The 72089-nt window shown below is 42.5% G+C and overlaps 1 protein-coding gene across 1 annotated transcript; it reads right to left on the bottom strand.

Moving 5' to 3' along the window:
• Positions 1-5360: 5360 nt before the first annotated feature.
• On the bottom strand, positions 5361-54747 carry sema3aa (sema domain, immunoglobulin domain (Ig), short basic domain, secreted, (semaphorin) 3Aa). The gene is made up of 17 exons (XM_050036725.1): positions 53998-54747; positions 31552-31712; positions 28999-29061; positions 24178-24297; positions 22578-22668; positions 22358-22477; positions 20217-20359; positions 18688-18802; positions 18515-18584; positions 16072-16216; positions 15734-15953; positions 14071-14162; positions 13915-13956; positions 13513-13670; positions 11834-11901; positions 9198-9346; positions 5361-6710 (listed from the first exon to the last, which is right to left on the bottom strand). The coding sequence occupies exons 1-17, from the start codon at positions 54101-54103 to the stop codon at positions 5979-5981; spliced, it is 2595 nt and encodes an 864-aa protein (XP_049892682.1). The 5' UTR covers positions 54104-54747; the 3' UTR covers positions 5361-5978.
• Between the last annotated feature and the right edge of the window lie 17342 nt (positions 54748-72089).

Genomic DNA, 72089 nt, shown 5'->3' on the forward strand with positions numbered 1-72089 from the left:
GACGCAAAGGACAGTAACAAAACCCTCCAACATAATGGTCAAGACAAGACTCCTCTCTACAGCTGAAAATGTGTATTTTTAAGACTCAGACAGACACACAGGACATTCAAGGACAGTCGCCATGGTAACAGGAGCAGCGAATTCGTAACACGTGTGTGAAACTTAAGAGGGCGAACATGATTGCAGCGCTCTAATCACTTCAGCTGACGAGCACGTGCACGTACACACATGTCAACATGTGTGACTGTGAAAGACGTCTCTATAAAAATATGACAACATGTTGAGATGGTAACAGCCTCCACTCAGGCCTCACCACAAGACTCTGATGGGCTTTGACAAGCAGGCTGCAGAGGCGGTTAGACAACAGCGACATCTGGTGGTGACTCATGAGAATGACCGTGTTCTCTGCAGGCCATAATCCTCTTAACTGTTTGAGTTTGCAGGCCTTTTTCATGCAGGGTATTTGGGCATGTCAGGGTAGAACAATCACAGATTCAAACTTTAATATTAATTATGCAGAATTTTATTTAACTAATTTAATTTCAGGGTGTTGGTATGCACATGCTGGCTCACTCTTATGGGTTACTGGCACACTTCAATTTATTAGAAACGCCGGTGCTTTTCCTACAAAGTCAAAATATCTGTATGCGCCACATACAGTCCAGGGCACGCGGGAGTGGAGAGGGGGGTCCGGTTGGTGTTGGGGGCTGCAGGCTTGTCCCATGCGGGTGGGCAGGGACCTGAGGCACCCCATAAATTTAAAGACCTCCCCTCCTTCTCCACCCTCCCTCCATATTATTATTATTGTTACTCATCATCTTTATTAATATTGAATATTATTATTATTGATATTATTCTTACTATTATTATTGCAAAAATTATAAGTTTGCATTGTGGTATTTCTGTTTTGCTTTTTTGCTTCTACTTTCTTTTCATTTTCTTATTTATTTGTTTATTTATTTATTTTATTTATTTATATATTTTTTTGTTTGTTTGCTCCCTTCTGTTTACTCATTATTATTATTATTATTATTATTCCGTTTGCCTGTCTGATAATTATAATATTTATTATTATTATTATTAATATTATTATATATATTATACATATATATAATACCGTTTTTCTTACTCTCAAATCACACACACACACACACACACACGCACACACAAAACCACAAATGTTGTTGTTGTTGTTTGTTGTTCACACCTGGTTTGTCTGCCCTGTAATGTCACTGTAATGTCATATTGCACAATAAAAAAATAAAAAAATAAATTAAAAAAATCTGTTGTGGAACAATTTTAAATTAACATGAATATTAATTGCAAGAAAAAGAAAGTTAGCAGCGAGAGCCCCAAGTGAACTTCTTATTTAATCCTTGGAGCGACATCACTTTTCTTGTGCCGCTTTTAGATGCCTTTTGCAAGTATTGAAGCCTTTGAACCCTGGGAAAATTGGTGCGATTAAAAAAATAATAATAATAAATGCAATTTATTTATTATATATTATATATTTTTTTAAAAATCAATAAATAAAAAAATAAAAATTATTTTGAAAAAAGGGAGAAAAGAAAAAAAGCTACTTTTATTACATTTTAAAATTATGTTACATAATTATTCGAATTTTTAAGCACTCTTTCCAGGTCATTTCTGTGTTTTTCCATTTTTACCTTTTTTTCTTATTTTTTTAACTAACGTAATTAATTCTTTTTTATTTTTTAATATTTAATTCATTTTTTTTTAAATTTAATTTTAATTAATTTAATCTCTTTTTACTCTTTTTTTTTGCTATTTTTTGGGGTCATTTCCTCTTTCGTCGCTCATCGCCTTCTTCCCATGTTTTTTAAAAGAAATCAAGCCACTTGCTCAGGGATTCAAAGGGTTAACTGTGGAGGTTCACTTACATTACAAACATCCCAAACAGCACATGTGACTCACCTCTGGTGGAATCAAGCCGTGCAGAGTTTGTGTCATTTGCTCAGCTTTCTGCCTCCATCACAATACAATAACAGTAAATCCATTTCTGCAGCACTACAGATATTACATTTGAAAAAAAACAACAACCTTTGCAGCTCTCTACACTGCATCTTCTCCCACAGCAGATATTTGGAGTTGTCGCAGCAGGGAGAGCACAGGTGGAACTAATTTTGTTAACGATGGCTCAGCTCCATCAAGTATCTCAGGCCTGCCAGTGAGCCAGCATGCTCCCCACACACGCTTACCTAAATGGAATGCGGCTGACTTTAATGTTATCAATTACACCTGTGTTTTCCCTGCTATGACACGCCAACATTTCTGCTGTGTAGAAAAAAAGGTTATTCGTCATGATTAGCTGTGATTAATCTTGGTAATCAAAGAGCTTGCTGTGATTCATTCACAATAAATCCCCATGACAACTGTTCAGTGGATTAGACAGACTAACAAGGGCAGTGTTTCTGGAAAGATGTGTTCCTTCATGAGATTTTAGACATGTTCCATGGCTGCAGCTCAGAGGCCAGAAAGAATGTTGTCATCGTACATTTCTGCAAGCCATGAAGACATTACACTTACACGTTTCATACCTTTCGTATCAACGTTTCTCAGGTGACAGAGTATATAAGCTGACTTTGTTAGTGGGAGGTGGAGGGGATGGTGGATATAGCGTCACCTGAGTATGACGCCTGTCAAGCTGCAGGTCACTGTTCAAGACCAACAAACAACAAACCTGGTTGCGATTTAGTGAGTCATTGCTGTGTTTCCAGCAACTTTTCAGGCGCCAAACTTGGGTGTTTTGTAGCAACCTGTCCCGGTTTTTCCACTGAGGATTGTGACCCCTAAACCGTCTATTTTAAGCCAAAACATCATCTTTTCCCAACCATAACCAGGTGGTTTTTGTCCATCCATCCATCCATCCACTTTCATTCGCTGATCTGGGGCCGGGTCACAGGGCCACCTGACCAAGCAAAGCACCCCAGACGTCCCTCTCCCCAGCAACGCTTTCCAGCTCCTCCTGGGGGACCCCAAGGCGTTCCCAGGCCAGACTATATATGTAATCCCTCCAACGTGTTCTGGGTCTGCCCCAAGGCCTCCTACCAGTGGGAGGAACACCTCTAACAGGAGGTGTCCACGAGGCATCCTGATCAGATGCCCTCAACTGCCCCCTTTCAACACAAAGGAGCAGCGGCTCTATTCCGAGCTCCCTCCGGATGTCCGAGTTCCTCACCCTATCTCTAAGGCTGCACCTAATTCTTTCAGTCATTCCCCATAGTCCATACCCATGGGTATGGTCGTCTGTTGATTAGCTGCAGCGGCGACGCAGGAGTGTTTTCAGCTTGATACAATCACTGCCCCACTCCCAATAATGAAAAATATTTGGAAGTTTGCATGTTCTCCCTGTGTCAACGTGGGTTTTCTCTGGGTACTCCAGCTTCCTCCCACAGTCCAAAGACATGCAGGTTAACTGGTGACTCTAAATTGTCCGTAGGTGTGAATGTGAGTGTGAATGGTTGTCTGTCTCTATGTGTCAGCCCTGTGATAGTCTGGTGACCTGTCCAGGGTGTACCCCGCCTCTCGGCCACTGTCAGCTGGGATAGGCTGCAGCAATGGTGCCTCCAAAGCGTGGATGTATTTAAGTGAGGCGTCGCTGCCTGTCCAGTGGTGACTGTGCCACCAAAAGTTGGTATAATAAGCCGAAACAGGATCTTCTCTTAACCGTAACCAGGTGCCTGAACATAACCACACATTAACCACTGTGTTGTTGAAATGAAGACACATAAAGTTTCAACACATCCGCCACATAATAAGACACAAATGTTACATATTCGTGGTTTGCAGAATTGTACAATGCCAAGATTAATTCTGGTGATAACGTTAAGCATGGCTGCAGACTCTCAGTCTGTCTTTTATACAATGTGGGTGAAAGAAAGAGCGAGCGTTCCTGTATGTGCAGCTGTGTTTTGTCACTGGATCAGCAAACATAAATTATTAAAAGCTGAAGCCCTTTGTGTTACCTTCCATAAAATCGAGAGCAGCTGAGGACGCTGTGTGCACAAGGTTTCAAACTGAAATGAGAACAACAGGACTTTTTTTTGTAACGGAGATGTTTATTTAGACAACTGAATGCATGCCAGAAAGAACTGTGTTACAGCAGCGGTAACTTTCAGCCCTCTCACTTTTCTAACTCTGAGGGAGAGACCCGAATCAGGGACACACCAAACTTTGGAGTTTTGGTAGAGAACACTATCTGCTCTAATTTATTGCGTTGACACATTACTCTTGTTGTGTATTAAGGGGGACAGGGGGACACAGGAGGGGGTACCACTGTTGAAAGTTGAAGCTTTGGCCAGAGTATCGTGAGTTGTTCATATCACTGTTTTGGCAAAAGGACAAAAGTAATTCACACCTTGCTTTAAGGGAACTTTACCTCTCACACAAAACACGTAAAGAGACGATTAAAAAAGATGCACTTACTGTAGGTAGCATTCACATGCAGTATAACGTGTCTTCTCCTTCAGACTAGATTTAACATTTTTCTCCACTATTTCTTACAGAGATTCACAGCTAATGTTTTTTCAGTTCGGGGATTTATCTTACACATAATGGCGACTGGATGAACAAAGACATGTTGGATGGATTTTGGGAGAACGAAATGTTGACAAAATTGTGCTTATCGTTTGCGGGATCTCTGTCAAACATTTAGTCGTGACACAAACCCCTGTACTCCTAAACGTAACCCTTTCATCCCCCAAAAAGGGAATTCCTTGACACGATTTCAGCCAGTTGGTCCATCAAAGTTTTCTTATAGTTGCTGTTGCCATTGTTTCTCCAATATATTGATGAGCCAAAAATACCATAATATCAAAAATAAATGCAACCCTTTCACAAAACAATGAGCAATAAATAATAATCAAGTGGTGTTCTTGTACTGTATATGTACTGTATATACACAGAGAGTTAAGTTTGTTGTATATATGTACACAAAACAACTTTCAGACTGGCTTTTTTTAGCGTAGCCTACGACTGGAATTCGTGCCCGGAGTCTACGAATCCCAGGAAAAGCAACAACATAATAACTTACACAGAATCCTGGAGAGCTGACGGGATAATGCACAATAGACTACTATGTTGCTTGTAATTTTTGCCCCCAAAAATAGAAGCAGTGGTCTGGAAAGGAAAGGAAATATAAAAGAAAAAATGTTTTTTTTTTTTTAGGGTGTAAAAAAAAAGCCTCTAGAATTCCATAAAATAACTAGCTTATTAAAACATTGATTGACAACAACATGCACAATTCCCAGCCTCGCGTGGAGAAGGTTATGATGAAGCACTTTCTCTGCACCGCGGCGCGACTTTGCAGTTTTTGCATGTAACAATGCTTCAGGTGCAACCCTTCCCTTTCCTCCTTTGAAGGTTGCTGTCGTCCGTCTTCACTCGAAGGACGAGACGGAAGGTTCTTTTCTGCTCAAACGCTTCTTCAAAATAAGAGTTTTTTAAATCCGCTATCTTGCAGTTCACATGCTCAGGTCACAGAGGGCGGCAGGTTGCATCGTCTCTGCTCCCCGTTAACGTTTGTGTATCTATCGACTGTTCTCTCAGCACATTAAGTCCATCTGCTCGCCAGCAAACACCTCACTCAACGTTTTTGTCCCAGTTTTATTTTAGTAGCTTATGTACAGGAGGTTGAAGTGTCTGCCAGGCAGTATCCCAGGCAACCAGCCGTATCCTCACACATTTACAGTATGCATTCCAGTTTTTCAGTCCTCTGTTCGTCTTTGTCCTCTTCACAGGTTATGTGTATGTCTCTGAATGAAAGCTCTATTGTCGAGTGCAGCTCATGGATTTCTACCTAAAAGTGTTGTTTGTTTATGGTTCTGCTGTTGTCATGGCGAGGTCACTGAATCATACGTTGGACACACAATCTATAGAATGTGTTTTGTGTGTATGTGTGTGGATGCATGGGTTTGTGCTTGTGTGTGACTGCATGTGTGCATCTCTGTGCTTTTTCCTCAAACGCTACGTGGGGGTCTTTGAAGCTCATGGGTCCTCCTGTTGCGCCCTTTCTTGTTTTCCTGCATCCGTCTCCACTTGGCCGTGTGCTGGCTGCTCGCCCGAGACCCCACCGTGGCCTGAGAGCCAGCCAGACTGCCCTGTCCCTTCTGGCCATTTTGCGTCTTCTGATTGTTCTTAGGTGCTTGGCTGCTCAACGTACCCATATTTGGTTGACCTTTCTGGGTAGCCTGGCTCCGTGCTGGCCCTTCAGCTGTTGGAGCTCCACCCTGGGGCCATGACCTGCTCTGCGGCGGACCGGCTTGTTGCCTCTGGGCGTTGGGAGGCAAAGCTTTAGGCCGTAACGCGAGGACGGAAGCGCCAGTGCTGTCAGGTTTACCCTGACTGCTCCCAGCGGGTGTCTTCACCCTCTTCTGTTTGCGCTCCTTCTTCCAAACTCGATCGCAAAACTCCTCCACGCTGTTGAGGTCTGGGTGGTCCAAGAGAGACAGGAAGTCTCGATACCACAGCCTGTGCTTGGGAGAGTGACCTGCCCCGCCTCCTGCACCGGATAACCCAGGCAGGATGTCGCCCAGTTTCTGGGTGGGGATGACCTGGAGGTTGAGGCGCAGTAGGGGCTGGATGAAGCCGTGCTCGACAGCCTGGCAGTGGTAGACTCCTGAGTCAGACTGGGTCAGGCTGCGTATGAGCAGGCCCTGGTCCGTACGGAGCACCCTGTCATCTAGCTTGATCTGAAAAAAGACAGAGAGAAAGACAAAAATAAATAAGGAGCAAGAAATTAGAAAAAGGGACAGACTTTAAGGGAAAACAAGTGAGTTCCCATCTGGACTGAAGCTTCGAGAACTGTCAGATTCAGCAATGTCTCCATTCCAGATGTGTTTTAGGACATAAAAATACTGCTGGGAATAAAAATGTCAGACACACCAAACAGACATCAAAGAACAAGTGGAAATGAAGGTCAACATTTGCGTTGCCACATGTCGCCTGTGTCTCCACCAAAAAGTTACACTAAAAACACAGCAAAGACTACAGCCGATGGCCAACAAGCACGAACATTCTACATTTGCGTGAGAGGAAATAACTCTCCATACCAGCAGGTGGCAGTAGTCGGCATTCATCATTCAAAAAGGGAAACTGGAAAACCGTCGGGACAGATACAAGAAGCTATTTAGCCAGTTAGCACAATAACAACACAACCCAATGTTAAAAGGACAAAGGAAGATTACCGTATGCTAGCAAACAATAACACAAACAATTACAAACCATTTCTGCTAAAGTGCCCAAAGGCTAGAAACATAATTTTATCTCATATAAAAAGTGTTTTTCGATACACTCTTGACTTAAGCCCTTTGTTTGCCTTCCTCACGTCTGTTTCACTTCTTGTGCATTACGTTAAACTGTTAATCGGAGTGATTCATTCACCGACTGACTTTCGTCAACCAAAAAGTCAACAAAGGCCAACAAGAGCTTATAGTGTGCAACAAAAACTAGGGTAACAGACACTCAAAAACAACTCAACGTTGGCCAACGCCCCACCATCGGCTTGGGTTTTCACAAAAAATTCAATGACCCACAGTAGTTAAAAAATCGGAAACGTACATCTCATCCTACTGTTATTAAAAAATCCAGAATCTATCATTACACAAACAATTTACAAAACAATCACACTTCTGTAAGTTGTATGGGACAACAATGAGCTTCCGAACGAGTTGTGATGTCACAAAGTCACACTTGTACATACAGTAAAGTATGTCCTGAACTCATATTTAAGGTTAGAAAAGAACACATAAACTCTTCCCTTCCAGCACATGAATATGAATAAGCCAGTGAATCTCAACAAGTGAAGCGACCATGCAGTTTCAGCACAAGCTGAAGCTTACATACAACAGCACTGTGTGAAAAATTGCTCCCATGTCATTAATCTGAAAGGGACTATTGTGTTGAATCAGTGAGGATAAATGGAGGGATCCGGCGTATAAAGAAACATGAGATAAGATGTTTATAAAAGATTAAAGGATTGCTGCTGGGATATCTGCCAAGAGTGTAATATCCTGTCTCGTAATATTACAACCTGCTGTGCGGTGGGTTGCGTCTGATAAGCCTTAAAGGAATATGTCACCCATAAAGCCGAGGAACTCGTCAAAGCCAGACTCCATTGACAAAAACAGTAATTTTACCTTGCTGAACATTGGAGCTGCTGGTCTACCACTGCCTCGATTGGCAGTTTGTTTGGGTTGTTGTGTGACTTTGGTGTTAAAAAATGTTAGTTTGGATTCACCAAAGTCACACAACAACACAAGCAAACTGCCAATCGAGGCAGTGGTAGACCAGCAGCTCCTGTGTTCAGTGAGGTAAAATTACTGTTTTTGTCAATGGAGTCTGGCTTTGAAGAGAGCATAGATAAGTTTCACTTTAGTTCCCTGTCGCAAAAGGCTGCATGTTTGGGAATTACAGAGGGAATTATTGGATAAATGAGACTTTGATTATGCTGCATGTGTTGTGTGAGAGTTTGTAAACAGATGTTTTGATATTGTTTTGCTGTTGTTAAACACGGACCCCTTTTACTCCAAATTAATCAAGAATTCTTTTTCCATTTTTTGATTTTTCGTTAACTGTGGAGGCGAATTATTTTTCTGTTTTTGGATTTTTTTGTTCACTGTGGACGCAAGTTATTTTTCCGTTTCTGGATTTTTCGTTCACTGTGCAGGCGAATTATTTTTCCGTTTTTGGACTTTTTTGTTCACTGTGGAGGCATGTGGGAAAAACAAAGTCTTCCTACCATATTCGTCAGAACAGGAGGTGAGTAACTGAAACATAAATGATCATTTTATCGTCTAAATATTCCTTTAAAACTCGTGGATCTGTTCCTCAAACTGGACTTCCTGGATTGTATTTCTTCACCCTGGACGCCCGGTTAGACAAATACAGCCCCAGAAGAAAGTCAAGCAAAAGTAATTGGTTACATCACAGGGTCAAAAGTCAATCTAAACATCCACACCCCTAGGTTAGCCCCCTAGTGTGTTAAAGATCAAGGGGTCAGAGGTCATTACATGATAACACAGGAGAGGAAAGGTGTAGCCTTTGGCAGAGAGATGATGTTTTGTTTGCAGTGATTGAATTAGCGTGAAATCGAGCTCATCCAGACTGGGATGTGTTGGTTTTCCAATCATCCAGCTGTATTTAACAAAACTCAGCAACAACGTGAGAAGCATACACACCTCGTGCTTGCGGTCGTCATTGGGCTTCTGCAGCTGCCAGTATATGAGCGCTCTCTGAGACTTGGGGCTGCACTCCAGGAACATGCTGCTGTTCTCCACGCCGTACACGCTCCTGTCCTCCACGCTGCTTCCAAAGCCGTCCACGTCGTCTACCCAAAACAAAACACACAAAATTGAATGTGAATTTTGATTCACTCTCTGACCAGACGACAATGCAACATCTACTTGGAGAAAATTGTGTCAGCGCCATAGATGCAGCAAAACATGTCAGTGCAGGGCACAGCTGAAGAGACAACCAACACAACAACGTATAGTTCATTTCATCACAGATCACTTTCTCCTTTAAAATGTATGTCTATGTCAATAAAGCTTATTGAATTGAATTGAACTGAACTGAGAAAGAGGACTACAGGGCAACTTGGTTGGCAGTGTCTGCTTTGTTCTCCCCAGCAGTGGAAGAGGTGTGTGCAACATCATCTGTGCACCGCATTGCCATGGACCACTGTGTGCACTCAATGACGGAGATGCACCAAGGTTTGCAGCCATAGATTTTAATAATACCTAGGTACCAGACCCCAAGATGGCGCTTTTTCTTTCCGATGGAATAGCTCGTCTAGCACATACACCAGAAAAGTTTTCTAGCCCCCAGATTTTCTTCCCTGGTATGCTGCTTGCTGAATATGAGCAGTATGGTCCGCCATGATTTTCCGCTCAGCTCATAGACAGTGTGACATTTTTTGGTGGGCGGGGCTTAACCGGAGACAAAAAAATTCTCCACAGACTAGTGATGGGATTTCTCGTTCACTTTGAAGAGCCAGTTCAAAGATGTGGTTCGTTCGTTCGTTTTTTTGTTTGGTTTTTTTGCTGTGTGTGTGTGTGTGTGTGGGGGGGGGGGGGAGTTAGTGGTTTCAATGACGAATCGCATTGCTGATTTATCGCATCACGTGATCTGGATATTGTAACGTGGACCCAGAATAGACTCCACAGATATAAAGTTTTGTGTAGGTAGCCATAGCAACGCCCTTTACAAACAACAGGGTAGTGGGTTAGCTTCGTACTAGTGATGTGATGTTCGCGAACGAGCCGAGTCTTTGAACCAGTGAACGAGTGAGCGGCTGCACTGTCTTTCTCCCTCACAAAGTAGTATCTTTCAACTTATTGCGGATAAAATAATCTGAAATAAATGGATACAGAGTAAATTCAAGCAAAAAACAAAGAAATTAGAAACTGGCTCGATCACTCTAAAGAGCCGGTTCAAAGACTCGGCTCGTTCGCAAATGTCACATCACTACTACAGACACTAGCTAGGAGTGTATGTGTGATTAACTTAACCACTTGTTGATTCAAAAAGAAATCTAAAGCTCCATTTCCTAGACCAACAGGACTTTCATTTTAATGTAGAGCGCCAGACTGAATTTTTGAACACACTATGTCAGGTCACTCACTCTCCTGGACCGCGAGCGTTACTTGAAAAGGTAAACACTGACCAACGGGACCAGACTGGCCGACCCGTATGCTCTCACTCAGTGGATGGACCAGACTGGCCGACCCGTATGCTCTCACTCAGTGGATGGATGAAGTCACAGGAAGCTTTGTGGTTGGTTACTATGCCAATCTTACAAAGGAGGATCACAGGAAGCTTTGTGGTTGGTTACTATGCCAATCTTACAAAGGAGGACGACACTTGAACAGTTTTCTCCAGTTTGTTTTGCTATCGAAGCTAACATTAGCTAATGCGCTAAAAAGTTAGCATTACAGAGATATCTAATATTCCTCTTAATACCTCCCCAGTTTCTGATGAGGTGGACATGACAACCCTTAATACACATAACGTTATTCATCCCTACAACAGGAAATACTTTTTCCCTAACTTGATATGAAGTGTGCGCTGCACACGTGAGTATTTTTGATGATTGCTTCCATCCAGTCCTTTCGTCTTATCGCATTTAACCATAGTTGACTTTGTTTTTGTTGACGGGCTCCTTCTATTCTGGCTCCCAGTAACACAACAAGACAACATTTTAAGACTCCTATGTAGCCTACAGCCCTGTGGTGGAGAGTCGTGTTTTGCCTCCAGCTTACAATGGATTGTGACATCAGCCCTGAAAGGGTCTATAGATTTTAAATTGTGATGATGTCATAGTTTTTAATGCCTTTTTTTCAGCTCCAGAAAAGTTTTACAAACACAAATCCACCATGGATTAAAAATTCATAACAGAAAGACTTATAATTGTCCTTGTTTGCAGTTCCAGGTTTCCTGTCAACTGTTTTTTATTTTATAATAGTGGCCTATTATATGGGGAGAATGCTTTTTTCCCACTACAATACAGCGAATGGCCACTGTAAAAATTGGCTGCAAGGCTGAGCAGCTTTCCTAGGGGCCTGGGTGCAGCCCGTTCGGCTGAACCTGTTGAGCGTGAGATGTAGAACCAGGGACAAACTATTGAAGTAACATAAGGAAGAGAAGAAGAAGTGGTGCGAGGAAACACATCATGCCTTAGCTTTAAAAAAAACCTGATTTTAACCAGGCTTGGGCCCAGAACTGCTGCTGTGGTTTGGGCTTGGACAGCTTTTTTTGGGTTTGATCAAAGCTCTAAGAAGAGAGTGTTTGTGTTTGTGTGCAGTCATTAAAGTACCATGATGCTGAAGGTCTGAGCACTGGGACAGAGGGTCTCCGTTTCTGATATCCTGCCGTCTGGTTCGCCTGGGAAGAAACCACAGTGACAGTTAATGGCAGTAGTGGGTGTACTGGTGATTTAAGCAACACATGTTCTACAATATAGACCAGAAACGCACTTATCATATGTTCTGCTCACTGTACTGCTTTCATTCAACCACTAGGGGGCAATGTTACCCAACACTATTCCACATTGAGCTTTTAAAGCCTGGAGAGTGGGTATTTATTGAACCTTCACTCCACTGTTAGTGCAAAAAGCTGGCAGAATTGTTAGAAACATAAACCTGCCGAGCAATGAAACAGCGTGCTTCATTGCCTTCTGATGAGCCGTTATTATGAAACACATACAGCATTGTTTCGCCCTTGAAAAGCCTTGTAAAAGCAGCCCCGCTCTTTGTCCTCTCACTATGAAAGTCCACTATGTCATTCAGATTTTTTTATTTTTTTTTTACTGCGACGGCGAGGCGTTTTCATATCCTGGCTTTACTGACTAAATTGCAAATGTGTCTCCCCTGTTCCTAGTTGTCATGGTGGCGTTTTAAATCTCGCTGTAAAAATCAAAGCGGGGAGGAGAGGCGGGGTAAGCCAAAGGTGAGGCGAGGGTTGGAAAGAAGGGAATGAAGTAGGTAGAGGAAAAAAAGTAGACGCCTTAGAGGTAAAAAAGAAACAGATGGAGTGGTCAGTGTGTGTGCGTTACTTCTGTGTGTCATACATGTTTGGACACTCGTCTTTGTGTCTCTTTCTCACACATGTCCCTCCTCTGTTCGTTTCCTGGCCTAACATTCCTGTCTTTTTTGGCCGTCTGAGCACGTGCGGGCCCGGGTGTCTGGTTCTCATTCTGGGAGGGAAAATATTTGCAGTGTGGAGGAGAGCGGAGAGGAGCCGGCCCTGGCCTTAACTATGGGGTGTGCCACCTCCTCTGTAACCCTGCCAAGCTGGAGTATACCCACTGGCCTACTTCTGCTGGTGTGAGAAGTTCTGGATGAATGAGATGCAGGGGTGTAGTGCTACGTGTGTGTGTGTGTGTGTGTGTGTATGTGAGGGCTGTGGTGGTCAGCCTAATCCCGCTGGATACAGCAGAGGGTAATTTGAGGGTGTGTATGTTCATACCTCCTGGCTGCAGGGTGAAGCGGTCAGACGGCTCCTGTTGGCTATAATTTAGTGTGTGTGTGCTTGTGAAGATGTATATTCATGCGTGTGTTTTTATGACCATGTGTGTGTGTACATCTTGGCTGTAGGGCGACGGGATCACAACTCCGAACAACTGTTGCTGGCAGAAGTTACAACCCAGGTTGTACCTCTTGGAATGCGTGCTCGGCCTGTGTGTATTTAATGACTGTATTTTGTGCCCGTGTAATATTTTGACTCCGGATTACTTCCATGTTTAGATGTTTTGGCATGTACCGTGTAACCGTGTGCATTAGTGGAGGTCTGAGTTTACAGAGACAAAGTGGAGATGCCCTTGAGCAAAGCATTTAAAGGCGATTGCAGCAGCAGACTGCAGGTGCACTGATAACTCCCAGGTGTTACTGTGTATGACGGCATGACCACAAAGGCAGGATGTTGCTGAGAAGAAGCATGCAGGCTCAGCAGGATAAATAAAGGTCAAAGATTTGTTTGGTGCGTGCATGCTCCTACCTCTTGGCGGTAGGAAAGTATCTCGAGCACTCGGCGCCGTCCCAGGCGCAATAAGGGTCTCTGGCCAGGCAGCACTCGGCGCAAGCTTTCCCATACACCTCGCAACGGTGTAAAGACATCTGCGATACGCCCAGGCCCGAGCCAAGGTACAGCTGTTGCTGTGGGAGCAAAATACAGAGCGAGGATGTAAAAGTTAGGTATTCCTGTGAGGCTCACTTGGAAAGGCTCCTGTAAAAGAAGGTGGCTGTGGCTTTGGCTCTCAGTAGGCACATTAGATTTCTTTGTTTTTGCATATCAGTGTTTGCATTAAGGCCCTGAAGTTCTCCATTTTTAGTTTCGTTTCAAGCCCTGTCAACGACTTCATGATAAATTATTGTGTGTGGAAACTTTAGCGGCCTTTACCTGCTTGGTGGACAGCTCCATCGCAGTAATAGGAGTCGGCTCCTGCACAAAACAAACACAGCACAGCTGCTTTATTACCACATCTACGGACATCGTGTGTATTTATAGGCAGCAGCTTCATAAATTGTTGTTAACACTCAATTTTCAGCGTCATACCCTGAAGACAGTCATCTCCTCCAGCACCACCTCCTCCAGGTCGTGCCAGCTCTCTCTGGGGATCGTCACCACCTTCAGCACCGTGCCCATGTCTGAAAGAATAAAGACATTCAGATACAGTTTATGTGTATACAAGTCTGTTATCATCATGTATGAGTAAAATTTGTTTCAAAGTAGTGAAATTCACAGTTTAAAGTCCTGATCAGTGGCTGCTACTAGGTTTTTGTTTGAGATTTGTTACAATATAGATGCCATTGTAAAGTCAAAGATTTGTTTAGTTTGTATTATAATGCTGAATTACAAAATAATGCTTGAAATATTTAATATCATTTCTCAGGAATATTTTTTAAATTGCCATTTTTTAAAAAAGAAGAAAAAATGTGTTATATACAGGTTTGAGTTAAAATAAAAATGTAATTTATCAGTTTATTTTGTATATTTAAAAAGATAAAGTAACAGGAAAAATACATAAAATATACAAATGACACCAAAATATACAAGAGCCTGCTTGCAAATCAAATTTCTTTCATAATAGTAATAATAATGAAAATGACGTTGGATTCGGACGCATCATCGGAGCTCATTTTCTCCTCATTTCTCTATTCACATTTCTGAACTGTGCTCATACTGTGGCAAGAGGACCTAATTTACAGTGTGGTGATCAGTTTTCTTGCAGCAGGAAACAAAACACCTTATAAATGCACAGGGACGTGTAATCTTTGTTAAAGATATACTCTGCAGGATTTTCCTAAAAAACAATGTATAGACTCATACACAAGTCATCTCTTTCAATCATCATTTATGACATCATTATGTTTTCGGGAAGTGTTCGGACAGCACTCAGGTGAGGTCAGAGCTTCATGAAAAGGTAGCCAGATAGATAGATAGATAGATAGATACGTAGATAGATAGATAGATAGATAGATAGATAGATAGATAGATACATAGATAGATAGATAGATAGATGTCCTGCATAGTATACCTTTAAAACCTGATTCAAGTAAGTATTTTTTAGTGAAACTAGGTAAACATGTTAATGATCCACCTTTATACCCCATAACTGTGACTGATTTCAATCATTTGCCAAAAACGAGGGCTGTACCGAATGTTACATTTTACATTCAAAGCTTCTACTAAGGTTTTAGAATGAAGCTTTCAATGTCTGCTGTCATATTTTATGACATTATCACCTTAAAAAGAAATAAAACTGGTTGAGAAATCCTCAATATGAATAAAGTTGTTAATTGTATTAAATGAGCTGATGTGCTTTTTTATTCAATCAAATGTATGGTGCTGTTAGATTGGTCGTTGATATAGGTGTGGGCTAGCGGTAGAGAATATGGACTGAAGCAGACTATTCTGAGAGATAAAAGCATGTTGTGAATTTTGGAAACGATCAGATCTGTCTTTTTTCAATAAATCTTTTGGACTTTCAGACCTCATAACACTGGAAATGTTATTGGAAATGTTTGGATCACACAGGCTGGAAACAATCCCACACAGCCACCACTGGAATCTAACTCTACAACTTGTTTCATACTAATAATATTAGCGTCGCTTAATGTTAATCTGCAACGGTGCAGAAATATCGGGTTTAAACAGAATGAATAGACAAACCAAAAAAAGCTGTGAAGGATTTAAATGTGAATGTGAAGTTGTGTACCTGTCCCGATGAACATGACGTCATACTGTCCGTCCTCAGCCTCCACTCTGTCCACCACCAGCTGGGAAAACTGGTAGTCCACATCCGTCCGCACCATGATGGGACGCCCGCCAATTGGGTGCACTGGGTTGTACATGGCTGGGTGACCCCTGGCAAAGGTGATGACATCATCAGGGAGGTCCTTGGTGGAGTCGAATCCTCCGAATGTCTTACTGGGGCACTGAGAGTCGGAACAAAAGGCCAGGCAGTTGATTAATGTTAAATTATCCAAATCCTGTGAGCTAATTTGACTTGGCTTGTAAAATCATTTATCAAAAATTGTTTATGCAGAGACTCACAGTGCCAGGGCGGGGGTAGGGCACCCTCCCTTGGAAAGGCACCCACTGGTAGTTGGGTCCATCTCTGTGGGCATAGGGCCCCAGGAAAACCCTCCTGATGTCTGCCATGTTGTACATACACACTGCCGAGCCTTTAAAGATGTTACTGTGGAGGGAAAGAGAGAGAAAAAGAAAAGGAGTTTAAGGATGAAGGGAGGGCGGGAGCGAGAGGGCGGTGAAAGAACGAGAGATGACAGAGACAAACAAAAGGGATTCGCAAACGATTGGTCACAAGACAGGGATTAGGAGCTTGTGAAATGTTGAAGAAAGACAACAAAATGACCCTTCATCGCACAAAGACGGAGGGGAGCAAGGTTGTCATTACCTAAGTATAGGAATGACAGATTGGAACTTCTCTCTGATTGCTTCCAGCCTCTCGAGAACAGACAGGAATTTGGGCACACCACCAACAAAACGAGAGACCTGGTTCAGAGCATATTTGAAATCCCCTCCAATATTTTTGCGAGCGCTCGCCCGAGCCAGATGGGTGGATTTTGCTTTCGCTCGCCAGACAAGGTCCAAGGCAGGAAAGGTCAATCAATCATGCAAGAAAAGGGAAATTTTGTGGATTTTATTTCAATACAGGCTCCATCCTGGGTCATCCAGAAGACAGCAGTTTGAGCTGTGACTCATTAAAGTGGAAAAATTTGGGAGTTTTGGGTGAATATTCCAAGACATATATTTTCCAAAAGAGTTATTAAAATATTGCTGTGGAGATTGTGACAAATACTGTAAGCTGGCTGTTTAAATCTCCACGCACCATGGAGTACATTAACCTCTGACCAATTATAAGAGTGTCACAATTTTATGTAGTTATTTGCTTGTAGGTTCAAAAATCAAGTTCATTCATCAGCTTTTTGTCACATTTTACAGATGGCAGATTTTAATTTGGACAGCCAGTCTCTTGCATTTGCAGGAACCGAACGCTTCAATAAGATTCGGGACGTCCTTTGTCTTGCTGACTGCACTGGGAAGTTGTATCAGACTAATTAGGGATGTGGCTGGCATACACACAGCCGACAGTACTCACCAAAGCGTGGAAGATGAATGGATTAGCATTTGAAAATGTTAATTACAGAGAAATTCAATTAACTCCGGGGGCAAAAAAAAAAAGACACTCCAATATCTATGCTTAAGAAGAAGGGCGAACATGTGTTTGTGCAGATACACACAGGCCCACAAATTCTGTCGACCCCACAAAAATTGCACGTACGCACACAAACAGCAGCACAATCAAACATTGATCTGTCAGTGGCAGCTTCTTTGTGCCTCATTAAGCAGTGATATTAAAAGCCGGTCCCTCTGAATCTCTGCTCTATTCATCTCTGAAAACCGGCCACTTAGAAAACCAATTAAACCACTCTAATTCCTCAATGCCCCATAATTGAATTTTAAAGCATGTGTGTGTGTGTTTGTGTGCACATATGGGCACACATGTGGGGACGCTGTGTACAGGCACACATGTGGGGACGTAGGTGTACACCCACCGCCACGCACCGACCTCTCACTTTGAATACATTTCCAGAAAGCAGAGAAAAGCCATGCAGGCCAAGTGATGCGAGGCGCCTGTCGGTATGCGTTAGCTTGCGCCGCCGTTCCATTCAGCCTGTCTTATCATTAGCGGTGATTGATGGTGAAGTGTTTGTCCTCCTTTCAAAGCGGTTCAGAGACGCTACTGGACACAAAATGCCCCCTCCTACTTCCCAAATGCAAATTCATCATCATCATGATAAGTGCCACCATCTGTGCCATTTTAACTCACTTATCTGCCTCGCCCCATGCCTTCACCTCTCCGCATGCTTCAATAGAGCCCCACCCGGCCTTCTGAAAACCCCATTCAAGGCTGGGGCGGCGGCCAGGGGAAAGACGCACGTTCCTGCCGAGTGAATATCATGTTTCTCCCGCTCCCCCCTGCTCCATAATCTGATTTCCCTGCAAGCCTCTGCCAAGGTTTCACTGTAAAGAAAAAGGGGACAGGTAGCTGGGAATCGGCTAAAAGCAATCTCCATTCTGAGACGTGGAGAGGGGAACCATATGGGGGGAAAGCAGCCATAAGACACCTGTAAGTGGATTACGGGACGGGGAGCGCCGTCTGGGAATTTGACGGGGGCACGCTTGGGCGCTTGCATCCTGTCGTGTCATTTGAAATGGTTAGGAAATTACAGATAAAGGGAGGGAATAAAGGAAGAATTCTTGAAGGGAAATATGAAGCGTGTGTGTTTTTCAGATTCAGAGGAAATAACTTGTCCAGGACGGTTGCCCGCTGAATCTATATCAACTCCCTCTGATCTCCTAGCAACAAATCAACAAAACAAAAATGATACTACCAGCGTCTGTCAAGCTGTTTGAGCTTTTGCACGCACAGTTTGGAGGTCATCGTGAAAAGATCTGCATGGGTTTGTACCTGGATGTGGTGAATACAGCGTAGATAACTGGATTCTTTGGGTCCTTGGAGCTCATAAGATACACGTCCTCTGAAAACACAAAGCAAGAACAGGTGAAGGTGAGGCTTTTCAACAGTGTTTGAAGAGGAGTCTGTGAGTATCTTTCAAATACAAATAAAGAATGCACACTTACGTAGCTCATCAAAGTGTGTATCAATGCCGTTGACCCCGGGCACTGAACACATTAGTCGGGCCTTGAGGAAAGTGGTCCACTTGTTCACCAGACTCCTGTGACCTCCCATGTCATTCTGTATTACGAACACACAAAAACTTCAATGCATTTCTGCAAACTCTGACACAAACATGTAGCTTTTCTCTGGAAGACCGTGCAGATAGCTAAGAAACGATTATGAATAGGGAAGTAACGATACCAAAACTCATGCTATGTTATTATTAGGCATAAAAAGTCCACAATGCTAAGAAAATTAATTGAAAAAAATGATCTTCATTAAGTAATAATTGTGATGTTACAATGTTCTCGTTAAGTCTGAGCTTTATTTTAAACAGTCTATGGTCTGAGCCTATCTCTTTCTTCTCTAGTATGATTGCACCCTCTGCTGTCCAAACAATAACAGGGTTTGACATTAAGCTTTTAAAAGATAAACTTAATCAACAGGGATTTGAACAATTATTATAATTTATAAATGTACAAATCATACAATTAACAGGTAACAGTTACATGACTAAGACGAAGACCATTGTTTTTTGGCAAGATTTAAGTGGTTGAAGGAGCATTTTAATCCAAAAACAAGTGGCCAAACTGTGGAATTACAACTCTGGGGTTTGTTAAGTGATGCTATCGGGCCCAAAAATACTTTTTCCCATAGATTTACATTGGAAGACAGATGTCAGTAAATAAGTGGATAAATTTTTTTGAGCATCACAGCCACCCGAAATAACTAATAACTACGAACTTCACTACAAGGATTCGATCGATTCGTTCTCATAACTTTTGGAAAGTCTAGAAGAGACGTAAGACGTAGCCAGCTCTGTCGAGGGAGGTCCCTAGTGAGTTAGCTCTATGGGCCTAATGATGCAGAAGCAGCAGCAATCATCAAGATAATTTCACACAGCGGAAATAGAGCTTTTATGGCTCGATTCGCCACAGAGCATATTTCACAAGAATGAATGGGTTCCGGCCTCCAACACTGCATCCAGGTCTTTTTATACATCCATGACCGGAGCCCTCATTGGAAGGGCACAATGGCTCTCACATGCAGCCTTCCTGAGATGTTTAATGCTTGTAATGTTATGTCATTTACATCGTTGACCTCAGAGTTAACTTCTATAGTGTCCAGTGTGGTAAGACAGACTCACACACACACAGCTCAGCAGGAAAAGCTTCGCTTCAACATTTATTTCCAGGTAACAATACTTTAGACGTCATGTATTTTACACTTGCTCTATCAAACAACTGCATGAGGCATTCCACTTGCCCGAACATAGAGTTTACTTGCCCTGCAGGCACTCGTAATGCCTGACAATTTTCAACAGGGAGAGGTAGCAGAAGGCAGCTTTACCAGCAGAATAACCATCTAATGTATTTGCAGATATCGTCACAGTCCCACAATGACATCAATTCGATATATCGTTACATCCCAAATTATGAATCTTTTCATTTTCTCAGAGTTAAAAGGAATTTATTTGTGTGTGTGTTGTTACCTTACACAGTTGTCCTATCCTGGCGATGGTAGCCTTGCCAGTGTGCTCTCCGTCCATGGCATTCTCTTTAAAAAATAGGAAGATCTTGTCGTCTTCAGGGTTGTCACTTTCTGGGATCAAGTGAACACCTACGAACCTTGGGTCTAGAGGAAAAATAAATGAATAAGTGAAGCACAGAAACACTGTACGCAGTAAAACATGCACACATTTGTTCATACACACATGAATCACACTACACAAATTTTACAATCCAACCTCTGCCCCGATGACAATCCTTTCACCCCTATTTTACACCTCTGAAACCAAATCCTCCGTGATATTCTCCAGTCACGGCTCAGTAATAACAGCCATTCACTTTACACCCTAGTGTTACAGTATCTGACTTTACCCCAAGTGAGCGCTCCAAGTCCAAATCCCACATAACCCCTTTCTCTGGGCCACATCCTCACAAACACACATGGCTCTGATTGTCCCCAGTAACACTTGAATAAATTTATCTCGACTTTAGGCGCGAGAGGAAATCAAAGCTAAACGGGGCGAGCCGAGGCCTCGGGGTCGGGATATCTCTTGACTTGAGGGGTGCAGAGGGACTGAGGAAAAAGTGGCCGCGGTCACTGAGGCGTCGTCACGCGTAAAACGAGCCTGTGTCTGAAATCTCCGGGGTTAGCCGGAGAGAAACAAGCAGTGCCATGTTACGCCTCCATGGCCGTTTAGGATATAGAGTAGCTGTGAAAAAGACAAGTGTGGCCAAAGTGGGGAGCAGATTTATAAGCGCTGCGCGGGTGCGAGACCTCTGGTATGAATCATGCGTACCCCACACATGCCTCATAGCTCCATTGTGAATATGTGCCATTAAATCTACACATTCATAAATTCAACCTTGTGTGCCCTCGCATACAGAAACAGGCTTCTACAAGTGTCGCCAACCACTGAGGTCACAAAACTCATTACATTTAATTCCCAACAAAAGGCCGCTGAAGTTTAATCCAACCTCAGTGTTGAGTGAGAGAGAGAGGGCATTAAAGGGTGAAGAGATGTGTAAATAAATTGTATGAACAAAGACCAGCAAAGCCAAAGCTACCATTTAACCCTAAATCCTTTTTCAGAATCAACTGCTATTAAGGATTCATCCCCAAGTTTCTGTCTTGTTACATTTGAGTACCATGTAACCTTGTTGATAAAGGCTCAATGGACCATCCCCATCCCAGTAATCCATGCAATTACAATCCCCTCTTTGTGGGGAAGGAGCTGGATTTTCCCGGGCCGAATGGATGCAATCCCTGGCGTATTTGTTTGAACAAGGTGAAAGATCGATGGGGATTAGCGCTGTAACAATGGCTTCTCCTTTTTGAGTCGCTCTTTATTAATATGTCACAGTAATCAGCACTGCAGAGAGCAGTGTTTGTGATTTTTGATGGTGCTGGGGGAGGGTGGGGTGGTTGAGGGGAACTGAGAGGAATTTGACTCCACTACAGGAAAACAGCTGAGAGCGGATTAGTTCTGTGGGAAAGAGGGGGGAAAAGGGATGGCACAGCTTGAGGGAAAGGTTCAAACTGACCTTTTGTGGCTCCCTAAGTCCTCCGCAGTGCCGAAAGATAGCCAGACAGACTGAACAGTCAATAACCCCTGCTGCCGCGCTAATCTTACTAGCACAGGCAAATCCAGTGACTTTGTGAATGGGCTCTGATATCTGATGTCTGCACATGAATGGAAATGATTGGAGACTTGAGGCTTGTGAGGGAATTTAATGCTTCAAAGTCCATTAAAAAGCTTCATGGTGTTCTTTCTCCATAACTGGCCGGTGATAAGGGTTTGCTTCCACCTTGTGCTGAACAGTTTATGAGGGCCACAAGTGTCCAATCTTAGTTTAATAGTGAAGTTTGTTGGAGTTTGTCAGGTTTGGAAATTAATGTTATCTAGTTTTTGAAGTCTGAACATTATTAGGTTCCACTGAAAGCTTGTAGGTGTAAGCGGTCTTTTAAAAAAGAACAGGAAAGACAATTTTTTAAGCAGACTGCAATAACAAAACCCAACATAATACAGTCCAATGTAAAATTACACAAACAGCTTTTTTTTCCATGGAGAAGGAGTTTTTGGTCTTCGCAGGCTAGTAAAAACCTTTCATTATTCTTTTTTTTTACCATTCAGCCATCTTGAATCATGCTGCTCCGTTCTGATTGGATGATGATCTCCCAGGGTACGGAAAATAGCAAAGTCCCTTCCCATGAAATCAGCAGATGTGCCAGAGTACAGCTCTCCATCTGCCAGCGAGAAAAGCGTAGTTAGGAACAAATGACCAGTTCATCCTGAAGCGAATATGTGTACTTCCTGGAACTAATCAAGGCAAGAGATCAAACTCACCGATCAGGAGCGAGGCTGACAGCATTTTGGGGTCGTAGGGGCTTTTCCCGCGGCCATTCTCGAAATGCGAGGCCAGTCGAAAGATGTTGTCCTGAAGTGGAAGAGGTCAAAGTTTAACATGAGGCCAGTGAAAGCCACATGAAGCCTGGCCAAAGGTGCATTTATAGCCCGTGTTTCAAATTACACTTAATTCTTATTATAGTGAGCTGCTTTTGGAATAGCCAGCTCTGCTTTAGTCACAGATCAACAATAATTTCTACAAGAAAAATAAATAACGCGAAATAAAGTAAAATAAGGCAGCAAAAGCACAGCTCACCCTCAGACTCTCAAAAGAAAAGTCACCTAGGAGAGGCCAAACTTAGTTTTCTTTAAATCAATTACTGACAAAGATACTTTAAACTCAAGTGAACTCATGCAGGGCTTCTGTACTCTAAACCTGCATGGTGCAAACAGTCACTCCCCTCCCCATTGTCAGGCTGCAGAGCCCATGCTGGTGCATTGATTAACCTGTAGACCTTTATTAAGATGACTGATTAAACTTTTATGTAGGGGAGAGGTTGTTTAATTTCCGACGGCTGAAGTTGAACCATGTAGTAACCACTTTTTCCTCCACACAAAAGAAAACATTGACGAGAAGATAATCAATGAAGGGGAATGGTTACTGCTGTACTTGGCAGAAAATGTGTGTGTGTGTGTGTGTGTGTTCATGTATTACTCATGCTGTGGGGACACTGTAACATGGCCACACTGTGGGGACTCACCTTCCTTTAGTCCCTATAAGGTAAATCTTTCTAGTTTAGAGTGAAGACTTAACTTAAGCTAAGGGTAAGGTTTAAGGTGAAGGCTATGGTTCACGCTACCTGTCATGTTCAATGGAAGCTGGTGACATGAAGCTACAAACTGATGCATGACACATTGCAAATCAAAGTGGAGCTGGCCTCAACTTTATGGGCACTCCAATGATGCAGTGAAGCGTCAACCAATCATATGTTTTTGTTTCTATCCGTGGTGTTGTGTTATCTAGCTAGTTAGCTGATGCTATGCTACTTTTCTGTGTGCTGCAGTGCACACAGGGGTGCAATGTGGCAGCGAAATATGCTGTTAAAATTTGGTTCACAAAGTAATCAAAACCATAGATATTTTTTGACTGAATACAAAGTTTAGGTGACGTTCAGTTGAGCTGTTTTATGGCAAGTATGACACGATGACATAACTATGTTAACAGGCGCTTGAGCAATACTTCAATAGTGACTGGGCAATAATGCAGCTAGTCATGCTGTTGCGTTGTTGCTCATAGTGTGAACACAGCATTTGGGTTCGGCAAGTAGTGGTTATGGCAAGGGTAAGTCTCCAGAAAATGAATGTAAGTCAAAGTGAGTCCTCTGAAACAATGGAACATGACTGTGTGTGTTTGTATGTGAGCAGAAACTGTTTTAAGGCGATACAAAAACACTGATGTCACATTTCATGACTCACTAATGAGCGCTCAATTGAGATCTAAATTTCCTTTTGCATACATATAACTGATTAAACATGTAAAAAAAAAAAAAAAAAAAGCACAGTATTTGGTGACGCAACGTTCATGTACCCAGTGTATTACCTCTGCCCTCTTGCCCATCTCCAGAAAAGAACAGATGGGGTGGAAGGCTCCTGTGCCACAGATATACAGGTGGGTCTGGTTGTAGGGTTGGAGGACCCGGATGAAGTTAGAACACTCCTTCTGGAAAAGAAATAAGACATGGAACATCAAAAACCTCGCCCAATGTATAATTTCATGCAGTGAGACATACATCTGGCAAAGAGATATTGTGTAGGCAATACCTTTGTCTGTTTATGTAGTAATCCTACCAGCATAGTATATTATATAGCCTTGCAAAGCATGTGGATTTTTATGAAAGCGATTGCATATGTTAGCATTAACCTCTGAAAAGCCTCCTTCATATCATGCAGTTTGAATTAAGTTTTATCCGTTATGAAAATAACATTGACACTTTTAATAGAGAAAGGCGCTGCTGTGATTGAATTGAAACTGGAGAGTAATAGGAAGCAGAGAATAATGGAGAATATAGGAGAGCTCTGTTGGAATTCCCTTTAAAGCAGGGACTTTCCAGTTGGATTGGAAAGGACTTATAAAAGTCTCCTTCAAGGAAATCCCACCTGTAAGTCAAATCAGGCAAATCTACCTCAGATCTTTAATGATCCATATGTTTGAATTTACCAAGGGTGTTTGGGTTGGCTCTCCAGCACATGCTGATAGTCCCAGCGGTGTCAGACTGTTTATTAGAGTGCTAATCAACGGGATTGGTTAATGTAGGAGGGTTATTAGCAGCCTCGAGGAGTTGATTTGGGCACATGTGTTTAAGAGATTAGGCTGGGGTTTGCCTTATTATACATACACGCTGAATATCCACCTCACAAATAAGTCGACATTTGCTCGGGGATTTGGAAACGCAGCGCACACATCAAATCTCATGCAGACGGCCAAATTACCCTTCATTCTTCCTCCCCTTTAACACATGTATCTCTTCAGGCTTCCAAACCTCACGAACATTTCAGTACGATGATTTGATGATGTCCCTCATATGAGACATAAATGGATTTGAGGCTTCCGCTGAGTTCAGGTTTGAGTGATGACATTTTCCAGTGCAACACCAAATTGACTCTGGGATCACACAGTGCACAGCCTCTCCAAAAAACAGAATTTCCTGCTATTATTCAGGGAGGCAGAAACTCATGTTTGAGCTCTGACTCTTTCACCTCCTTAGAAATCTGCTTAAAGGGAGAGTTCGATAATTTGAAAATGATGCTTAGTCACTGCTTCAGCAGGCAGCCTGCTAGCTTAACTTAGCATCAAGAATAAAATCAGGGGGAAACAGCCGCATCAAACCAAGAAGTAGTCACATTAATACCAAGCCCAGTTGCCGGAAAAAAATGTTGGCATTGTATGTTTCTACAAACTACAGGTACGTTACATTTGTATGTTTCACAGGTATCATATTAGCGTTTCTAAAGTGATGTAGTATATCAGCTGACATTTTCATTGGTAGGGTATCAATAAGTATGTCAATAACTTTAAGGTATTCACCGAATTAACCCAGTACGACCCTTTTTGCAATCAGATCTAAAAAAGATGACTCTGTGGCTTTGCCATCGTATGGCTTTGCTTGCAGCCAATCACCGCGAGTATTCCTCCTTTTAATGCGATGTGTGATTGGCCCACTACTCCAGTAGCAACAACCCACATAGTCTTTGGTGTGGTGAAGAGCGCAGTGTATTTGTCCAACACATTCTCACTCCGACCTCGTAACATATCTACGTTTGTTCATGGACCTTCCACGTCCAGATATTATGTGAACGGTACCCTGGGTGCGTTGGTTGTTGACGTTCTGGGACACCGTGTCAAGTTCTGCCTGTTACATGCATTGTCTTCTTTCAAAATACACATCTGTTTTCACAGGAAATTTACCGTTTACATACAGTCTCTATCAAAATAAACGGACTACGTCAGTACAACAGGAATTTACGTTTTTTTGCCTCCAACAACAAAAACACGTGGTTAGGTTTAGGAAAAAAGAACAGGGTTCGGCTTTAGAATCTTACAGGACGCGAACGCCGGTCTCCTGGGTGAAGATCACAGTTTGTTGAACCTATCCACCTAACCTACCGCCCGCCTTATTCGGAATTTTGCCATCTTAACTTTCAGTCTTGTCCTGCCAGGTCTCCCCTGACGCCGGCCGCTAATCTACCGGTGTTAAAGGACGGCTTTTTTGTCAGTGCCTGATGGCGCAAGTCCCTGCCCAAGCACTGGATTTCGACGACTTCGGATTGATTTGGCGGCGTTAGAAGTTCACTGTGCCGAGATGCTACCAAAATGTTCGAAAGTATGGCTATACTATATGCTTGTGGCGTCTGGTGGCATTTCACGCAACTGAATGCTTGTATTCACATAAAGAGTATCAAATGTTTGTAGACAGGGAGGAAGAAGACAATAAAAAGACCAACCATCGCTGTGTTACAGCTGCTTTTGTGGTTGCTGTCCCCAAACATAACCACAGTTAACAACAGTGTTGTTATTAACGTGACGTTTCGATGTATCCACTACATAATAACATACAAATGTAATGTATCTGGGGTTTGCAGAAATGTACAATGCCAACATTTTTTCTGGCGAATGGGTTCCAGCACCACAGATTTTCACTTTATGCTTTGGTTTTTGAATACATAACAATAAATAGGAGGTATAAACACAGTGTGTTGCCTTTGGACAGAGCCAAGCTAACTGTTACCAGTTATGTAAAGCTTTATGTAAAGCTGCGCTAACCAGCTCAGTCATGAGAGTGGTATCAACTAACTTTCAGCTAAGCATATTTCCCAAAATGTCCCAGTGTGCCCAAACCATACAGGCAGATACACTGATACACACTTCCAGTGGGTCATAAGTGATGATGAGGAGTCAATCCATTGACTTTTCAAGGAGAATCCTGCATAGTGTACCTTTAACCTCATGCTAGTAGTTTTAAGCTGACCAGGGATCATTCAACCATGCACCACCTTTCAACTGTGCATGTTATCATTAACCCACTACCCCAACAATGTTTGCACATTTTAGCCACAGGACTATTGCTGACTTTACAGAGGATGACCAAACTTGCATGATTCCTTGTGGCTGACCTCAACCCTGCACGTCTCTGCATCTATTTGACTGTGTAACTTAATGACTTTACCCTCTGTGTTTTCTGTCTCCCCCCCAACATCATTCTCACGACCTTATTATATGCATTTCACCAGCTCCTATAATCCCCCTCCAATGTCAGCTCTGTTTAGGATTTTACAAAGCTGTCTTCGAGTTAGACTCATTAGCTATGTGGTAGGTAGGTTGCACATAAACACTGACAGACGTTAGCTATGCGCGTCACTCAAACACGCGGCTCAGTCGTGCCCCCAGGTGAAAAACGGTCTCCCTGATCACAAACCATGTCATTATGTGAAAACCAAAACACCCGCAGAGGATTAATGAGTCATTATTGGATCAAACTAATGACTCACTCCGGACTGGGTATTGATGATGACTTTCCATGGGAGAAATGGGTGGACAGATTTGAATGTGGGTTTGTATATATTTGGATGAGTTGAGTGAATTCTGAGATTGAGCCGAAGCCTTTAATTGAATATGGAGAATGCATTAGACATGTAGGATAACTTTTATTCTTCCTTCAATATCTGGGAAAATATTCAGAAATGACATCAGGCGGCTCTACGAAATCCTGAATCCACACTCCAGTATCCGAGCCCTTTTGTTAGCTGAATCAAACGCAACAACCTGGGCCATGTTACACACTCATCCTGCCAAAGAGAATGATACAGCCATCAGGCATTTTGGAAGCGGGCAGCTGTTACATTTGTTCTGCGGCTGTAAATTGTGGTTTGGAGAAATGCATCACTTTGGGAGCTCTGAATGCTTTAGTAATGTCCTAATCAAGGCCTCTGCATGCTGCGCTCCGTCTCTGCTCTCACCGCCTCATTTTCAAGGGTAAACATTTTCACAGCTTGCAAATACCTCATCATTGTGTTTTGTGTGATTTTTCTGCCGCCAGAAATATTCTCTTTCCACTGTGCGAGGGCGCGAAGGTGTAGTGTTGCTTGTGTGGTTGCGGCGTTGTGTTTGCGCGAGAATCCCGGAAAGCTGGCGGTTGAGTTGGACGCCCAGCAAAAACCTCTGTGATTTAAAAGGGCTACGTAATTCTGGATAATCCCAAAACCCTGCAGCCGCCGCACTCCAGACTCATCCAGCCGTGAAATTAAGATCAGATACAACACAGAGTGGGCCTATCCAAACACAGAGATAACACACACCAACACCGCCGTGCACACGAGCAAAGCTGGTGGCATATAGTATGTGTTCAGCAAACTTGGGCAGAATGGCACATGTGAGCTAACACGTCGTGCCAGATAACGAGAACTCAAACACTCCCACATAAATATGCACACATGTGCACACTCTGAGGCACAAACATAAACATCCTCCTGACATTAGCGTCACAGCAGCAAATAACCTCTGTGGTAATGCGTCCTCGAGTGACTGAGACACTGTGTACACCTTAATGTGACCGCACATCTGTTGTACAACGTGTTTAGCTGCTGGTTTCCCTGGGGAACGGCCTACAGAGAGTACAGTGAGCCAGAGGTGAGATTCATCACTGTACTATCACTTTTATGTGAGCTAATTCCATTCCTCTGCTCTTGTACTTGTGTGGCCACTGGTACCGGGGCGACTCCTTCTACTGCTGCGATCAAAACATGCATTCCAGAGAAATTTGAAGACTTACATGGACGCGGGACAGACGTATAATTTGTTTAACAATAGAAGCAGAAATTGCAGGGAAGAGCTCATACGATGATGCCATCGTGAACGTGGACTTACCCCGAGGTCTTTCCCTGCCCACTTGCATTCGTCCCTCTTGGAGGGGGTGGCGGGCCACGCGATCTGTGCACATGAGAGAAAGACAAAGTCATACTATGCCGGAGGAGGAGAGAGGAGATTTCACATGTTGTTGAGTGAGTCAATGCAGTGAATCAGAGAGGGATACAGATTTGTGTCATTCCAGGAGAATGACTTTGGATTTGTCATGTTTTATTTTGAAATTCTTTGTTTACTCACTTCCTTATTTCCCTCTATACACCCTGCTCATAGCATCAGTGTTGCGTGTCCGTATGATAAACACGGTACGGCCTTTCAACATTAAAATGATGACTGCATCAAAGTGGAGAAGGTGAATGAAAATGAGGAGACACAAGTTAAAAGTGTGCTGTGTTTATGTGAAATTGGATAAGTTAAAGCCCGTAAAAACACCTTGGAATATCACCCTCTTCTCTTCCTGAGTCGATATAGACAGTTTATAAAGTCCAAATATGGGTTCTGGTTCAAATTATGGCATTTTAAAAAGTTAAACTCTTCTCTTCAGCTCAAATCCTGAACATATGGTTGTAGTTTTCACTTCAAATATTAAAAGAAAGTTCGCTTTCACTGCTTTAGTTTGGACTCATTGTGAAGTAAATAATGGCTTTGTACTGTCCTTAAGGCGAATCTATCTGTGGCCCCTGGTGTCACATGGATTATAAACACACACATGTGTAAGGGAGTGATTATGTACTCAAAAATTGGGTGCGTTTGAACTCACTTTCTCGCTGGTGGCCACACAGATGTGGACGGACAAAGGAAATGTATGCACACGCATGCACGTGCATTATTACGTCCATATAATACGCACACATTCCTCATTCTATTCCTAGACTTTATCTCCTCTCTGGATCAGCTGAGTTTTCCTCTCCTGGGAATGTGCGCTGCACATTTCAGGGTAATTACATTAGATTTGCTTAATCACTGCTTTTTGGCCTTTATCTGATAATGATGCAAAGATCAGAACAAAAGAGCGAGAAAAGGGAAGAAGAGAGAATACACATCCGAGCCAAGGGCGAAAAGAATTCACTCTTTCTCGCTTTCTCCGTCTCTCGCTGCATTGACTATGTATTTTTCAGCACTTTCATTCCCCCGCTCGGCTCTCTGCAGCCTGCAGGCAAGTCTGTGTCAGTCTGTGTCTGTGATAGCAGCTCCAATCTGATAAAGAGACTGTTAACCTAGTCCAGGTGGAGTAATGGAATTATGGACAGCCCTGTCTGGACCAAGACAGACAGTGGGAGGGAGGGAGGAAGAAGAGGTGGTGTAATGGACTCCAGAGGGAGCAGCGGGGAGAGGAGAGGAGAGGAGAAGAGAGGAGAGGAGAGGAGAGGAAAAGGGGGAAAGGAAAAGGAAGGAAGAAAAGGGGAGGAGACAAAAGAGGAAAGAAGAGAGGAAGAGAGGAAAGAGAAGGGTGAAGAAGAGGCAGGAAAGGGGAGGAGATGACAGGGACGAGGGGAAGAAAGGAGAGGAGAGGAAGAAAGGAAAAGGGAGAGGAGACAAAGAGGTTTGGTTTTAAAAGGGGAAAGAAGAGGAGAGGGGAGAGAGATGAGAAAACAGGGGAGGAGAGGGGTGGAGAAGAGAGGAAAATGGAGGAAAGGGGAGGGGAAGGGTGAAAAACAGGGAGGAAGGGGGAGGAGAGATGAGACGAGAGGAGGAGAAAGGAAAGAAGAGAAGAGGAGAGGGAAGAATAGGAAAGGAAAGGGAAGAAAGGAGAGGATGAAAGGAAAAGGGAGCAAAGACAGAAGAGGAAAGAAGAGGAGAATGGACAGAAGAGAAAACAGGGGAGGGTGGGGGAGGGGAAAGGTGACGAGGAGGGAGAAAGGGGAGGAGATGAGAGAGATGAGAGGACAAGGAAGGAGAGAAGAGAAGAGAAGAGAAGAGATGAAAAGAGGAGAGGAGGGGAGAAGATAGGAGAGGGGAGGAAAAGGGAGGAAAGGGGTGAGGACGACGAGAAGAAGCGAGGGGAGAGATGAGAAAATAGGGGAGGAGAGGGGTGGAGAAGAGGGGGAAAGGGAGGAAAGGGGGGGTGAAAAAGAGGGAGGAAGGGGGAGGAGATGAGAGGAGAAGAAAGGAAAGAAGAGATGAGGACAGGAGAAGAAAGGAGAGGAGAGGAGAGGAGAGGAGAGGAGAGGAGAGGAGAGGAGAGGAGAGGAGAGGAGAGGAAGCAGAGGAGGAAAGGAAAAAGGAGGAAATACAGTAGAGGAAAGAAGAGGAGAATAGACAGAAGACAAAATAAAGGGAGGAGGGGGAGAAGAGGAGAGGAAAAGGGAGGAAAGGGGAGGGGAAAGGTGAAGAGGAGAGAGACAGGGGAGGAGATGAGAGAGATGAGAAGAGAAGGAAGAAGAGAAGAGAGGAAAAGGGAGGGAAGGAGAGGAGACAGAAGAGGAAAGAAGAAGAGAGACGAGAGGATAAGAAAGGAGAGAAGAGAGGAGGACTGGAGAGGAGAGGAAGAAAGGAAAAGGGAGAGGAGGAGAGGAAACTCTAACCCAAATAAAGCTGAGTACATCTGTATTTTACCATTTTGTGGTCTCTGTTGATGTTGACGAGGTCGAATGAGAAGATGTGGTCTTCGGCTCCGACCAGTAGTCTCCCTCGCTCCTCGTCCAATAGGAAAGCGTCGTAGCTCGAGCTGTTGGCCAAGCCGTTGAAGGTGACGAGGTTACTGGACTCTAACATCTCTGGAAGAGAAGGAGGAGGAGAAGTTGGCGTCGATGACGTACAGGGACGGCTTACAAAGAGTTTGAAAACTGAAGTTAGTGAAGCTGGTGTGAAAATAAATAAATCAGTGCTCCTCAATCAGTCCCCTTTTTCCATGTTTCCTTAATTGCTTTTCCACACACACGTTTGCACACACTTCCATACAGACACACGTCAGTCAGGTATAGCGTGAGACGTTTGAAGTGAACACAGCATGCCCCAATCAGGGACACAGTTCAGACTGTTCAGCCGTGTGATTGGTTGAATAATTCATACCGAGTCAGGGCCAGGGGAGACACTGTGTGTGTAAGTACGTGTGTGTGTGTGGCCTGTAGCTGTAAATGGGTTATTATGTAAATCAGCACTGACAAATGTGAGTCTTTAAGTGTATACTAACATTATAAGGGTAAATGGAAAACAAGCATTATGTATGGGCTGAAGTCTAACCAGACCTCTGATGGTTAGTTAACTTTTAACCACCACAGACGAGTTTCATCCGCTCTGATGTTACATTAACAAAGAACCAAACTCCCTTCCTGAGACCAAGTTATCCCCCTGACTGAATTTGGCTCCAGTGAACCCTGTCAGACAAAACAGTTCATTTATATTCATATATAATTTTACATTAGCTGAACCAATGTCAGGAAGTAGTGAACATGTAATTAAACTTGTAGTTCAGCTACATTCACGTGTTCTGGGTCATAAAAGTAAAGGACTGATCTTTTGTTTGCATTTTATCATTGCTTCTATACTGTTATTAAACCCCTTTTGACCATGATCAATCAGTATTGATTGTTGCAATTTATTAAATGTTCAGAGAAGTTGCTGTAGGCTGTTTTGCCCGGCTATAGTAACCCTGCTCGGTGCAGTGCACCCACCAAGACTCTAGTTTCTGGATGGCAGGTGTGTGACTGATGGACAGTATATACAAAACAAAAGCGGACATTCCTGCACTTTCCCATGAATAATGGGGTATTTTTTGTTTTATGACCTGAGAACAAGTGGGAACTTTTTGCAATAAACTCAACTGAGTGGCGTTTTTTTGTTTGCATGCAAATTCACAATTGGGTCATTTTTTACTAAGTAGCTTAAGTTAACTAAACTCTAATCTCTCAAGACAGATTCTGCAATTTACATTATAGAATCTGTCGGCAGCCCTGTGTGAAAGGCGATTAGAGAGTGGGGGAGGGCGGGGCTTTGAGTTTGAACGATGCTGCGCTTTAGCCAATTACAATGGAGGGGGCGTGGCCGAGACGTGCAGGTGTACCTACAGAAACAGCAAGCTCTGCGTCCATAGCGATGTCTTAGTTACAACATGATTGAGCTAACTGGAGTAGTTTCATGTCGTATCCGACAACGGGAGGTTTTTAAAAGATGACGTCCTGATGTTAGCTTTGCTAACTGTCCCTGTCAGCTGCAGCCACTGATGCTTTCTAGACATCGTGATTTCCCATAACTGAATAAATACCACACATAGCAACACAAGACTGCTTTGCTAGCTCAATCATGTTGTAACTAAGATATCCGCTGGAAACACGGCGATTCCCTGGGGGCACCGCTGGAAGTGAAGGGCGTGAGCGATCGCCGAGGCCCCTGCACTTCCGTTAGTTGAAAAACTCCGGGCTGCGCCTCCAGAGGTAAAGGAAGAAATTTTTTTTTTTTTTTTTTTTTTAAACCGATGGATTTCCAGATTGACTAAACTATAAATCTCTTTGCTGTGGTCCAGCTACTTCCTGTGTGAAGTAATTGGTAGCGTGCAAAACTAAACTTTCAAAGTAACTTCCCCAACACTGAGCATAACCATATTTCCGAAGACAATTAATTGGCAACCATTTAGACCAGTGGTTCCCAACTGGTCCAGCCACAGGGTCCAGATTTCTTCTTAGTCGTTAGTTCAAGGTCCACAGAGTTTAATACATTCAGGGTCATACTTGTATTCTGCCATGTCATCGAGCTACTTTGCTGTCTCTGTGAAGCAGCTGTCCAGTAGTCACTCACTCTACAACATCAAACTGTACTTCAAAATGAAAGCTCTGTGCTGGATATTCACTATACTTCAAATAAAATGTGTTTGGAACAAACTTGACACGTTGGCACGTCACCTATGGTCCATTTAGAATGAACCCACGACCCACTTTTGGAACCACTGATTTAGATGATTAATTTCTTTAGCAAGCATTGTCTTGTTCTAGCTTTTAAAATTAAAGGAGTTAAGGAGTCTGGGAAACTGTGACAAGCTGTTTTCACTATTTTACTATTTTGTAGACTAAACAATGATCAAATAATCAAGTAAAAACAACAAGCCATAGACTATAAAATATTCAAAATGATCATTAGTTGCATTCCTCAACAGTATAAAAAATTTACACCATTGATACTACTGTACAAACCACTAGAGGTGTGAGAAAATATTGCTACACTTGTTGTGACACAACACTAAATGACAGAATAGATTGAGTTCCACTGACTTCTAAAACTACATATCAACATCCCCAAAACAACATATATTACCGTCCTACCAGTCACAGTTTTAAACACGTCCTTAAGTTATGAAATTCTTGCAATTACGCTAAAAACTTTGTGGTTAGGTTTCCAAAATCCCTGTGGTTTGGCTTTCGATAAGTACTTCTGATACTAACATAACATCACATACATCATGTAGCGTAATGTACTACACATACTAGAATACTATGCTACGTTGTTGCTTAATAAAGACCTCACTGACTTTGGGGCACAAACACTGCTCTCTGGGTGAAAGTCCTGTCTGTTTGACCAATCCACCACCCCTCCATCCAAACCCTATGTGGGCTTCTTCCATCTTTACACAACATCACACTGACTTTGTCGCCTTTTCTACTATGTCACCTTACTTCCTCCTCTGCTCCTGTAATAATTTCTACGGCCACTACAGAGCACCAGTAGTCACGAAGGAGTCATAAAGGGCGCACCACTAACACCACCATCATAAAATTATTCCAAGAGCACTTATCCTGTTAGGGGTTGCAGGGTGCTGGGGCCTATCCCAGCTGACATTGTGCGAGAGGCAGGGCAGAATATCACAGGGCTGACACACAGAGACAGACAACCATTCACACTCACATTCACACCTACAGACAATTCAGAGTCACCAATTAACCTGCATGTCTTTGGACTGTGGGAGGAAGCCGGAGTACCCAGAGAAAACCCGCGTTGACACCGGAGAACATGCAAACTCCACACAGAAGGGCTTCCCCACCCCGGGTTTGAACAAGGAACCCTCTTGCAGTGAGGCGACAATGCTAACCACTGCACCAACGTGCCGCCACATCCTAAAATTTGATTTTTTTAAAATTACAATATCGCAATATATCGCAATGTGGCCTATTGAATACGGTTGGTAAATCACCAGAGACCCCACGATACGATTTTATCACGATACTGACATGATGCAATATTATTGCGACTTTTAATGTTGAGTATTGGGATTGCCACAGTTCGATAACCTTCATTGCAATAAATTGTATCTAGTGGACTGAAAAAGCAATTTATTTTATTCTTCTACCAGGCTACCAAAAGTTCAATTTGTATTTGCAGTATTAATGATTCAAATAATAAAAAAACCCAATACTTTACATCCACGTATTGATACAATATTGCCACACAAAATAGCATGATACTTTGCTGTATCGATTTTTCTCCCCGCCCCTAATGTTCAATCATAACCCCTGTATAGTGATACCTATCGTATCGCCAGATTCTTGCCGATACACAGCCCTAATAAAGACATTTTATTAGTTACTGTTCTTCCTCTAATATCATCTAATTACTCCATATTTCTATGGTAGAGAAGTTGTCCAAATATTTTAGTCTTTAATTATAATTCAGAACAAAACAATGGAATATCTGAGCTAACTGAATCACAGCCTCTATACTGTGTAAATTGTCAATCAAGAGAGACTCGTTTTTCCTCACACAGAGTAGATTTCTCTAAAAAATATTATAATAATACTACTAACATCTGTTTTCCAATTAAACGAACAGAATCTGAATTAACCCTTTCACCATTTGCCTCTGGTCGGTCCAATGGATACAGAACATGTGCTTTACATTTTCACCACAGGTACAGTCTTCTAATACATCAGCCTCACTATCACACTACATCATCCATCATCATCAGTGTCACCGTACAGCATGGACACACGCAGGCACACAATATAGAAACCAGAACACATGTGCACACAAACACGTATGTACTGTATGTATATATTTATAGACACACGCACGCACACACAGTCCGGCGGATTGTGATCTCTCTGCTCTCCCCACAAAGCTCTGATTGACGGGCTGCTATAGGAGCCATCTGCGCCCACTCACAGTGTGTAAGATCTTGGACATCTGTGTCTACATAAAAGAAGGGATTGATGGCAGGGGAGATGGAGGAAGTGGTGTGTCAACCGTGTCTGTGTGTCGAGTACCGGTGGGGTGGTGGAGAACCGTGAGAGGGAGTGGTCGTCACCTAATAAAAACGGTTGCAGCTCATCTGCGTCAGTTGGATTCTGAGGCTGAGGAAATGGAGTGGGTGGGTGTGGGCATGAATGGAGGTCTGTGGATGTGTGTTTGTAGCGTACCACAGATGGGTTGAGCGTATGTGTGTGGGTTTCAGAGTGTGTGTAGGTATCTTTTTTCCACACTGGCCATTAAACGCACGCCGACATCCTGGCATTCACATTTGTACACACTCGTAAGGCTGCTACCACAGGGAGACAAACCGACAATACTCAAATGATCATGACAAGGAATTAAACACTCAAGATAAGAAGCGTCGTCAGAGCCGTTTCATTATCGTGTGGTAGCCAATCAGATAGCCTCTTATTCTCAGTTTACCAATCAGACATGACATCGTATCGGGTCAGGAAATGAGTTAGAGGAGGGAGGCAAGGAAATGTGATTTCCAGCCGACAGAACACCAGAGGAGGTCCTCTAATGTTTCAGCTATGAAGTAACGAAAAAAGACATGGATGTGGCAGAGGGCCAGGGTGGGCATAAAAATGGGAATGGAATGTAAAAATAAATACTTTTGGGCTGTTGAAAGATGAGAAAGAAACAAAAAGGAAAGCAAAAATGGCAGAAATTGAGACACAATTGCAAACAGTCAATAGCAAATAAACAAACCGGGGACAAATAACAATGAGCCTCATTCAACAACCACCCTGAAGACGAAATCACTTCCCAAAACCCACTCAAGGCAGTTTTCACAAAGATTCAGACATTCACCAGTGTTTTCCTATTTGGGATTTTTTTCTTAGGTAAGATCAGAATCTAAGCATACTCACACTAACATTTTGTGCTGACATGTTTGTGCAAAATTGCTGGTTTTGTGTTTTCTTCAATTCTACAGTTGAATAATATTTTTGGATTTAAAATACAATAACAGTTTTGACCACATGTGACAGGCTTACAGATAACAAGGTGTCAAAAACGTCTGGAATAGTCTGAAACTTTGCGAAGATAACCCCCCAAAAGTCGAGTGCCAGACATGCCAAAGGAAACTAGTACGTCACAAAACCACAACAAGCTCACCTTAAAACTTCTTCTAGCTTTTATAGCTAATGTCACTGCAACCTGCATGGCATGCTAATAAAGATTAGCAACGAGACGCAACTCCTTGCAATGAGCCTTTCTGCAACGTTCTAAAACCCTGCCGGTTCACACCAATGCAACTAGGTGAGATGGTGTATCATCCCTATGCAACAACTCTCTGTACTTCTGTTCTGATTTGCAGCTTTTCAGGCTTATTTTGTGGCTGAATATAATTTGTAGCTTCTTAATATACGAATGAGGATAGTGATAGTGAGATACTGGCTACAGCTGCATTTGTAGTAGTGATGAAACGAGCATCAGATGGACTGTAATCATAAATAAATACGTCACAATAATAAGCCAATTAATCAGTCAATGAGAACGCAAAAGCACACACAGCGAGCAGTAACGTTGACCCACCGTCTGATACTGGCACACCATGAGGATGGAAACAGAGGGCTCGGCGGGGACGGAGCAAATACGCCGTCTGTGGTCATTTTGACTTGACCAGCAGACTTCACTACAAGCTGACTGGCTGTAGAAACAGGTGATGTGCTTTACGTTCTAAAACCAGCCACTGGCGATTTGACCAGCAGAGTTGTAGGTGACACCATCAGTCGGCTTGAGTCGAGCTCACTAGGGCCAGTTCACACTGCTGCAACTTTTGTCTGCAACGTTCTACAATGGTTTTGTCTCGTAGCGAATCTTTGGTCTGAACTGGGCTTCATGTGCATTGACTTATGTCCTCACCTGTTATTCACCCCCCCAACACTAAAATTTCAGTTCACATCAATTATGTTAATTGGTAACCACTTCATCAAATTATTAGTGATTGATCATGCTACTTAAAGGCCCTAAGTAAGCCTAAATATTTCTGCACCCTGAGTCTACTTGTGACCTGAGGATGTAGCTTCCAGGACCATCAATTTCCAGAGGGTAGCAAGGGCAAGTCTCTTTGCCTCAGATTTGAGATTGAAACTTTTTTTTAAGCATCATTAGTGGTGCACCACTCTCTGGAGTGATGGTATCCCATGCATCATTTGTTTCGTTATCTTGTTCCCACTACTGAAGTGTTCACGTTAAGATTCTCAGCCCTCCAAATCATGGTCATCTTACGTGCTATATCGTAGGCAACTGGACTTGCTTGAGTTTCTTGAAGATGTTTCGCCTCTCATCCAAGAGACTTCTTCTTCAGTTCTGTGCATCGATGGTGAAATGAATCTGTCCCACTCTCTCAATGAGCAGCTGGTTCTGAGCCCTGTGAAGGATTGCTGCAACCCAAGCGTAAGCTGTTTGGAATGATGCTGTGTTGCCTGCATCTCAAATTGAAACGCAGGTGGTTCCTGTAATCAGCCAGCTTCTTCGACGTTGATTCGAATTCCCGTATCGGTCAAAGGGCGCTCTTCCCAAATTGTTTCGCAACATGTTGGTGAAGATTCTCGGTCATCTAGGTCATGGTGACGTTGACATTACACCTCTCATCCAAGAGGTTACACATCTTCAAGATACTCAAGCAAGTCCAGATGCCTCCGATAAGCACTCAAGAACTCTACTTCAGAAAAACTGGAAGTTGTTTTTTCACGTATGGAGTCCAGCGCTCCACCTTCTTTGGACATTCGTTTGGGCATTCTTGACTTCATTCTTTTAACTTTTCAGTTTCTGTGTGCGCACTGCCCTGCAGTCTCATGACCTTTTTGAAGGACTGGCTGGAAGATTCATCATTATGAAAAAAAATCACAGGTGAAAACAGTTTTGCGGTTAAAGTTCACATCATGACTCTGATGTGAACTTTTCTTGGAACAAATTTCATAAAAAAACTTGGGAAGATATTGGTAAACAAGGGCCCAGTAGCCTTAGGATAGACTTTTCTTAACTCCTCTTTCCTTCTATCTTGGCTCGACATATAACAACCTGTATCATCTGAAAGTGCGCCTGAAGCTGAACCCAGGGAATGTGGTGCAATACGGCCCGTCACGAAAGGTTTCCCCCAGATGGCCCAGAGAAGAGAAAACACACGCGCATATTTCAACACGTGGCGATCTCTGACAAAGACACGGTGGCCTGCACACCCAAATACACACAGAGACGCTTTATCTGAGCTGGGATCTGCTGTGGTTTGGAGAATTGGAGGAACTGGGCGTGAGCACCTAAGGACCTCTAACCTAAACACAGACACGCTCGTTTGGAAATGGGAGCATGGGCAGATACCGAGCGCACAGAGCTGCACGGCTCATACAAAATACAATAACCAAGCAGAGGACAAGCGTAGAATAACATACACACACACGGGCAAAGCAGGATCAACATGAATCCACTGGGCTCTGCTTTGAAAATGCAACCCTTAAAGTGACATGCATATATTAATATTGACCCAAATGTTTACACCGCATCAATTCTCCCTCAACACACACACACACACACCCACATACACACACACACATGCACGCACACATACTTCCCAGACTAAGTTGTAATCCAATCAGTTTTTCTGCTTATGCAGCATGAACTCGTCGAACAGTGAGCGCACTCAGCAGCTTCCACCTCTAACACACACATGCACACCCTGAACACACATACAGACACATTAAAACACACCTCCTCTCATGTACGCACCCCCCCTCACCGCACACAGTCTGCTTACACTGGCCACTGGATACACAGAGACATTTAAACACATAAACTCATGTGCGCGTGATGTGCATTCCTCTCACTTCACATACACATGGCTGCACACACTCTGCTCAGTCCACTTCCATCGCACTTTCTCTGGTTACACACATCCTCTGTCTGCTCCTTTTCACTCACACATTCTGTTTTTTTACACATTAAAGTGCACGCCACACGTCCAGGCACAGCGGCCTGTGCTAACAGCTGCAGACATACATGCAAACACACACAGATGCAAATATGTAGACACACACATATGTATCCATTGCCTGGGCTCAACTGGAGTTTAGTTAACATGTGGTTGAAAGATTAAAGTTTTATCATATCTTATGTATGTATCACGGGGTAACGGTCCATCAATCTTGATCTATGTGTTGACTTAATTATCAGTTAACATCATCTATGCAAAGTGAAAACATCAATTAATATTATTATCTTTAGAATTCTTTTATTTTGAAATTCTGTGGTACAGTCAAACAGCAGGCAGATGGCAAACCACCAAACAAAGGAAGATGAGGATAACGTTCCTGTTCGGGAATAAATCAGCAGAGTAAAAAGAAAATACTGGTCAACGCATGCCATATGTAAACTAGAGTTGGGTCAATTCTAGTCTTGCCGGTCCGGTCCAGTGGACAAGCTTATAAAACCAACACATTCTCACTCTGACCTTGTCACATATTGATGTTTGGTCATGGACTTTCCACATCCATGTACAGCTTAAAAGGTACCCTGGATGCATTGGTTGTTGACGTCCTGGAACACCATGTCAAGTTCTGCCTGTTACATGCACTGTCTTCTTTCAAAATACACTTCCGTTTTCACAGGAAATGTTCTGTTTACATACAGTCTCTTTCAAAATAAACGCACTACGTCAGTACAACAACGCAAATTGACGTTTTGTTTCCTATATGCAAAACAAAAGCACGTGGTTAGGTTTAGGAAAAAGAACATGGTTTGGCTTTTGAATCTTTTGGGATGTGCTCTCCTGGGTGACAGTTGGTGTTTGTTGGACCTATCCACCACCCCTCCCGCCTGCCCTACTCAGATTTTCGCCAGCTTAACTTTTGTTCTTGTTACACTGCATGATGCTGCTGAGCACTGTTATACTATGTCGCCCACCAGTCGTGTATCATGTCACACTAAAGGATGGCTTTATTCATCAGTGTCTGATGCCGCAAGTCAGTGCCCAAGCACCGGATTTCGCTGACTGCGGAGTGAGACTGGATTGATTAAACCAGTTTGACTTTATGCAAACCGGCTGAACCGGCATTTGTCACTATGACACGTTCTTACAAATCAAAGAAGTAGCCTACATCAGTAACCTGTGCTGACGGCATCACAGCATTAAATCCAACTTATGTTGCATTAGTAAGTAGCGTTATTTGATTATATAATATTGTGTTGAAAGAGTAATGGAGTCATTAGTGTCTGTCTGAAGTAGAAGTGGGAGGGAAGATGAGCGTTGCAGGTTGTGTTTGTTTACTAGAAAGGTCATGTGTTTTTTTGGGGTGACCAGGTGATACACGACAGTCTCTCAAGAAAACTAAAGCCGTGCCAATATGGCTACATTTTGAATTTGAAGCCAGTGAAAGAGGAGTCACTCAGCACCGCAAACAACACAGCGCTGCTTTTTTGAAAAAAGCTTTTTTTAGGTGCAGTGTTTCTATTTTTCCCTGCCACTGACTTTGAAGGTGCTGCAGTTGACAAAGAATAGGGTTTCTGTGAAGTTCTGTAAAGTTTAGTTGATTCAAAACCCACACAAAACACACATTAAACACACATTAAACATGACTTTATAGAGACAGTTTCAAACACAAGTACACAAATCAGCTTCACTATAACTCGCAGCATTCACAGACAAAGCACTTGTCTTTATCTGGACACATTTTCCCATCAGATACAACATGCTAATGTTTTTAGCACAAGCCTATGGCATTTTACATTGTATAAATTAGCCTAGTGGCTAGCAGACTTTTCTTCTACTCACATAAAACCAGGGACAACAGCAACATTTAACAAAGGTAACGTTATAAAATGTGGCTCCACTACAGCCTCACAAGGTTCACTGACAAAACAACTGTCTAAACACATTTTCCAAACAAATATAACATGCTAACGTTATTAGCACAAGCCTATGGCATTTTACATTGTATAAATTAGCCTAGCGAATAGCAGAGATGTCCTTCACTCATATGAAGCCAGGATAAATCACACACAAGACATAAAAGGCTTCACAATTTATTGTTTCTTATCTGTGAAATTAAAGTAAATAAAAGCTTTGTTTCCACTGAGGGAAATGGTTTCAGCTTACAAAACAGGACAGAAGGTCTGCCTTGCCGTGCAGTGTAGTTACATTTCTGGGGAGGTGCACATCAGGCTACGGTGTAGGGTACGGTGTCAATTCGACACAGAAGTATCCCGCTTTATTTGTAAAATTCACAAGCCCAACCCTGGTAGACACATCTGCATACATCCAAAGATATGGTGTAATCATGCTGATCTACATATTTATATATGTGGTATATAATGTAACTAGACTCATTTTCATATTCACTCCATGCAAAAACACACGCTGTTTATTCAAGGACACCCCTTGAAACTGGCAAATACAAGCAATTCATTCAAATAAATTATCATTTGTCCCTCTGTCATACTCCATTATGGAAAATAACCTGGCTCTTGTCTTAAAAAGCCCCGGGAAAAAAAAAAAAATTCTACATTCAGAATTCAAGTGCAATTGTCTGTAGAGTACTCTTCACTCCCCCATTCTCCAAACAGGCAGGCGCTTTAGACGCCTACATGCCACGCAATCGCGGAATAATGAAACGCCATGAAAGAAAGGCGACGGGGCATTAAATTATGTTTATCTGAATGTGTGTACGCGCCGCTGTGTGAGTGTGTGTATGAGTGACATGAAACATAAAAGCCTGACAGAGGAAAACACTTGACTGAGATTCAACAGATGGGTAATAATATTCCATTAAACTAATGCAACACTTATCAAGTGTTTCTCATGCGCATATATACGGTAAAGAGGCGAGGGGGTTTGGATAAGTACAAAAAGTGTGAACGTGAATGACACATTTTCAATGTTCATTTCCTGTTCGTTGACACAGCTTTCCTTTTTGTTCTGCTGCTGGAAAAAGGTGTGTGACTTAGACCCCATAGGTGTGTTTCTGTGGTTTCTTAAAGTCTGCAAATCTGTGTCTGCATTAGAGCAGCTCCAATGACAGGCAAAAGGGGGGAAAAAAGAGGGTTTGAAAAGAAAATGGCAGCTCAAAAAGAACTGGCGCAGAGAATTACACATGTTTATCTTTCAAATACAAGGCTAGCTCCAGAAAAGCAAAGACACACAGTACTGTAAAATCTCCAGTGGTTTGGTTTGGCATGTCAATCTCTCTGTCTTTCCCAACCCTGCCTCCCAAAGCTTTCTTTTTTCTCCGTGTGTGGTGCGGTGTACGTTTCCCCCGCTCTCATGACGGCCTCGGCCACAAAACACAGGTGTCAGAGAGTTAAAAAAAAAAAGAGAGAGACGAGACGGCCGCCCCGTGGAAATTTGCAGAGAGCTTTGCTTAACAAAGTGTTCAAATATTATCCTAAGCTCAAGGATATCCACACATGCCTCAAAAGTTCACCTCCTCGCTCTCAGTCGCTCCCTCCCTTTTCTTTCTCTCTTTCTAAGCACAGAAGCAGGTGTGGGTTGGTTTCTATGGCGACCGTCTGTACAACACAACCTGGACCCGTTGGATTTCTCATTCAGGTGCAGGTGAGTGACAGCGCTGACGGGAAATGTGCTGCCTCACACACATGGTGCCGTGAACTCTGCGATTAAGAGGAGCTTGCGTGTGTGTGTGTGTTTTAATCGCAGAGAACGGTGTGCATAAATAAAGTGTGTGCTGACTGCAATGAATATGTGAGAAGTTTGCTGTTGGAGCCATATTGAAATTACTTTTCAGAAAGAATGAGTGTGTTTTTTTTCGGTTTTGTTAAACACTGTTTCAGCTAAAATAGAAATTTTCAACCAAAGTGACTCACAGCCATAATTCATAGTCGAGTACTGTTTCTTATGGGGCATTTTAATACCAAATTATGTCTCGTGAATGTGACTCACAGTGTGTTCAACCATAGGATATGTATCAGCAGGACTAACAAGGAAAACGTGACCACATCCCAAACCACAAGAATCTATATGAGTAGTCTTAGCAAGTGTTGAATTTCAGCGTACAGCACCATTCGTCTCTCTAAAACCCGAACGCCGGACTTCCTCGTCACCGCACGGCATCGAGGGAGAAAGACAGAAAGCGAGGAGGAACACAAGAGTAGAGTACACTAGAGGAGTGGACAGGAGAGGAAAAGCAGAGAGAGCAACATAATGAATGACACAGGGATAATGAAAGCAAACTGAGGCAGAAACATGAGCGCAGAATTTATAAAAAAAAAAAATAAGAGCACACATAACAAAAGCGGTTGAATATGGAACCATTTCATTAGTGTGTGTGTCTCCTCCTGTCATTGGACGGCTGGACCACATAGAGCGGTTTTCCACCAGCGCTGTGACCACAGACGGCTCGAGGCCTGGCCATGCCGGCCGCAGAAAGCCCACTCGCACACCACTAAATGCTCACTGTATAACCAGGCTGCTCAGCCTCTCTGGTTCTTATTACTCTTAAGGAAAACACACACAGACACACACTTGCAAATATGCACTTTTGTATGCAAACGCAGTCAACGACACAAACTTGTTTAAATATACAAACAGGCAAAATGTGCCATGTGCATCAGCTCACACACGCACACAAACACACAAATCCCTCCGCTGCAAAGCTGTGCAGGCAGCGAGGGAGATAGTGCTATTGTGAGGCAGTTTGATGGATGGACTTTGAGAGGGACCAGGCTGTGGTTAGGGTGGTCATGTCTGGAGCCACTGCCTGTTAGTGCAGCCTGTCAGCTGTGCCGTGTAGCTGAATGTCAGCTCTGCCATTTTATTAGAAATTAATGAGGCAGGGCTACAGATCTGAATGTGTCCCCGGCAAACTGTGACAGCAAACACGTTGATGCGTCAGGAACACAAATCCACAGGCACAGATGCGCATTTCAGCTCTGCACACCATTATTTAAGGTATAACAAAATGAGGTCTCATGTCATAAATGAGTGTCTGCATTTCATGAAATGCATTCGCGGTGGAAAATAATAATCGACAAAAACAAAAGTACTAAAATAATAAAAAGTCAGAATTAGGGCTGGGCAATATATATATTTTATACTGATATCTAGTTTGACATCTAATATTTGAATGGTTCAAAAAAAAATCTATGTGTTTAGGCAGAGGGCCACAAATATGATTTTCCTACGATAATTACAGGTGTCCCCCAGGGTTCCATACTGGGGCCCATATTGTTCTCTCTTTTTTTTTTTTAAATTATTCGAGATTGATGACTCACATTTTTCTACTATGCAACTTGGCAACGGAATAATTTGCAAAATGATCTAAAATTAAAAAAACATTTACAACCATTAATGAATTGAAGGGCATCATAAAGAATGTGGTGATGGAAGCGTGTGGATGTTTTTCTTGAGAGACCATTGTGTTTAATAGCTGTTTCTCTGTTTTATTGTTAATTTTTGTATATAATTTTCTATATTTTGTGTTTAAATATGTTGCTACCTTGACCAGGTCTCTCTTGTAAAAGACATTTTAAATTTCAATAGGTCTTCCTGATAAAATACAGCTAGATAAAATAAAATATTGCGATACAAGACTAAATCTCATCTTTTTTTATTTTGGATATTGTGATATTGTAAGTGTTGTCTTTTCCACGTTTAAAAGGCTGCATTACAGGAAGTGATGTAATTTTTTAAACTTCAATCACCTTCTATAATTTGCCTTTACCCACTTTGTCATTATATCTACATTACTAGGGCTGCCCCCCCAATAGTCGACCAAACTTTAGCTGACCAGAAAGGTCATTAGTCGGCAAGATTTTATTGGTCGCTTAGGTGTGGTAAAAAAAAAAAAAAAAAAAAGTGAAATTCTACTTGGAGCTGCGGCTTGTCAAAATAAATCAAAACCTATATGACTGGACCATGTGGGAATTTAATTTGAAAGGACAGACACAAGAAGTGGCCATGCTCAGCAGTCAGAAAGGAGTCAGTTTAATTTCCAGGGCTGGTACCTGCGGTTATTCCACAGGCTAGTTAATAACATGTCGGGCAGGAAATCCAAAGTGTGGGATCATTCTGAGAAGGTGAAGGACGAACCCAAGGTGATATGTAAACTCATCTTCATTGGTCGACTACAAACATGACGTATCATCTGAAACATAGAAGTAGCTACATGCCCATTAGCCCACAGCGTCATTAACAGGCGGCTCGCTCAGTGTGTGACGTGCACTTGTAGATAAAATATAGGCCTATATTAATGAAGGTTCATTAGTACGGTTTTGTATTTCTCTGTAATGTAGCACAGTGTTAACAATGTTACTGATACTATTCTTTCTCACACCTTCAACTCAAACCATTGTGTTGCCCCGCCCAAAATATATAATATATAATAATTACATTAATGTTGTAAACATGCGGGCGACTAGTTGACTAATGGCCCTAAATGATGACTGTTGGTTGACTAGGAAAATTCTTGGTCGGGGGCAGCCCTAGCTAATCTCACTGTGTAAAAGCACCAATAGTTAACCCAAAACATCGATATTTTGGGTATGATATTTGATTTTCTCTGTATCTTCCGGCTCTAGTCAAGATTTATCTTTGTCATTTCCCAATGCGGTAATGTAAAATGAGTAAAAGTGTTTCCAAAATCTTCCTCATTATGTCTCATGCTGGTTCTGGTATGTATGGCAGGAAGAGATAAATAACAAGTCCAAGGGAAAAAAAGGAAAAAGTGACTCCACTGCAAATTGAGTCTTAAATTAATGAGATTTCAAGGGACTAGAGTCTGTAAATTTTGTCAATCACTGCACATCCTCGGTACTTCAAACCTACTTTCTCTACTTATTAAACATTCTTCCCCCTTCCCTTTCTTCATCTGTGCGTCCGTCTGTTGTCTATCAGTCCTTCAGTGTGTCTTTCCGCAGAGATGTCCCCCTCATTTGTAACACGACTCTGTTCAGATTGAATGGAGCAACCCTTTCTCCATCTGACTGACAAGACTTAGCAGGTGGCGGGACCCATTCATACCCGCGGTTCAGCAATCTGCACCGCTCTGTAACCCAAGCCTACATCCCAAACACAGATGCAAAGGCGCGGGGTATTTTTCCCGCATGCATGTCCATACAGCGCTTATGTACACACAGACGAAAATGTACACTGAGCGCATACAATTTGGTGTGTGCATGCTCGTTAATCTTTCAGCAAAGCACTGACACTACATGCTATTGTGGGCCAAAGAGCACACATCCAGGCTGTTTCTGATAATCGTTTTCGGTTTGAATAAAAATTTCTGGAGAAAAGAGCGCTGTAATTACGGGGGACATTTTATGAACGCTGGGGAAATGCACGGCATTCCAACACACTCACCAACTCGGAAAGCAAACTACAGACATGCAATCGAAAAGGTTGTAAAACTTGCAGATTATTGCAGCCCATTCTGCAACACGGGGTAATCATAACATACTCCAATCGCTCCGCCCGCCTTCCATTATTAGTTTAAATAACTTACAATAAGATACAGCATGAAACAATCTACGATAACAACAAACACAACACTCTCCCTGTGGTGTAAAACTTCAACGAAAACAAGCTGGAGAGTCTTCTGTGACTTGATGAATGGCTTTTTGTTTTGCAAGTGCGCTGTGTCATTGCACAATTATCCGCGGGGCAATGAGTGTCAACAAAAATACACGCTTACACACACTTAATTACACCGTCTTTCAACTTGTGGACTTGTGGTCAGGTGTGTGAGTCAGGGTGAGGAAATGTCACATATTCGGATGTAACATGGGGGCACAGTGGAAAAGCGAAGCCGCTGCAAAACATTGGTTTGTAGTGTTGGAATGTGGCCGTGTGGGAGCAAAGCTGAGGGTAGTTCAGTGTGTGTGTGTGTGTGTGTGTGTTTGCAAATAGAGTTGAAAAGAAGGATAGCCAAAAGATATGTATCAACTGAGCTGCAATCAAAGAGACAGGAAAAGGAGACCAGCATAAAAAAAAATGACAAACACACACACAGAGACACACACAGCCTACTTAAAGATTGTACTTAGGGTCTGCGGTGTTGTGGTTCCCTGAGAAGCGACTGAGCCGCAGGAGAGGAGGGAGGAGGGGGTAGAAAGGAAGAAAAGAGCGATGAGAAGGAGGGAGAGAGCGATGGAGGCAGACATCTCCAAAGTTGGCGCGTTGGGAGAACACCTTATAATTATCTACATCCGCTCTGTCAGCCCGAGCCCACAGAACGGACAGATACAAGAAAGAAAACGGAGAGCGAGCGAGAGAGAGATTCTCATTCACATATAAAAGAATGAATAAAGATCCACTGATAAACCAACACACATGCAAACACCCACAAACAGTCCATATTTTTATAGGCAGGCACGCCCACACAAAAACACACACACACGGACGCGCTCACACAGACGGGCTTATTATGGGGCTGAGTCCAGACTGCGTTGAGTGCGGTTCCACACCAAGTGTCTATTTTGAAGGGGTTGTAAGCCAATTCCAGATTCCCTGTCTCTTTCTCAGTCTCGCTCCGTCTTTGCTCCTCAGTTCCGCCCATCGAGCCAGCGTGGGGCGGCCGCGATGGCATTAAGAGGTCATACAGTAGGCTCCATAATTACCCGCGCCGAGTGTAATTATCAGGTTGTTTGACGAGGCCTTTTAAGTGTTAAAGTGCCGCTCGCTGGCGTCTTTTTTTAAGGGATCACAATAGGGTCAAGGTCTGCAGTTTCATCGATCTACTCTCGTACTGTGTTTGTATTCACCGTGTGCTGTATGTGCATTGATTGACCTTTAGGGGTCAGTGTTCCCCCTGATGGCTGCTTACAGTATGAGAGGGTGTTCAGGAATGTGACTGTGTGCAGGTATGCATTGATCCATGGGAGCATGGCATTGTTTCACCCTTGCAATTTGTATGGTTGTGGAGCAGCAGCACTGAATAGCCTCAGTTGTGCAGCATTAAAGGTCCAGTGTGTAGGATGTAGGGGCTTTGATTGGTCATTAGTTAATGACCAATGGAAAATAAGAGTCATTGTGTTTTCGTTACCTTAGAATGAGTTGTTTATATCTACACAGAGAGCGGTTCCTCTTCCATGGAGTACGTCCTGTTACCTGCTCTATATAGGGCCATTTACATTTCCTGTCAGCCTCCGTAGTTCTCCTACATGGTTAGCACTCAGGATAAGTTTCAGTTCTGCAATCTCACCACTAGATGCCACTAAATCCCACACACTAGACCTTTAAAGCACCATAGTTTTAGATCAGTCACTGTCAAACTTTTTTCAGTAATGTTCTACCTTTTTTAGCCGAGTAACTCTTGACTAGCGCAAAACATTTTTGGTGGAAACACACAACTGCTTCAGAAAACGTTGACAAAATTTCGTGTGTTGCAGCAGCTGAAACACTGAACACTGAAAACAGGAATATGAAACATTAAATATGGTTTTATCAAAACTTACATTTACATTTTTTAATTAAGTGTAATTATTTAAAGAGTTATGCATGACATTTTTTAAAGGTCCAGTGTGTTGGATTTAGGGGAATATTTGGCAGGGATGGAATATAATATGATGAGTACGTTTTCTTTAGTGTATGATTAATTGAAAATAAAAATTGCTGAGTTTTTGCTACCTTAAAATTAGCCATATACATCTATGGAGGTTGCCGATCCTAGTCCACAAAGTCTGCTATGTTGCACCACCATGTTTCTACAGTAGTCCAGAACGGACAAACCAAACACTGGCTCTAGATAGGGCCATTCATGTTGTCATGTTGGCCATTGTAGTAGCCAAACAGCATCAGAAAAACACCAACATGAAACTGCTTTATTCAGTGTTTCACCCTTTTTAATCAACTGGTCCGTTTGTGTTGGAGAGGAAGAGACCTCCATGGATAACTCAGTTTCTAAGAACACTGAAGAAATTCTAACCGGGAGCTCAGGCTTGGCACTGAATCCTACACACTGTTCCTTTAATCTAACATTTAAAAAAATCTCATGTACGCCCAGAAGTACTCCGGAGTACCCCTAGGCGTACCCGTAGTCCCACTTGAGAAACACTGTTTAAGATGATGACACAACATGTTTTGCTTTCCTGGTAAATTCTGGGTAATAATGACTCACTTTCAGTAGAAATTCTGGTTGCCATTTTTTTAATATTACAACACAACACTGGTTTATATCAGTCATAAAAAGCTATAACTGTCCTTAATGAATTCACAAAGGCTTGACTATGGTAATATGTTTGAGTGTAGTATAAGGGAGTTGTGCAATAGGTGGAAGGCCCTGAATATTGTTTACTGATTTACCTTTACTTTATTGTTTTTATAGGCTCTTATTACTTATATTTGCACTGAGGAGGCTGCATTCAGTTTCGTTGTACATGTACAATGACAATAGGGATATTCTAGTCAGCCTTTGATGACATGATATTTGTATGTGTATCATCTTTGCTAAGCATGCTTATTTTAACTTGGACTTGAGTTTCACCTTCTTCTTTCTCTTTCTCCGGTCAGGGTAAGGAAAGTGTGAGGTATTCTCGTCTCAAGGAGAAGAGAAAATCATTAACTCCTGTGATCATGGTTCTGTCCCCATGAAGCCAGATCCTTTCAGCTGAGAGAGATGTCTAACTGACCCCACTGGGAAATCATCTACTCTGCACTTGCTGCGCCAGCCGTCCCATGAGAGGTAATTTTATCTACCTGCCTCCATTTCTCAGTCCTTCTACCTCTCAAACTGCTCACTCTGCAGTCGCTCGCCTGTCCTTCCCAGCAGAAGACGATCAGTCCCTGGAGGCGTGTCATCAGCGCTCATTTGAGAGTGATTTCATGGGACCCTGCTTGCACGCTCGCTGCTGATTTGACTGCCCCATATCACAGGCCCTCCTGGTTCTTGCCACTCAGGCTCTCTTTCACTCTGTGCTCGTGTGATCGTCCCACTCAAGGGCCCGGCGTACTCTTTTGCTCGGCGCTTGTTTGACTGTCCTTCCCAGGAGGATTCCTCCTTGTCGTTTATTTGACTTAATTACTATGCCGCCTTCGTGGAAGGAGAGGGGATGAGTGACACTTCGCTTAACGACCAGGCCTCCCTTCCCTCTGCGTCATCTACTGTATGTCTGCCAGCTTTTCCTTCATTAAAAGCAAGTCTCCTCCCCTCCGCCGTCACCCCCGCCATGCCTCCATCCCCCCTTTTCCTCCTGCCACCCGCCACAGTGTGGGTGTCAACCGAGAATCTTCCCCCGACAGGCATCAAGAGGGCCATCAAACACCTGTGGGCCCGAGCACTGACACACAAAGACTGTGGCGCGCGATACACTCTGATGTCTTTACAAAAACAATGACACGCACAACAGCAGAACCCAACAGCAGTTTGCAATCACACACAATTACAGAAGATTCAACAGCACAATAAAAGATACCGATTTGTGAGCTCATGCGTACGTGCGCGGCCACACGCACAAAACCAGGTGTCTAATTATGTGGGAGCATGCCAGACCTGACACATTTTTTGCTTCGCTAAAACACACGCAAACCGACACACCGAGACACTGCTCGCAGTCTAAGGGGAGGAAATCGCAGGAGAGGGTGTTGAGTCCTCACACCAAGACGTGGCAAGAACATTCACACACGCACATACACATAAACAAAAGGCTTTGATGTACTTTTAGCAAAAATAATATCCACTAAAGGACATCTGTCATGACAGGAGACTCTTCCTCCCCGCAGACCTGCTCTCTGGGTCTGACGATGCACACCCATCACTCGTACAGTGAGTCAGTGCAGACTTTGATGCTTGATGACATATCTCTTGTCTAGTATTGTTGTCAGCAACATGTTCGCTTGTCAGACTGAACAGCGAAGAAGATCACAAAAGGGGGCAGGAGGGAACTATATTCGCATTCTTGAAACAGATGGCTGTGTAAAGGAGGGATGACATTTTCCCATCATGCCTAGAGGCTTTGCTTCGTGTGAACTGACATGATGGAGCCCAGGGGATGCATGACTTGCAGCAGGTAAGTTCAGCTCTGATTCTTTCCAGATTCACTGTGTTCACTTGGTCAATGCATGTCATCGCCTTTTAAAGTCTTCGATCGTGACGTGCCAGCGAGTCCAAACACCAAGGCGTAGGTTATATTTCAGCGTTGGAGGGGGGCACATATGAAAGAAGGGGGTAGTTCGCCAGAAAATTTGTAGCATCAGAAGTTCTGGTGAATTTTTATCCACCAATTTGAGCCTTTTCTGCATCAATTTATGGTGTAAATGTCTTTAATTTTGTCAAAATTTAAAGTCCGCTGCCACTTTTATGTTTCTAATAGGGCATCCTGCGCCCCATGCGAAATCTACACTTATGCCAACCATAGCGTCATCAGGACACCGTCAAAAAAAAAAAAAAAAAAAAAAGCTTATTAAATGTTAAAATACAAAAGTCACATGCTTTTTTATCCGAACAATCGGCGTACACACTTAGAAGTTGAAAGGTTGATGAAGGAAAATATACTATACCAAAATTATAACTTGCACTCCATCTAAAGAATAAAGCATGTCATATAGCAGGCCTCTAAACATAAGTTATACCAAACGTCTCGGCTAAAGATAGAAAACGAATTAGAGTGACAAACATCACATTGGTCCCCTTCAAGACTGAAATTTTCCCTCGACGAAGATTGAAATTATCCGAGGAACCAAAGCTTTTGGGTGACACACGAGGGGGGATGCTGCTGAACGACGGCAAATCAGCACGTTCATAAATTTTCAGAGGGCATGTTTTATGAGAGAAACGGGGACTAAAATAAAGAATCGAGAGACCACACTCCCAGCCATATACTTTCGGTCATGTTTTAGGACAAAGAACCACAATAGCCTCCCTCGCTGACATTAAAAAGCACAACAACAAAAAAAACCTTCCCCAAAATATGCCAAAAATGTTGCCAGTTATTTCTAGCTGAGATGAAAAGTCTGCTATTACAAAGAGCCTGATTTAGTGTGGGGTGTGAGAGAGGAGACGAGACAGAGAGAGAGAGAGGGAGAGAGAGAGGGAGGAGGAGGAGGAGGAGGAGAGGAAGAACCGGCGCTCCGCAGTCTCCCCTCAAAATAACACAGAAGGAGAGAGAATAACATGTTTGCTCGTATACGTCAAAAACTTACACGTGCACGATATAAAAAGACACGCGAAACTCCCTCTCGTTCTCTCCCTCTAACCTCCTCCTGCAAATGCATTATTGTATACGTGCACGTTAAATCGACGTGCATGTATAGTTTTTCCGTTGAAATAAAACTCTACAACTGTTGGATCCATTTAGGATACAGTACAGAGACGCAGAAAAGTCGTGAAACCTGCACGGCCCCTTAAAGAAAGGCTCTGTGTCATGACCAAAGCAGAGTTTTTGGGACAGAAGCCATTAAAACAGAGGCTCCACTGCCTGTTCGGAGCACTTAACAGGGCTGTACAGTACTAGCAGAAGGGGACAGCACAAGGGGAAAATTGGTACAGGGGCCAATATATACATTTAACTCCAGGCAAGAGCCCTTCCTCAGCATATGGAACCAATCTGACTATTTGTAAGAAGAATAGTGAATTCTGAGAGACAGGCAGAGCGAGTGAGGAGGAAGGAGTGAGTTAATGGGAGAGGGGAAGGTTAAGCAGGGAGTTAGATGTGCTGACCAAGAGGGAGAAAGAGTGAATGAGAGACACACAGAGGCAGAAATAGATTCACAGAAATAGAAGAGAAAAAAGGGATACTCAACGTGAGGAAGAATGGATGAAAGGAAAAGCATGAAAGAGCGCCCCACGGGCAAGAAAACAGACCAGACAAGCTGCGTTAAAAGCACCAGCGACCACCACTATATCCTGGAGTCAGGGGAGAACGGAGAATGAGGCTTACCCTTGTATGACAGCTTTAGCCTGGGTACGTTGTGCTTGGGCTCTACACCTCTTCCCGGCTGCACCGCCCCGCACAGCAGCACTACAATCCCAAACAGGTAATCCATGGTGCTGGAGTGCTGCTGGCTGGCCTCCAGACCAGGGGGCACTCACACCCCCGACCAGTGCCCAGAGATGAGTGTCTCCCGCTGGGGGTCCGCCGAGCCTGGAGAGTCCCTCCACGCGAGTCCTGAAAGTGGAGGTTCCAGGGGAGAGAAGGAGGTAGAAAAATCCTGGTTGTGCTCCCCAGCTCAGAGAGTAGACTGTGGGGGGACTTCTGTAGTGTGAAGTGGGTGGAGGGGGGTGCCGCTCACATGGCTCCCCGTGTGGAGGTCCAGGCAATATAGTCCCCTTGGCTTATCTGTTCTTCCTCCCCAGGTGAAGGCTCAGCAAGGCTTGAGATGAGAGGTAGAGCCTGTGTGAAGGTAAATCAGATCACTTATCCACAATAGTGAGGCTATCCTTTCCTGGAGATTTTTTTTTTTATCTCTTTCTGTCTTCTGGCTTCTTCTCTTTGAGCAGACACTCACAGCAACCCTCTAATCCTTGTGTGCGGCTCCACCAGACTGCGAGGGAGAGAGAGAAGGAGAGAGGGAGCTACACCATCCACGGGAAGAGAGGGGAGGGGAGGGAGAGCAGCTGAGCCAGAGAGAAGGGGAGTGCTGGTGAGAGAGACAGAGCGGGGGGCGGGATGACTGGAGAGCGGCGATGAAACCAGTACACTGGATAAAAAGTGGAGTGGATGGTTGGGTTTTTATAGTGTGGCCTCTTCTGCACTTGTTTCTTTTTTATTAGTCATCAGTTCTCCATTTCCTTTATGCTAATATCTCTTACACCAGAACTCTTCCTGTGGAAAAACCACAAACGAGGCGTTTGCCGGGTTTATTGCTCCTGTCAGCTGATTCACAGGTCACCTGTACGTCCTCAGGCAAAGGTCAGACAAAAGCAGAGGTGGGACCAAGTCATTGTTTTGCAAGTAAGCCCTTGCACTCAAGTGTAAAGACTCTTTCGAGTGACATCCCAAGTCAAGACAGTCAGATTTGGAGTCAAGTCCTAGGTCAAGACTGACAACTCCCAAGTTAAGTCGATCAATTCGTCAATTCAAGAACATAAAATTGTAACAAAATAAGTGATGTAGTTTTACAGTTTGCCTTCAAATATTCATAAAAAACTATATACGCAGCCTCAAGTGTCACGTAAGTTTACATGACCAAAGGTTTAAGACAATATGGCTTGATGAAACTGACTCCTGTGCGCGCACAGCAAGAGAGAAGAAGGAGAGACGCTGTACTGCTGCCGGAGGAGCCGCTGACTTGAGTTCCCTCTGAGCGGTAACTTGCTAAAAGAGTCTGAGAAGTCCGGAACTGTTCATAAAACACTCAAGACGCCACAGTTTATTTCACACTACTGAAGCTGCTCCTCTTTTTGGAACCACTGCAGAGTTGGTAATAATTTCCCTTTCAGCCATGTTTGTTGTTGCCGTGGGTAACAGTATGAAGCCATTGTCAACAAGTCGAAATATAGCCAGTATCATGATATGAATTTTTCACATATTAAAAATTGTACCCGTATTATCATGAACAAGATGATACGGCACATCCCTAGTCCCAAGTCCTAAACTTCAGGTGGCAAACAAGTCATAATGTGTTCTTTACGAAATGTAGTGCCATTTTCAACAAGGAAGTCATAACGTTAGCCCAGCTTAGCCCAATAACTCTGTTAATCGTTCTGTGTGCAGCCTCACACGTTGAACAAAGCTAGAAGTCGTTACTTCTCGGCCTGCACTGTAATTTTTTAATAAATGTAGGTTGACGTGGGAACCCTACAAGATTTTCTGATGTGGAATTGTGGGAGACCCCACACGTAAAAAGCCCTTTCGCAATGGAAAATGTAGTAATTTACCTTAATGTAGCCCACACACTTATGACAATGTGAGATTGGTTACACCTCAAGCTTATATTATCTTGCACGACTCTGCTTATTATATGCACACTATTGTGCACAGAGTGAATACAAAGACACAGATTTAAAAAGATGCACATGAAACCGCGGCTGTAAAAACATGCCGAGATCAGTTAAGACTATTTTGAAGAGCAAAGTAGATCTGACGTAATGACTAGGCATTGTTTATGAAAAATGTACAAGAAAGTAATTTTTAGCATGAATCAATCCCACAAGCTTTTGTTCTCACAGGTATCGACACACAACAAGACACATGCAAATTTTCCTGCAATCATGTGGTGTCTGAATGATCATAAAAATAAGTTTCTGACTGGGAAAATTTACGTGAACGCCCCCTCAAGTCAGAAAAACAACTTGGAGAGTGGACAAAAACTTTTGGTTCACAATTTGCCAAGCTGACGTCATATACGCAGAAACATGCAGGACAAAAGTAAATGTTCGGTTGACGGCAGAGTTGGGACCAAGTCATTGCTTTGCAAGTCACAACTAAGTCTGAAGTCTTTGCATTGAAATCCTGAGCCAAGACTGATAGGTCTTGAGTCCCAAACTTTGAGTTTTGAGTCCTACACAAGTCATCTGGAAGTTGTTGCGTCTCTGTTTGTAATTTTCAACCCGCACGTTTTACAATTGGTTTTTACAATTGTTTTTTTTGTTGACCACACTGTAGTGCACAAACATGATTACCTTTGGTATCTTATTTTTCCAACCGGTGCTCAGTATCATAATGTTAGTTCTTCATGATTCTCTCCTGCAACTTGACTGGATGCTGTCAGATTGGCTCAACTAAAGATCTGTGGAACTTAATGGCGAATTGCTGGGAATGAGCAGTGTTAACGTCAATTAAATTAGGAAGTGAAGGCAAATGAATTTATCTGTGGCACACAGATTAAAGAACATTACTATTTCATCTTTGGGCTCTAGGGAAGGTATCAAGTATTTTCAAGTCAAAAGGCTAAAGTCCATGTACAGTTACTGGTGTCCAAGTTGAGTTGCAAGTCATTTTTGATTTTGTCAAGTCGAGGCGGGAGTCATCAAAGTTGTGACCCCAGTCTGACTCAAGTCCAAATCATCTGACTCAAGTCCACACCTCTGGACAAAAGACTGACAGACTAAACTGATAGCTCCCAGTACATCTTATATAGTAAAGTAGCATTTCAACCAGAGATCTGTACAAATATTTTGTTTGACTCCTGTAGTTTGAATAAAATGCTACTCCTGGTCAGTGCAATTAATGCAAGTAATAAGACAAATTAGAGACAGACAATGAGTACTCATTCAATAAATATGAAACTAAAATAAATACTATTAAAAAATGTTCACAAACTGTCCTCAAGTCTAAATTAAAATCCAGAGTCAAAACTCACAACAGTCCACTTTCCTCTATCCAGTAAAACTTTTACGCTTTGGAAGTCCCTCCACCTTGTTAATGATTGGCTCAAGTATTTTACAGAATCACAGTTAGTCAAATGTCCTATGATATTTTATTGTTCACCTTAGTGTGATTGGTGTCAGCTGATAACATGTCTTTAAAGTTACAGGAGCCATTTTCCTGGTCTGCAAATATTTACATTATTATGTCATATGATAAAACACTGGAAAGTGTTACGCAGTGTTACGCAGTCTTACTTAGTCGAGCCTGCCCAGTTGCCATGGAGCTGTAGATGTTTAACTTTTGGTTAAATTGAATTCTTTCGAGACCTTTAGTTTAAGGTCTGCCCATCCACTTTGGATTAAATGTTTCTATTTATTCGACCTTTTTCAACTTTTTCCATGTCAAGAAGTTAAATTTGCAAATGCTGAATCTGATGTTTAAATTTAGTTTAGTTATAAATTTGAGAAAAAAGTTCATAAAAGACACTTTGCTGGAAAAACAGGAGTGTTTTTTTCCCCCTTAGATTTCATCTTTAGAATTTCGTCAGGGAGAGAATTTGGGAGGAATTTACACGCAACACTTTTTTCATCCTTCAGAAAATCTACTGTTTTCACATTCAGGACTTCAGTACTGGCGAGACAGGCCGATGAAGGCTCGTCTACATGATCTCTATAAATTTTAAAAGCATTGCGGATCATGTTAAAGACTTTTTTCAGGATCACTGGGTTGAAACACAGGATTGAAGTGGTTTTGGGAGTTAGTAAGAATCAGTCTGGATGACACGGATAGAAGAAATATGGTTACAGTCCTGGGAAAAGTTGGGAGAAGTAAATCAGGACCAGGCGAGACAGAACAAGAGTGTCTATTTCTCTAACAGCCACATCATGTAGACTTCAAGCCCTGCGTTCGGCAAAGTAGATTATAAGGACGGTCTCTTGTTAAAATAGCTCCCATATTAATTTCACACATTTGGTTCCTTTTGAGCTCGGATTTTTTATTTACATATTTTTCAGAGAGTTATGAGGAAAATCGTACGTAAATCACAAGTCAGGATTTTCCCACAGAGTGTGTTTTTGACTTATCCAGATGAAATCTGCCGGGCGAGGGGAACACATGCTGGTAGTTAACCTGTGTAGTCTGGGACGGATCCTGTATCTGGTTAAGTCATTCACATCAGCACGGCAGGTCAACAACACTCCCCCTCCTCTCTCAACCCCCGCCGCTAGCCCCTGCAGGTGTTTGTGTGTGTGTGTGTGTGTGTGTGTGAGTGAGTGTGTGTGAGTGGGCACCTCCTGCTTCCTCCCCGAAGGTGACATAGCAGTGGAGAGGTGATAAAAGCTTTGATAAACAGGAGTGCTGATGTGTCAACTCACACACCTTGAGACTCTAAAAGAAAACAACCTGAGAGCTTCGCTGGTATAGTGAGCACAGTGTGTGTGTGTGTGTGTGTGTGTGTGTGTGTGTGTGTGTGTGTGTGTGATATAAGGATGCCCTCATATTCCAGCACTCCCACCGGTGCTTTGTGTTGTGAAACTACTGTTGCTGCATTGCATGCTTGTGCGTTTGTGTGTCAGATAAAATTGCAGCATAACTTTTTTTGGCAAGGACAGTAGATGTACTAAATAATCTCTGGGAAAAGTACAAGAAAAGTTAGCGTGTCGAAGCAAAGCTGCCTCCTTAGGGAAACACCACCCTTAAAGGCTAATTTCAGTTTATCACTACTTGGATCTTACATTTGTAGTTGTGGCCATTATTCCTATTGATTAAAATATCATAGTACCCTCAGAGTAAGCTGCTTAAACTTAGAAACATAACATCATTGCTCAAACTATAGGATAGTAAAAAAGATACAAAGCTAAAATTAGATAAGGTGGACCGGGGGCATTCTACCCCGAAAGAAAATTTTAGTGATCTTAAAATGCAAATGAAACATTTTAGAGCAGTTTCAGATCAGATGCATTTATTTTATATATTAGTGTATATTGCTGCTGGGTAGCTTGTGAATATCCCCCTCATACTTCTGCGCATACTTGTACCTCCCCAGAAATGTTACTACACCTTGCAGCGTCACAGACCTCCTGTATATTTCTGTAAGCTGAAACCATTTCCCTCAGTGGAAACGAAGCTTTTATTTACTTTAAATTCACAGATAAGAAACAATAAATTGTGAAGACAATAAAGCCTCCATAAAATACCTCTTTAAGTCTTCTGTGTGATTTATCCTGGCTTCATATGAGTAGCGGAAATCTCCACTCGTTGCTAGGCTAATTTACACAATGTAAAATGCCATAGGCTTGTGCTAATAACGTTAGCATGTTGTATTTGTGGGGAAAATGTGTCCAGATAAAGACAAGTGTTTGTCTCTGAGTGCTGCGAGTTATAGTGAAGCTGATTTGTGTACTTGTGTTTGAAACTGTCTCAATTAAGCCATGTTTAATGTGTGTTTAATGTGTGTTTTGAATCAACTAAACTTCACAGCACTTCACAGAAACACCACTGCCAACTACTGTTTTGGAGTTGTAACTGCAGAGTGACACAGAGACACCACCACATAGGTATAAATCCCCCGTAATGAGGCATTTAGTGACATTTCAGATGGATTTTCTTTCAGGTTTACGTCAAATAAAATGGTTAACATAATCTGGCTAAACAGTTGACTTGTTTACAACCTATGTTATCATCCAACTGCTTCGTAGGGCGTCTGTGCCATGTCACTATATTCCCAGACCTCAGTGATTGATTTGTGAGTTCATTGTGTAACATTCAGGACTGTGTCTTTAAGTCATGTTGACACTTTATCTGTGAAGTCGTTCTGAATGAATCTTGATGTGTGCCGACATGAATCCATGTCATCCATTGTGCATTCACTTCCACAACCATGGCGCCCACGTCCTCGTCTCTCAACACCTCTTTAGTCTAAACAGCCTTTTTAGCTGTTTACACCAAACAAAAAGAAGTGTGGACAGACACATGAAAAGTACCCTCTCTTCTCACACTCAGCCTCTCTGCATCGACCTCTCCCTCTGTCCTCTGCCCCAATCAGCCACCTCCCTCCCATTTATCTGCATTAGCCAAACTAATGGCAGCCCGGCTACCTGCATCGATCTACATCGGTGGAGTGAGATGTGCTAGAACACGCCTTTATGGCTTGCCCTTTAGGGAGTGCAGCAACAGTCCGACCTATCCTCGCCGATCTATTTGCGACACCCCCCGGCACACCATCAGCCAGGATGGCCCTGAGTAATGACGACTTAATAAATGGTGACACGCCGTTGGCGGTGGAATGAGATGCCCATTGACAAGGAGCTTCCAGAGGCTTTCAGCGCCTGCCGGTAAAAATAGAAGAGGACACGAGACACCCTGCTTATGAGGACACAGCGGATAGGAGAGAGGCGTCAAACAGGTCTGTGTGTGTGTGGCAAGTGTCAATGTGCTGTTACTGATATGATGGTGTATCTTCATCCGGTGGTATGGGAGGCGCTGTTAATGTTCTGTGTATGAACGTGTGTGTCTTAGAGAAAATGATTATGGTAACATGACCCCAGATGTCTGTTTTACAGAGAACATCGGAAACGTCCCACCCTGTACACACACTGCCCTTCGACCTGTCTTCTTCTTTAGCACACGCCGACAAGCCGCCCTAACTGACCCATCGTCCCCAAGGCCATCGCCACCGCAAGCACATAATAATAATTGCTGTTTCGATAAATGACATGCAAAGTTCAAGGTACGAACTGCCATCACTTCCTTCATGCCACGGGAGTTCCTCTTCCTATTCACTTCCTGTTCAACAACCCCTCCTTCTCTGTGTTACGGGAGGTCAAACAACAACTCCTTACTCAGCAAATGACATGTCCAGGAAACACGGAACATGGAGGAAAGACGGGCGGAGGGACAGAGGAAGAACAGTAGCAAGTAGTGCGTGTTATGACACAGCAGCATTTCCATTTGTGTGGCGGTGAAGTGTGAGCCAAGGCCTCAAAGCTGCTTATTTTACAGGCTAAAGGAAAGTGACTACAGTGTGTTTCTGTGTGCACAGGTACGCACATGGTGGGGGGTGAATTCACGATCATATGACACCATAAAAGACGCAGCAACAGATGACAAGTGAGGAAAGTGAAACTGTAAAACGTCAGGACATGGGGGAGTTACACTGGTGACTTTTATTGCCAGAGGGAGGATAAGAGAGGGCACAGGAGTTCAGGAGATACTGAAACTCTGGACTTTTTCATTACACATGTTTGACTGTAAAAAAGAGAAGATCACCTAATGTATCAACAGTTGTGCATGTGTTATGTCACAATTAAAGATTTATCTGAATGTGAAGGCATGTATGTAAACATGATGCAGTCACTTGAGGGAAAAAAAAGCTTTGTTTTTTCTGAATTAACAAGATTGAAATTTACATGTAAAATCAGCGCTTGTTTTTTCAGAAAAACGAGAATTGATTAGTTTATTATCTTGTTAATTCATAAAAATAAGAGCAAGACATTTTTTTCCATAAGGACTTTACAAATAATCCTGAAGTAAAAATCTTGTTAATTCAGAAAAACAAGAGCAGAATTTCCATGAAAATGTTTCTCAGACTTCTGAGATAATAATCTTGCTAATGCAGAAAAACAGAGCAGATTTTATTCTCATGAAAACTTTTCTCAGTATTCTGAAATAATCTAGTTAATTCAGGAAAAAAAATATTTCTATGAAAACTTTTCTTATAATTATGAGATAATTTAATTTAATTTTTTCCTTGAAAACTTTTCTCAAAATTCAATAATTTTGTTAATTTATAAAAAAAAAAGGAGGATTTTTTTTCCATGAAAATTATTTTCAGAATTCTAAAATGATAAACTTGTCAATTCAATTTTTTCCATAAAAAATGAGATAATTATCTCATTAATGCAGAAAAAGAGCTCTTTTTCCCCCCATTTTTTTTTTTTTACATAATTCTGAGATAATTATCTTGTTAATGCAGAGAAATAAAGATTTTTTCACTACAAAAAATTCTTCAGACTACTGATATAATAATATTGTTAAATCATAAAATCAAGAGCAGATTTTTTCTTTCCATGGAAACTTTTCTCATAATTCTGAGATAATAATTAATTAATTCAGAAAAACAAGATAAGTTTAATCATTAAAAACTTTTCTCAGAGTTAGAGGTATGGTTAATTCAGAAAAACATGAGCATTTTTCCCCCATAAAACAACACAATAATGAGAAAATAATCTTATTACTGCAGAAAAAAAGAGCTTTTTTTTTTTTTTAATGAATAAAATAAAAATTGTTTACATGATTCTAACATAATTAATCTTGTTAATTCAGAAAAACAAGACAATGTTTTCCTAGAAAACGTTTTTTTTTCAAAGTTCTGAAAAAATAATCTTGTTAGTTCAGAAAAACAAGTTTTTTTTTTCGTTAATTCAGAAAAACAGGAGAAGTTTTATCAATAAAAACTTTGCTCAGAATTCTGAGATTATATTATTGTTAATTCAGAAAAACAAGAGCAGATTTTTTTTCCCATAAAATCCTTTCTCAGAATTTGGAGATAATAACCTCATTAGCGCAGAAAAACAAAGCAATTTTATTTTTCGATAACGTTTTTACATAATTCTGAGATAATAATCTTCTCTTAATTAAGAAAAATATGAGCAATTTTTTTTTCTTTTCATGAGAACCTTTCCTAAACTTTTCTTTTTCAACTTCTGAAATAATAGCCTTGTCAGAGATTTTTTTTATGTGAAAACTTTTCTCAAAATTCAGATAATAATCTTACTAATTCATAAAAACAGGCGATTTTTTTCCATAAAAACTATTCTCAGAATTCTGAGGTGATAACCTTGGTAACTCTAATAAGAGGAGAATTTGTTTTTCAAGAACACTTTCCTCAAACTTCTAATATAGTTATCTTGGTAATTCCAAAAAATTAATTAATTAATTAATTTCAAGAAAACCTTTGTTCAGACTTGTGAAGTAATAATCTTGTTAATTCAGAAAAAGCAAGAGTTTTCCGTGAAAACTTCTCTAGAAATTCTGACATAATAATCTCCATAATTTAAAAAAAAAGAAGAAAAAAAAACCCAGAAAATTTTCCAAGTGAATGCATTACACTTCTGTCGGCATGGGGAGGGAACAAAAAGAAAAAAAACATCTGTGGAGGCAATCATTACTGTAACTCTGTAAACCTGTCCGTCTCTGTGAGAGCTGTACAATGAGCTATATATCACACTATATGAAGCCTGAAAGTACGTCTCCGTTAGCATGTGAAAGTGTCAACTCGGGGTGTCTGATATTTCCAAAACCCAGACAAAGAGATAATTTTAACAGAGAAGACATCTGGAGCATGATAGAAAGAAGGTCTGGCAGTTATGTGGCTGAAGACTTTGACCTCATTCTTAGTAAAGTCTTTACAATCACAGAAATATAAAATCATCCCCCGACTTCATCATCTGTGCAGACGAGGGCCGACACCTGTTTCTGCTCTCACATGCTCCTTTTGCCCTCTTCAAACAGAGCGGCCGTTTCATTAAAAATCCATTCTAGACCTCATTAACAAAAGTTTCCTCTACACCAGAAGAGCCTCTAAACTTCAGCAGAGGGAAATGGGAGGTTTCCCTCCATTTCATCGCTTCTCAAAAGGTCAAAGGTCGGCCTCCGGGTTTACAATAGGGTCACGCAACCCCATCGTGTGCATGACAGAGCTTGGGTAATCTCTTTTAGCGGGGCCGTCCACCTACACATACATACGGCTCCGTGCGCGCACATCCAGTTTCCGCATCCACTCAAGACAAGTACGGGAATGAGAGGATAAATAAACTAAAGTGGAACCACACTGCACCATGGGAGAGAAAACACGACGGAGCTGTAACATCTGTTGCAATGAGGGAGGGATAAGGGGGAAGTTGTTGGGCGTATTTATTCATTGCTGATACATTTCCATCCATCTTCTGGTGACGGAAGTCTCCCGTGGAGCTTTGCCTCACACAGATGTGTCCGCTCCACTCATGCGATGACGGTGGTACAAGGCAAATCAGGAACCGTTTACAGGAAGCAAGGAAATCTGACTGAGACGCAACACTGATTCATAAAATCTGATCTTTTCCTGCTGACGTTGGCGTGGGGGAGGAGGAGGAGGAGGAGGAGGAGGAGGAGGGGGAGGAGGAGGAGGACGGGGAGTTGTCAGCTCGGCACTTGTGGAGCAACAACATGTCCCGAGCAGAGGTGTAATCTCTTCTTCTGAAGTCAATTATAGCAACATGTATTACATTTAAACAAATAGGCTTGGTAAATTGTAGCAGCTGAGCAACAAGTACGACGATACAAATAAATGACTGAGCGACTTCTAACTCTGAGATGAAAGACTTCTGACTTGTTTGAGTCTAAATGAAGCTCATCATGAGGCCTCGCTGGTGCGGAAAGGACCAATAGAAATCTTAAAGCGAGGGGGGCGTGAACTAATCCAAGACCTGAAGGATTCCTTTAAATCGTATGTATATGTAAATGCAGAACACACAATTTGCAAATGGAGGCTTGTTGGGGGAGGGCTTAAGTCTGGGGCTGGGCTGAGACAACAGTGGAGAGGCTCATTATTCCCTCTGTATGGCTGAATTCAGGGAGCTTATAGGCCTTAGAGAAATCTCCTTTCCCTCACCCTTATATACACCCACAGTGAACGTGAAAAGAGCCTCTGAGAGATCTCTCAAAGAGCATTAGCTTCTCGCTCGCTGAAATTAAAGTGTAACCTAATTGCGCAGTAAGGATTTGTTAAGGTGGGAGAGTAATAATGAGACTAAAAGCATTAGGTTGGGACCTTGTTTTTGCCGTGTCCAGTTGGAAAATGCCAATTTACACTCAGTTTCTCTGAATGCTTTGTTAGAGTCGCCCACACTGAATAAGCAACACATACATTTCTTTGTTCTCCACTTTTAATCTAAAGGTAATTTATAATTACTGAAGTACTGCATCAGTTAATGAGCGGTGGTGAATGGACCGAGCCTTTTACGGTAACAAACATGGCTGATGCAAACTAAAACACTGTTTTGTCAGCCCCCATCTCTCATTGCAACTTGTCATTTATTTTAGAACACCTATATTGACACTGCCACAGCTTTCTGCGTACAAACAAATCAAAGTTCTTCTTGTCTTTGGAACCAACCTGGGGTGTAGTGCTATTTGTTTAAGGGTGCTTTCACTGGTCTTTGGTTCGGTTCAGATGAACTTCTGGTTCGTTTGGGCAGGTATGAACACAAAGACAACCTGACGGAGACCTTCTTGAAGAGGTGGTTTTCGCCCGGTTACAAATGAACTCTGGTGTGGTTCGTTTGTGGTGAGAACGTGTTCCGACCTGGATCCGAACCAACTGCAGTCACATGACACATTGTTTGGGTTAAACATGAGCATGTTACAGTTCTGGAGGATTATTAATGTGCACCTCCTCCTGTACTGCCTTAATATGCACATTCAGCACATCCAATGCATCAAAACATTGTTTTCTAGTTGGAGCCGCGCCTCGTTTTCAAACTGTATGGTTTGACTAAAATGAACAATGACAGCAATATAGTCCACGATGAGCAGCGCTAAAATCAACCTGCGTAGTTGTCCCTCCATTGTGACATTAGAAAGTGTCACATTTATCTTGCAAGTGTACTCTTCTTCAACGTTTGCTTTACTTCCTGGATTTTTCCCGCATGGAAATTCTGACCAATCAAGAGCAGCTTTCTGGCGCAAGGCATTTGATCTGGTCCGCTTGTAAATGTTGCCGTGAGAACACGAACCAACTCTAGGTAATTATACAACTTAGTGACAAAATAAGTCCCTGATTCAGACCAAAGCAAGACAACTCTAGGTCTGAGAGCACCAGTGCGCACCCATGATGAGCACAAACGTGCATGTGAATGGTGGCTCATTTCAAAGGTTGTGTAAGCACTGTACCTACAGTGGCAACTTCACATACATTAGTCAGACTGTATGAATAGTTTCATCATGTGGCAGTCAGCCAAACATCTTGCTAAATAGTATTAGGTGAAATCAAGGACATCGTGGGTCATAAAGACGTGGCGCATAGTTGGAATGATTTCATTTTCTTACATTGTTGAGCAAATGAAGCCGAAACATCCATTCTGAGTAAAAGCTGCAGTGCAGGCAGAGGTCATCAAACTAGAATATGAAAACGAAGCAAAGCAAACTTTTATTTTCTGCAGGCAGTGTGTATGCAGCACATGCCGGCCAAGTTCAACAGGCTCTGTGATGTGTTTCTGCAAAAGCATCACAAATAAAGAAACTGTCAGAAGAGCGATGCATATTTCATCTTTTAAGGTGGAATGTTTTCTTGCATGTTAGTGAACACATGAGATCATTGTCATTTAGCAACTTCAATGGCAATGTGACAACTTCGACCATTCTATTTGTTTTTAATGGCTTTCTTGCATGACACACACTTAAGTGATGATTATCCATCCATCCATCCATCCATCCATCCATCCATCCATTTTCATCCGCCTATCCAGGGCCAGGTCGTGGAGACAGCAGGCCAAGCAAAGCACCCCAGACCTTACTCTCCCTAGCAACGCTTTCCAGCTACTCCTGGGGGGGAGCACCTACCAGTGGGACGTGCCCAGAACACCTCTAAGAGGAGGCATCCTGATCAGATGCCCGAACCACCTCAACTGACCCCTTTCAACGTGAAGCGGCAGCAGCTCTACTCCAAGCTCCCTGTGGATGTCCGAGCTTTACCCTATCTCTAAGGCTGAGCTCAGCCACCTTATGGAGGAAACTCATTTCGGCCGCTTGTATCTGCGATCTCATTCTTTCGGTCACTACATAGAGCTCATGACCATAGGTGAGGGTTGGGACGAAGATGGTCCAGTAAATCGAATGCTTTGCCTTCCGGCTCAGCTCCCTCTTCACCACGATGGTCCAGCGCAGCGCCCACATCACTGCAGACGCTGCGCCAAACCGCCAATCCATCTCCAATCCAATGGAGATGCATAGTGATGATTAGGTATTCAAAAATTAAAAAACTATATATATGAGCTTTCAACCTGATCAAGCAAACTGCAAATATGTTTCCTCACTTGGAGAAAAAAGTGGTGGAGCGTTGTTGTGGTGCGCCACAGCAGCAGAACACACATGAAACTAACTGGCAAATACTGGCGATCTTGGTTAACAGCTGGACTTTAAGACCATAAAGCAATTCATTTTTTTTACACCTGCAGCCTCCTGACAACAGTAACTAAAAATAAAACATCACCAATGTCATATAACATGTGATACTGCATGACTGGCAAAACATAAAACACTAAAAAAGTCAGGTTACCCATCAATGTCGCAGAACAAAACCTGCATTTTAGACAAAAGTGGCAATGTGATCATGTGATGTATATATATATATATATATATATATATATGTTTATGTATGTCGAAATTACACAAGAGTTTAAACTGGAGAAGTATCTGTTGCATGAAAACCAAAAGTACAGACAGTCTAATTGTAATTTTAGAGTAAATAACACCAGAGTTCCTGAAGGCACAGGAAGATATAAAGGGCTGGACAGAAACCAGTGGATCTGCAGCCTCTGTGATGATAATCACGTGGGAGATGAGTATCATATTTTGTTTGAATCTAAGCTTACTGACTTACAGAGAAAGGTGTTTGCCAAGGTGTTATATAAACAGAAGTAATCTGTACACTAGGTGCTTTTTTAAAGAATGTTCTTCTTTTGTTTGAGTCACATTGGTTGTACTTTCGCCACGCCGTGTGCCATTGTTTTGTTATAGTATGTAATGTTTGTACTCCATACCAAGTGACATGGTTGTGAGTCAAATAAATGAAATGAAAAACAGAATGTACCCACTCTATGTCTGCAACTATACTGATTATTTCCAATATAGATTAATGTGCTCGTTATTTTGATGAATTAATCAATCCAGTTTATTGTCATATGACCATACATTCCTGTGCAAGGGCAGTGGTTAGCATTGTCGCCTCACAGCAAGAGTGTTCCCGGTTGGTGGGGGGTTCGAACCTTGGGGTGGTGGAGCCCTTCTGTGTCGAGTTTGCATGTTCTCCCCGTGTCAGTGTGGGTTTTCTCTGGGTGCTCCGGCTTCCTCCCACAGTCCAAAGACATGCAGGTTAATTGGTGACTCTAAATTGTCCGTAGGTGTGAGTGTGAGTGTGAATGGTTGTCTGTCTCTATAGCCCCTTTTACACTGCCAGATTTTCCAGCTAATGTTGGGCCGTTTTGCCAACAAGCTGCAATCGTTTAGACACACAGAGCCGGATTGCAGGTTGATCCGAGGTGCCCAATTTTCCACCTCGTAGGGTAAACATATTGGCGGAACCTTTTTTGGTTTAAAAAGAACGAGGCGGCCTTCCGCCACGGGAGGGGCTGTTGATGACTTGTGGGAGGNTTGTTTTTATACTGCCAATGCTGAAAGAAGACTGATTGGGCTTTCCTGCAAATTTGCACAACTCCTATCTAAAAAGGGCTTTTGTGTCAGCCCTGTGATAGTCTGGTGACCTGTCCAGGGTGTACCCCACCTCTCGCCCAGTGTCAGCTGGGATAGGCTCCAGCCCCCTGCGACCCCTAACAGGAAAAGTGGTTATGGAAAATGAATGAATGAAAATAGTAAAAACTGTTAATTCTTAGTGGTACAACGTTATAAAAAAGGTGTCCAAAATATTTTCCAGATTATTCAACTAATCGTTTGGTCCATGAAATGTCAAAATCATCGCCCATCAAAACAGCCCAAAGCCAAAGTTAACATATTCAAATTGCTTGTTTCTTCAAACCCAAACTTGAAACTCAAAGTTGTTTACATGAAGCTGGAACCAGTGGGTTTTTTTTGTTGCAATTTTTCCCCACTGAAAAATGATTTACATAACTCGTAGGCTGATTACAGTTTCAAGATGAACATCTAAAATGGGACTGAAATGCGTGCGAGACCTGTGGGTTGGAAAAATATGAATGGAAAATGCAACGAGACTAAAAAATGCATCTGAAGTCCCACCAGCCTTTGTAAGCTTACAGTATGCAGTAACAAAATACCAAACAGACCAAACACACATCCCAAGTTTGGAATGCTGTTCCATCGTGTTTCGTACATATCAAGTTAGGTATCAACATCTACACCAACTAACATCCACTGCAACCATAAACAGCTTGTATATCCATGTCTGTGTCACACGATCCGAGAGTCCGACTGCGACGGAATAAGAATAAGACTTGTATATGAATCTTCTGGCTGCTCCATAAATTTCTCCTGTCAGGAGGAAATTCTCTCAGTATTCCTCTCTCTCTCTCTGCGTCTGTATGGCTGACAGGGCAGGAACAGTGACACAGCACTCCGCCCCGCTCTTCTATTAAATATTTACACGCTTGTGAAACATATAAAACTAACCGCCGGCGCTCGCATTACCGCTCCGGCAGAGGAGTCAGATTTAATATGGCTCACATTCGCTTCCAAGAATATGTGTGTTAAATAAGGAGAGGTAGAGAGACAGACAGACAGACAGACAGAAATACAAATGGAGTCCAACTGCATTCATGCTGCTGAACGAGCGTCCCGTGGTCGATTGAGAGCTTCCTTTTGTTTGGTTTCTCTTTTTGAGTCAAGCCTCAGCCTGAAATCCCACATGAGGAAACTAACTGTGCTTGTATCGCTCTGTAAAACATCTCAGTCCATTTTACTGAATACATATCTGACTGCTTTATTGGATTATGTGGAGAAGTTAGCCAAGGGATTCTGGCTGCCCCAGTGTTTCTGCTACCATCATGAGTGCTTTATTTTATTTCTTACACAGACTTATAATTCAAAATGAAGTGACGACAGCCCCTTTTCCCAAGTCACAAAAACCCCACTATCATCTGGCTTTTGTCTTTGATGGAAAAGGTTACAACTGGCATTTATTCCTGGGACAAATGACTTAGCAGTCGTATTTATAGGTATGTATTGGCTTCTGCTCCGATTGACTCCAACCGACAGTAAACATGACAGGCGGTTGGTGTGCAGATTTTTTCCCCTTTAGCCTGCAATGACACGCTAACAAAAATTCCACCCTTGTCCGTCCAAGTATTGCTCTAACATTTATCCAAATTAATCAGCACTAGGGATTAATATTGTTCCGAAAAGCCTGACATTTTGTGTCCCGCAAGCACAGGCACACTATCCTGGGAATCCAAGAAAATTGTTTGTTTTAAGATTACTTCGGGTACAGTCAAAAAGCGTAGGTCATAATTCAGTCATCATTGGGGGTATTAACAATTATTAAGGCAAAAGAACACCATTATATTAACCAACAAGTGATGTGCAGGTTGGCCTACATCCCACAGGACCCAGGTTGGGTGCATTCACGTAAGCTAACTAGAAAATATAACAGGTTAAGGCAGATCCAAAAGTGACAAATCAGCTTTCAGAGTAAGCTATTAATGACTCATTGAAACATAGCATGCAATAGTCCACCTTCCACCTTCTCTTTCTTTCTCTCCGTCACTCTCTGTCTCTCTCAAACACACACAAACGCACTTCTTGGAAAGTGCAGCCGGGCTTGTGCTTAAAGTTAGCGGTTTGCGGTTCTGGTTCAGGCTGTTGATTCACTGAACCTGAAATAGTTGAATTTAGAGACCAAAAAGGAACTAACTGTTGTGCTGCTAAGTTTTGTGTCCCTGTGGACTCGGAGAATTGCATCCACATGGGAGGACGTAAAGGCCTTACGCACATAACTTACAGAGGAACTTGCGTATTTCTGTAGGGATACGTATATTTCAGTATCAGCCTATTTGGTTTACGCCTAGAACATTACTAGATTTTTCCTTTTTGCCATTATTATATAAACCTGAAAAATGGATGTGTAGTCTTAACCACTGTAATCTTTTCAATGGCCTCAGTGCTGCGTTCTACCGTTTACTAACCTGTTTTCCGCTGTGTTTTTGGTGTTTGTCACATACATGTAAAAATCAAAAGAACTAAAAGGCATACTCGTGAGAGCCATGAACACAGCTCTGGTCTGCTAGCAATGGGGAAAGAGTCTATCGCGTATATAGGCACTAATTTTGGTGGAAAATGGATATATGACTCGGCAGGTCCCAGACACACCACGCAGACGATCAGCTGTCCGTGAGCATCTGTAGCTTAGTTTTTGCAGCGTGCTCCACACCATTGGTACTAGTCGGCCTTTGTCGGCTTCTTTTCAGATGATTCAGTATCGGTGTCGGAGATGGTGGAGCCCGTTTGTGAATGACATCACTCTGATTGGCACTGTAGCTCAGTGCATGAGAAGAGAAATGGAAGTGAGGCAAGTAAACAAGCTGCTAAAGCCAAGAGGGCGTAAGATCGAAACAACTTGTAAATTTTTTTTTTATGTCATTGAGCTCTTCTGCAGAACGTGTTATAATTGTTTGTGTTGTTGTTTGCTAGCACTCGGTATATATCATTTGTTCTTCAAACATCAGGTCATGTTGTTAATGAGCTAACTGGCTAACTAGCATCTTGAATCCATCCTGTCAGTCTTCCAGCTTTCCTTTTTCAATAATGAATACAGACTTCCACCGCCTGCCGGTATGGAGAATTATTTCCTTTCAGGCGAGCACAGAATATACATGCTCGTCTCACCATTGGCTCAAGTTTTTGCGGTGTGTTCAGTGCGACTTTTTGGCCGATACACAGGCAACGTGTTGCAACACAACAGTCTGCCTTCATCACCACTAGTTCTTTGATGTCGGCTT

Source organism: Epinephelus moara, chromosome 23 (assembly GCF_006386435.1).
Source record: "Epinephelus moara isolate mb chromosome 23, YSFRI_EMoa_1.0, whole genome shotgun sequence".
NCBI classification, from domain to species: domain Eukaryota; kingdom Metazoa; phylum Chordata; class Actinopteri; order Perciformes; family Serranidae; genus Epinephelus; species Epinephelus moara.

Bases quoted from the DNA above. Each gene is read 5' to 3' on its own strand.
- sema3aa (XM_050036725.1), bottom strand. From the start codon at position 54,103: ATGGATTACCTGTTTGGGATTGTAGTGCTGCTGTGCGGGGCGGTGCAG. The intron at 22,669-24,177 runs GTAATACACTGG...CTTCCACTTCAG, and splicing joins AGATGGGCAAGAGGGCAGAG to GACAACATCTTTCGACTGGC. The intron at 9,347-11,833 runs GTACTTTAATGA...TGTTTTGGGTAG, and splicing joins CTCAGACCTTCAGCATCATG to ACGACGTGGACGGCTTTGGA.